Source organism: Malania oleifera, chromosome 3, assembly GCF_029873635.1.
Source record: "Malania oleifera isolate guangnan ecotype guangnan chromosome 3, ASM2987363v1, whole genome shotgun sequence".
Classification (NCBI taxonomy): Eukaryota; Viridiplantae; Streptophyta; class Magnoliopsida; order Santalales; family Ximeniaceae; genus Malania; species Malania oleifera.
The window spans coordinates 92,679,120-92,730,791 of record NC_080419.1 but is presented as its reverse complement, the minus strand read 5'-3'; the positions used below and the strand labels follow the sequence as shown (position 1 = coordinate 92,730,791).

Genomic DNA, 51,672 nt, shown 5'->3' with positions numbered 1-51,672 from the left:
CTTTATTAGAAACTCTAATTTTGAGAACTTTTTACAGTTTGGATATAGGGGTACCCATGCATCCCTCATGAAATTAGTAAATGGTTTACCGAGTTGATTCAATGTACTAGGATCGCAAGGTACGGTACCTGCTGATGTAGATTCATCACTAGTACATGACACACCAACATTGCCCGTGTCCACTACAATCCCCCTTTGCAACTCACCTAACATTTCAATTACCCTTTCCGGGCATGTATCACCACCTACTATTTGCTCCCTCATCTTCATCATTATCATCATCGCTCTAAACTGCGTAATCTTCACTGTGGAACACCCATGTTATGTACATTTTCTCCATTCCAAAGTCTAATAAATGTGAATGGACCAAATCAATGTGTTTGAATGTTATATTTTGACATTTTTTGCAAGGACACCTCATTCTATTGGCTTTGTCTACACGAGGACGCATGAACTCTATGGAATCATGTACCCCTTTCACGTATTCTGACAAAAACCTACCCTGAGCGTTCATCCAACTCTTATCCATGTTCATTAATTACCCTATAATATGTTCAAGTAAATGGTGTTCATTACATTTTCATAATGTTTATAACACATGCATCGTGAATCCTATAATCAACCATCATACTCTAAAGGGTATGGATCCTATCCCATTCAGGAATGTTGCTTTTACATTGCGATTAATCGCTCAAATTCCTTCATCGTATTCATTATAAATTTCAGTGGCATCAATCCAAGTACACAAGATGGGTGAAGTAAACATGTTGCTAGTTTTCCATTACTAACAAATTGTTACAACACCCCACTATGCTCCCAGAGAACACAAGTAGAGTCGCCCTTGAAATATATAATGACAATTGACAAAGCATGAACGATGACAACAATGTAAATACAACTTTCTGAACTGTCCACATTGGACAAGCCAAGAATGGTTGAAATAAAAACATTACTAATCGTAAGTGAAACAAATAATTAACATGTTCAAGTGATTATTAGTCAACATAGTATAACTAATAATCAATTGAATTATAACGATTGATTTGTCTCACATGTATGATTAGGTATGAATGTATAGTAACCGTTCTTAGATGGGTCTAAGCTTCAATGAGTACATGAAATGACAGTAATTAATTTGGCATTTTACTTCATATGGCATTTTGTTTTTGACCTTTCACTGTACACTTAAGATTGTTGTTCTTAACCAAGTGTTTTAGATTTTCACTTATAAGCCTAAGATTGCCTCTTTTCTTATGAATTTCAACATGTGAGAGGCCAAGTTAGAATGACTTTAAGTTTTAACTGATCATGCATACATTTCTTTGTACATAGTTTTATTATGGAAAAACTTTAATGAAATTTTGGCAGCATGCTGTCTGTAAATTGGACATTTCTAAAAAAATTCCTGCAATAAAACTTGATAGAGTCAAGCAAAAAAAAATTACAATAATACGCATCATGCAGATACTAGTGAGTTTGAGCATGTGAGAACCTACATCCACTACCAGCATGCAATTCACAATATATTGCATCAGCCATGCAATTGGCGTTAAACACAGGCATGTATTTTAGTAGTTCAATTTACAATTCATATCATATAATACCATCCATCAAGAAAAGATTTCCAACATTTCGGTAGTCATTTTGATCAATTTTTTATAACTAGTTAATTTCGATTGGAATAAAAATTAAATGTGTCACTAAAACACTGATAGCGGAGGAGGACGTACACTTAAATCTCTGAGCCAAAGAGACCCGCACTATCCCATTCCAAAATGGACTGTCTATGGATTTCCTAATCTCACGCAAAAGCCGAAGATACTCCTTGAGGATATCAAGAATCTGCCCTTGAGAACTCCTTAGGGTTTACTCACTTAGTACCCATTTGGATACTGAAGGAGGTAGGACGCTCACCTTGTGTACCTCCAAGAGATGTTTTTCGAAATATTCTCCGTCACGTGAATAACCATATGGATTCAATAATCATATATATTAAATTCTAGAACACCATGATAAAACAATTCAAATCAACCATAACATCATATAAGTATAATCAAATCATCTCCATGACAACCGTAAGGTAGCATCTAGGTTAATGTATCATACCTCTTAGTTTATAATCACATGCCAAAATCATGTGTTAAGATCACAAGAACTCTATAACCTTAACACCAACCATATCCAATGAAGTTGATTTTTCAGAGATTGAACAACCCCCTTGTTAATTTAGGTGTAATCCCAAGAGGGGGGGGGGGGGGCGGGGGTGAATTGGATATTTTTAAAAACCTTTAATATTACTTACCACTTAATCCATATTTCTATATTTAACAAATTAATTGCAAAAGTTTAAGACTGATTTAAATTATTATATCAATGAATTCTTTTCACCCAATTAATTGTCAAGTGCGTGTAGGGTTATTCAACATACACATACAAGATAGATATTGAAATGCGTTGCGGAAAATAAACGGAGTAAAGGAAGAGAGAAGGCAAACACAATTTTTACGAGGTTCAGCCAACTCGGCCTATATCCTCGCCTTGAGCAACCCACTCAAGGATTCCACTAAATCCCTGCTCCTTTAACTGGGACGGAACTTCCCTTACATCCACTGCTTATAAGAGGCACAACTTCCTCCTCACCCGGTTCATAACCCGAACCGTGATTACAATATAGAATTTCAAATCTACAAAACAACTAAATATTTGCTTCTAACAAAGTTAGTGAGTACAATTGAAATCCTAACACATATCCATATGATAAAACTTGAAGCTCAGTATGTATGTAACGATATAATCGTTATATGAATGATATGCTTCACACAATTTCCCTTTTATCAAATCTCCTAAAATAGTGGTATAAGTAAATGCTTTGGAGAAATTAGGATTCTAGTTTAACTTATTTGATGCACGAATGTCAAATGTAAACTTATCAAAAGATTTGTGTTGAATATTATAACGATCAAAATCAATAAGTTTTCTTCCAAATATTCAACCACAATATGATCTTTGTAATATACAAAAATATATATATACATATATATATATATATATATATATACGATTTCCAAAGATAAAAAACCTAATATCATATTTTCAGAAAATATCCCTCAATAATATATATAGTTATGAACACTAAGGATATTTAATCAAGTGATTTTGTACTACCGAAAATATCGAGTCTTTAACTGAATACACACTTGAATCAAAACCATTTAACCAATGGCAAAAACTTTTCTCAAATAGTGATCTTGTCAAAACATTTTAATATAAGCACACTCAAAATCAATGTCTCAATTAATATTCAATAATGTAGTTTGAGAAAAAAAACTCTTTGAGAATAAGTATTACCAAGCAAATCGATTTAGATGAAGAGCTCTATGAGAATAAATATTAATAGGCAAATCAATTTACCAAACCTCAATACCAAAATGAAAGCACAATAATTGCTAGATTGCCTTTTGAAGATCAAGAGAGTCTTAGCCCAGATTTGACGAATAAACTTTGAAATCCCAAGCAAAAACTTCAGCAATGTGTTCAAAGTTCTCCCAAGTTGTGCTAAACGTACAATATGCTCAATTGTGTGCCAAAGGTTGTTTCTCTTTTCACGTCTTAAGGGCACAAGGGTTTAGATGTTGATTATATAGGTAACCTTGCCCTTAGGATGATTTCTAACCGTTGGATCAACTTGATGAAGAAATAACTCGTTATGTTCTCTCATTAAAAAATCTAATTTTTAATCTTCCCGTAAGTTCAGATGACTGAGGGTTAGAGTTCAGACGACTGAAGTTCCTTAGAGTTTCAAAAAATAGAACCTGGACATAGGGTCAGGTGACAGGAGTTGGGGTTCAGTCTTCTGAAGTTGGGGTTCAGATGACTGAAGTCAGGGTTCAATCTACTAGTGTGCTTCTGCATGTTTCTGTGTTTCTCCAATAATTCTTCAGATGACTAAACTTAATCTTTGGTCTTCTGAAGTAATTCTTCAGACGACTGAGCTTAACTTCGGTCTTCTGAAGTTGACACTTCAAATGACTGAACAGGGAGTTCGGTCTTCTGATTAGTGCATTTTCTAGATTTTTTTTTTTTAGTTTCAAAAATCCATTTTACTCTTTTTCTTTGCTCTTTTATAAAATATTTTTCGGGGTTTCAAAAAACAATCTCTATGTCCATAAATATCCCCTAAAGATGTTCATGATTCCTAAGGTCAGTTTAGGGTATATTTTGAGCCTCAAATTAAATCATAGAAAATATGTAAATACATTCAGTTCTAAATACCCATTCCTATGACGATCTTGAACTTGCAGCTTGCATCTTCATTCTTCAACTCTTTTAGTTCCATAGATTTGGCCAAGATATATGTACGTTAGTCTTCATGACTTCCATGACTTTTTATCCTTCCGTGCATGCTGAATATTGTTCTTGTTCACAATCTCAATGCACAGATCAAATACCAAGTGATTTGTCATTATCAAAATAGGATTGGACTCATAGAGTCAACAATCTCCCTCTTTTTGATGATGACAAATACACGAGCAAAAATATAGAATGAGTTACGCCTAACAAGGCTTCCCCTCAAATAATGCACAAATATTCAACAAATGGTTAGTTTTGCCAACCATTTTTGCCCATTTATGCTATAGCCTGATTCTTCTCCCGCTTTTGACATCAACAAAAAGGTGTATAATAATACATGAGTGGACATAATCTTATAATCTTGTCCCCTTTTAAATCTTAAAGTTTTGAACTTATTCAACCATTAGATTTGAAAATTTGTTCTTTGAAATGTGTCTTCCTGTGTTAATTCTATTTACTTCTCCCCCTTGCTAATGTAGAAAGTTGTGTTGTTGAATGTAAATTGTAATGTGACTATACACTGTATGGCAAATTTCATAGACATGGATAAGTAAACACAGTCACTAAAATTCAATGATCATGTGAGGATTAACATGTGTAAGTTAATATGCTCTTATCATGATATGAGTTCAATGCCAACTGTTTACTAATGTGATAATGTGATACCAAATGGGAACAAATGAGCTAAATGTGAAATTTTTAACCAATTGTGAATATTAAGTGACATTGCTCCCCCTGAATTATGTCATCTAATATAATTCTAGGCAACCTCTCGACTATGCATCAGGCCTAATTCACGCCTAATTTGGATAAACCTATCTTCCACAAGTGGTTTCATGAATATGTTTGCCCATTGTTCATCTGTGCATACAAACTCAAGTGTCACATCTCCTTTTTGCACATGATCACAAAGAAAATGATGTCTTATTTCTATATGTTTAGTTCGTGAATGTAATATTGGATTCTTTGAGATGTTTATAGCACTCGTATTGTTGCATCTTATAGGAATTGTGTCATAGCTTAATCCATAATCTGTCAGTTGTTGCTTCATGTATAGTGTTTGAGCACAAAAACTTCCCGCCGCTACGTATTCTACCTTAGGTATGGAAAGAGCTACTGAATTCTGTTTTTTGGAAAACCAAGAGACAAACGAATGTCCTAAAAAAAGACATGCACCACTTGTGCTCTTCCTATCCATTTTGCTACTAGCAAAATCAGCATTTGAATAGCTGATAATCTCAAATGATGTATACTTAGGATACCAAAACCCAAATTCCATAATTCCTATAAGGTATCTAAGTATTCGTTTGACACCTAACAAATGTGACTCTTTTGATGCAGCCTGAAATCTTGCACACAAACATACGCTAAACATTATTTTAGGTCTTTTGAAAGTCAGATAAAGTAAGCTACCGATCTTTCCATGATAGAGCTTGACATCTATTGGAATACCTTGTTCATCTTTGTCTAATTTTAAAGAAGAGCTCATAAGTGTCCATAGTATTTTTCCATCTTCTATAATAAACTTTTTGAGCAGATCTCTAATGTACTTCGACTGATTTATAAAAAATCCATGTTTCGCTTGTTTGATCTGAAGTCCTAAGAAGAAATTTAGTTCACCCATCATGCTCATCTCAAATTCATTTTGCATAGTGCTTGCAAACACATTGCACAAGTCTTTATTTGTAGCTCCAAATATGATATCATCTACGTATACTTGAACTAGAAGCATGTCATCTTTCTTAGACTTTATGAAAAGTGTTGTGTTTATCCTCCCTCTGATAAATTTATTGTCCAGTAGAAAGCCGGTTAGTCTCTTATAGCAAGCTCTAGGAGCTTACTTTAAACTGTACAAGGCTTTTGTTAGTCTATAAACGTGATCTGGATTCTTATGGTTTTCAAAGCCCGATGGTTGTTCTACATATACCTCTTCACTTATATAGCCATTTAAAAACGTGCTTTTGACATCCATTTGATATATCTTGAAATCCTTAAAAGCAGAATAGACTAAAAGTATAACGCCGTGACCCTCTACCTGGGCCCAGAGTGCTACTAATCCATTCATTTACCTGATAATCTACATACTAATATCATGTACGTAGCGGAAAACATAAATAAAATCTCCATTTATATAATACCAGAGTTTACTATTCTTATCCATAATCCAAATTAACTATTCACCACCTGTAATCACATATATACATGTCTCCAAAATATTATCCACAAATACCAGTATTCACAACTATTCATCTACATGAAGACTTTAATACATAAAACATAAAATATACATCTCGAAATTTACATAGAAATATGCCCTTTTCTTTTTCTATTTCCCAAAAATACTATAAAATCTCGAGCTCTCTAAGCTTGATCTCAAGGAAATCCTGGAAAAAATAAATTCATTTTCGGGTGAGATGCATCTTATTAAAGGAAAAAACAATATATTAAAATAACGTGTGACTAACATGAGTTTATATAACAACATAATATTTAACATTTGAAATTCGTTAACATAATTTCTGAAATCATTCTCTGATCCTAACCAAACACATGCAAAAGATTTAACCCATGAGATTACCCAAGGATAGCGGTGATTACCCGCCCATATAAGTAGCATCCCTCTCCTCTGATATTTACGCAATCCGAATGTCACAACTGAAACATACCAGGGTACTCACCTTACTCAGTAGGCCCTCAAGTATTAGATTGATCTTGTACTCACACAGTTCAAACAAAGGTTTACCAACGAAGGCCCCAAGGATAGGAAAATTTACCCGCCCATACAAGTAGGTTTCCTCTTCCCTAGTACGTTATGCAGCTACTGCCATATCTGAAGTTACTAGTGCACTCGCCTTTCTTAGCAAGCCCTCAGGCGAAGAGTACGCCTCGCCCCAATCATAACATGTTTTATGAGTATAGATACTTCTATTATCATAATACATTATTCTTTCTGTCATTATTCAACCATTCACCTATGTTCATGTTCATAATTTTAACATTTCATTTCTTTTCACTTTAAGTGACTCTTTCCCATTTTACATTGTTCACATTTCACACTTCATTTTCATTTCATTCATTTCCATTTTCATTTCATTTCATTACATACCCAGCATCTTTCAGCTGTTTTACCCAGCATCTTTCAACTATTTTACCCAGCATTTTTCAATTGTTTTACCTAACATCTTTCAATTGTTTTACCCAACATCTTTCAGTTGTTTACATGATTGCATTAACACACACAAGCAACATAGTTCATATCATATTTCATTCTCAATGCATTACTTACTTAACCTACATCTCATACATTTAACATATATTTGTACAGAACTTACATTTATTCATGTCACACAATTTAGCAATAAAATTCATACACTGCCTGTAAAATAAGCCAACCAACATTTAATGTTTATATACTGAAAATATCTTTCATTTCTTACATATTATCTTGAAAATATTTTCCACTTTCATCAGCTCATTTTCGCATATATGTATCTAATAAACAGTCCTAAACTCGAAAAACATAATTTAAATGGTTGGCATTTTAAACCCATACCGAAACATATACACGTATATATAACACAATTTATTTTTCATTAAATTAATAAAAATTCTAATTTAATATATATTTTTCCTCTTACCTGATTACTTGAACTACGCCAATAGGGATCCCAAAAAGAAACTTGCGGCGCTCACCCGGACTCTGAAATAAAAATCCTAGTTCCATTAAATTAACCCTAAATAAAATATTATTTTAATATTTCCTAAGCCCTTAAATACCAAATAAACAATTATACCCTCAAATATAACTAATTTGCCAAATTTCTCAAATCCCACTCTCGCTTTGGAGTGGGGCCTAGAAAACCCCAATCAAAAATTTACTCACGCCAAAATGGCAACGATCACGACTAGGACCCCATGGTAGTGCCTGATTGTTGATTTGACTGAAGATCTAAGGAGAAATTGAGAAATTAGGGAAAATTGCCTTACCCCAGGAATTAAGCCTACGCCACTCCCACGACAAATCCGCTCTAGTAGAAATGTCAGTGGCGGAGTTAGGAATCCAATGGCACCTTCCGTTTCATGATTAGTAGAATATCCGTGGAGAAATGAGGGAAAAGAGAGAGGAGACGGAGGAGTGGACGACTGAGAGAGGGTGCAGAGCTCTCTCTCTTTCTCTACAATTTACAGGAAGCTCAGGCTTCCTTATCTTCTTTTTTTTTTTACTTACTTTAACTTAATTTATATCATATACTTATATATATATATAATCACCATTTTACTTAACTTAATTAATTCAAGTAATAATGTTTAACTAATTAATTACTAATAAATAATTTTTGAAACCTTAGAGCTCCGTCATCAGAGGTACTGAACTCCTCTCCCTGACCATCCCATACTCTGACTATTACCTCTGTTAATTCTGCGTCATCCCCCTGAATGGCTTTAATCTTTTCATATAGTGTAGGCAGCACAACCCGACTGGCAATAAATGCCTGATGATTACTCTCTACCAACTCTGCACCAAGTCTCTCTAGATCCATTAGGATTGGATGCTGAACCTCCATAGCTTCCAGTTCTGGTCCCACTGGTTTCCTACTCAGAGCATTTGCTACCAAATTCGTTTTTCCTGGGTGGTAACTAATTGTGCAGTCACAATCTTTAATGAGTTTCAGCCACATTCTTTGGCTCATATTCAACTCTTTCTGAGTAAAGAAATACTTTAAGCTTTTGTGGTCCGTGAAGATTTCACATTTCCCACCATATAGATAATGCCTCCAGATTTTTAAAGCATAAACCACTGTAGCTAATTCTAAATCATGCATAAGATAGTTCTTCTCATATTCTTTAAGCTATCTAGATGCGTAGGCAATGACTCGTCCATGCTGCATTAACACACATCCAAGACCCTTCAAAGATGCATTACTGTATATCACAAATCCATCCTCCCCTGATGGAATAGTCAGTACCGGTGCTGAAACCAACCATCGCTTTAACTCCTAGAAGCTCTGCTCACAATCATTAGTCCAATCAAACTTCACATTTTCCCTCGTTAGTCGTGTTAGTAGACCTAATAATCTGGAGAAACCATCTACGAAGCGTTAGTAGTAGCCTTCCAAACCCAGAAAACTCCTAATCTCTTGGACATTTTGTGACGACCCAAAGAATAATGGTATTTAAATAATGAAGAGGGAGAGAAATGGAAACAGTAACAAAAGGTGCGTTTGTCGATGATATCGAACTTTGGGAAAAACACCCCAAGAAATTTATCATGGCCTCGTCGACGAATACAGGGGATTCGTCGACGAGGGTACCATAAGACCTCATCGATGAGGGTGAGCTTCGTCGATGAGAAAATACCGAGAGAAGAATTTGGGGCTACTCTGAATTTCATCGACGAAGGGTAAGGTTCATCGATGAAATTACTTAAGGACTCGTCAACGAGATGATGTGGCTCGTCGACAAAGCCAGCAGTATAAATAGCCCTAAACTCATTTTCAATTAAAGAAATTTGTCGTAAACCCTCTCTCTCTTTACCCCTACGGCTCCTCCCTCTTCTTCCTTTGATTTCGGCCTGTTAGTCATCGGATCGACGATCTGAGGCCACCACGACGCTCCTGGTGGAGTTTTTTGCAAGTCTGCCGGAGCGGATCGTTGGTGGAACGAAGGTGGAATTCATCCCAAATCCAGTGTAAGGTCTTTTATTCAGTTTTTGGCCTTCTGGCAGTTGTAGGAAATGATGTAGGCCAAGAAATAGTGATATTTTATTATGAGATTTATGGTTTTCAAGGTGTTGAGGGGAGAACCCTGTGGGTGTTGGACCCATTATAGTAGGGGATTTTTAGCAGGAAATAGGTAAGGGAAATATGCAATGTTAGGTTATTTGAGCATGATTTCAGTATAAAATTATAGATGTTCCACCAGAGCTTTATTCACAGCAGAGACTTATACAGTTTATTCAAGTATGATTAATATGTTTTAAAATTACTTTGTGGCTTGAGAATATAGATATAGTAAAGAAACATGTTTTACAATATTTTTCAGAGATGTGTTTTATAGAATATACAAACAGTGAATATATTTTACAACAATTACAAAAACACCATGATTATACAGTTTTACAGTACCATGACATACAAATTTACAGTTAATTATAGAAACACAATTGATATAGATACAGTTTTCTACAGTGTCATGGTTTATACAGTTATTACAAAATCATGATAAAACAGTTAGTTGTATATAGAGATGTATTATATAATATCAGACCCTGTTGGACCATATAGTTATAAAGCATGGTACCATAGCTACATATAGTTTATAGAGTGCAACCACCTATTCAAATAATACGTGGTATAAAGGTTGATTGCACAGAGCCCATGAGTAGACATGCTCCCCATCAGATATGGGTTGAGGAGGGTTGATCAGACTATGGAGTATAGTGATTTATTCCTGGTTGGCCAACCAGGGTAAATTCCACTTACAGGCCGCACAACTTAGTTATGAGGGGTTAAATCATGACACACAGTATCCACAGGGAAGTTTACAGTCATTACTATGTTTATCCAGGTTTACAGAAGGAGAAAATATATATATATATATATATATTAGCAGTATTTTGAGTAGAAACCTAAAGTACAGCAATATTAAGCAACACGTAAAAGATGAAAATTTATATTATTGGTATCGTACTTTACAGATTCAGTGATACATGACTATATAATAATAGATTTTCACGGCATTGTAACTCATTTGCCACACACTAGTAATAGCATATTTTGTCTTACCGAGCGTTGACTCATCCCATTACTTTAACATTTTTCAGGTGATCCAGGTAGGTGAGCAGACCAGAATCACAGATAAAGGGGCCACAGTACTGCCCTGTCGGTAGAGAGTGAGTATATTTTTGGGAGTATTTTTGTATAGCCCTAGCCAGTTGAGGATATTTCTGAGGAACAGTTATATATGTAAATTTTGGGGAAATAATTTAGCACTCTGGTATTGTATATAATTACGTATGGTTATGTTTACTTAATTTTTGCTTCTCGCTGCTTAGGTTGATGATTGGGTTTAATCCAGTATGGTATCAGAGCATGTTAAATTTCATAGTATATATATATATATATATGTAAACCTAGTTAAATTGCAGGTCGTTACACATTTCCTAGCCTTATCCAACTCACCACTACCTCTATTTTACTCGAGTCAACTAGTATACCGTCCTCGAAAATCACATGCTTGAGGAAAGTAACCTGCCTTAATCAGAATTCACATTTCATGAATTTTATGTACAACTTTCTTTCTCTCAATATCTGCAACACCAGCCTCAAATGATGCTCGTGCTCCTCAAAACTTCCTAAGTAGACCAGTATATCATCAATGAAAATCACAACAAATTGGTCTAGGTAATGATGGAACACCCGATTCATTAAATCCATAAATATTGCTGGTGTATTAGTCAGCCCAAACGGCATCACCAAAAATTCGTAATGCTCATATCTGGTTCGGAATGCTATTTTTGAAATATCCTATGCTTTAACTTTCACCTGATGATAACTCGACCGCGGGTCAATTTTAGAGTAAACTTGGCTCCCCTGGAGCTGATCAAATAAGTCGTCAATCCTAGGAAGAGGATATCTATTCTTGACTATCAATTTGTTTATTTCCCTATAATCTATGCACAATCTTATGGTCCCATCGTTCTTTTTCACGAATAGGATTGAGGCCCCCCACGACGACACACTGGGCCTGATAAATCCTTTGTCCAGCAACTGATCTTTCAATTCCTTCAATTCAACTAGAGTCATATGATATGGTGCTTTAAGTACTGGTGTCGACCTTGGTAGTAGATCCATGGTAAATTCAATCTCTCAGTCTGGTGGTAAGCTAGGCAACATATCCTTTATGTAGGCAACATATCCCTAACAACCACCCTATAGCAGTCTCCTCACCAGAATAGCTGACACTAGCTGTGGCGAGGCACGCACACGTGAACCCACAAATCTATATTCTTGCTCACTCGGGGGTCTGAAAATCACTTTTTTTTTATGGCAATCTATGCTGGCATGATTAGCTACCAACCAATCCATACCCAGTATTACATCAAACCCTTGCATATCTAGCACCACAAGATCAATTGGTAATACTTTCTCCTCAATGCTTACTGGAAAGTTTCGAAGTACCTTCCTATACCTTACTAAGATCCCATCGGCGTGACTACAGACAACTCAACATCTAATAAATGTGCCTCTACCCAGTTACTTTAACATACCCTGCTGATATAAAGAAATAAGTGTCAAACAAAACAACAACTTTATATGATAATACAAAAAGTGTACCGTGACAACGTCTCTAGCAGCCTCGTCCTCTCCTAGCGTCAATGCATAGACCCTCGCTGGCACCATAATCCTCTACTAGCCTCCACTGCGCACCTGATGACCACCCTGGTTCGGTTAGGGAGCTGGTGCATAAATTGGCCATCCCTAACATGATCGGGCCTTATGGTCGGGCCTCCCACTACAGTAGTAGACATTCTCCCCCAGCCGGCACTCACCTAGATGTCTCCGTCCACATCTAGGGCAGGGGGAATAAAACTATCCATCCTGAAATCCACTGTTCTCTATCGTCTGCCTTTGACCCCTACTAGATCTATCTCCTCTCCAAGGGCCTCGGCTAGAACCCGCTGAAAAAATCGAAGGTGCGGCCCTCTTCTTTTGGCTCTGTATCTTAGTCTCTCTCAGCAAACCCTCCTCTGTTATTATGGCCTTGTCAACTAGCTTTGAGAAATCCTGTATCCTCAATACTACCACCTGTCTATAAATGTCCTGCTTCAAATTCCTCTTGAACATCCTGGCCTTCTTAGCTTCATCTAGAACAATATAAGGGCAGAAATGTGATAACTAAATGAATTTCGCCACGTACTGCTGGACTGTCATCGATCCTTGGGACAAGCTCTTAAAATCCTGTACTTTAGCCTCTCTGACCGAGGCAGGATAATATCTGTCAAAGAATATGTCCCTGAATCAGGCTCAGGTCATTGACACTGCAATTGATCTCTGCTTCTCCAGTAATCTAGTGGTCGTCTACCATCTCTTGGCCTCAACTGTCATCTTATACGTGGCATAGAGGACCCTCTACTCATCGGTACAGTGAAGCACCATCAAAATCTTCTCTATCTCCTGCATCCAGTTTTCCACAATTGTAAAATCAGCCACTCCTAAAAATGCTGGTGGGTTCATCTTCATAAATTTTTCTATCATACACCCCTAAGATGTAGATGACCTCCCTGCTCCCTAGAGCTCCTGGCAATCTCAGCCATAATCTACTGAGCCACATTGCGTAACACAGCATCTAAATCCCCGCCTTCAGCACCAGAAGCCCCGCTCCGTTCTTACCTAGCGTGAGTGCTACTACCTCCTGGGTCCATCCTGCAATATTACCAAATTATTTTGATAATCCAGACCTTACAATACTATACAAACTAAAATACCCCTTACCTCTTATCACTAATTTAAGGTTTGGCCCTACCATATGGAAATAGAAATTGACGATAGTTTACTACAGTTTTCCTGAAATCGTCGACCCTGGAAAAACACAAAAACCACCCTGAAATTCTACCTCTAAACCGTAGGACAGAACCCTAAATTGTCATCCTAATTCCCCAACATTAACTCAATGTTATCCTATTCCACTATTCTTATGATTCCATTCCTATATTCTGGTATTGTTTCCGCTGTACTCTAGAATCTATAGAAACTAACAACCTAGGCTCTGATATCAAACTGTAATGACCTAAAAATTACAGCATTTTTTATATTTAATTTACTCTGATACCACTGTAATACCTACTATAACATCTCAGGGCCCAAATGGCACTAAGGTATCCCTATACATAAATCGACACACTTATGCAGCGAAAAACATAAAGTTATACATCCATATTTACAATACTAGAATTCAGTGTTTCCAAACCATACATAAATGTTTATACATCACCCCTGTTTCACCTACTCCAAAAACATGTTCCCCTAAACACACTTACATTTTAAAATAGGGCAGTACAAAAGATCTCTCTATTTGTGAGCCTGATCTGCTCGCCTAGTTAGATCACCTGAAAAATGTTAAACCACTGAGATGAAACAATGCTCAGTAAGAGAAAATATGCTATTACTAATTTGTGGAGACTAAATTTCATAAATGTTATATTGACAATATCTAGAATTGTAAAAGTTGGTAAATCAATATATAGTATAACTTGCATTTATCATAGTTTAAATTATAATTGTAATGTCTGAGTTTTCTATTTTTCATACTTCTAGTATCATACTATATTGTTGATATTCTGTAAATCTATATACATATACATAAATGAAATGTTTACCTTAGAAAACTGTATGTCATGATTTAACCCCTCATGACAGGGTTGTGCGTCCTGTAGGCAGGACTTAATCCTAGTTGGCCTACTAGGCAAGTCAACTGTACTCTACGAATCCTCAGCCTACCCAAGCTGCAACCTCTCCCAGGCTTGAAACTTGTAACTATCTCGTCAAATCGGCCTCCTCAACTCAGAATACTAGGGAGACTGCAATCTCTCCATAAGCACGGTTGACAGAATCCACATACTATTTGAGATATGTGGTTGCACTCTAATATGAAAATAACAATGGTACTGTGCTCTACTAACTAAACATAACTTGATTCATCAAGGTCTGATACTGTATGTACTATTTCTATGGATATCCTACTGTTTTCATCAAGATTCCAAAATAACCATAACACTATAAATCTTATATGAAAATACTATAATATCATACTGTAATATTTGACTGAATAATCTGTAATGTCTGAGTATTATGGTTTTCAAAAACATGACATTCTGTAAATATTGTAAAATACTTGTTTGTATAATATTTGTAAAATATCTATCTAGTATATATCTGTCTATGTATACACTGTAAATCATGATATACTAAAAGTCTATATAAATTCTATACTTAACAAATATCTACTTAGGCCACACAATTAATAAAAATCATGTTCTGAAATCTGTAAAACTGTATAATTTATATCCTATATATTAATAAAAAAAATACTATAATTTACTAATAATATTTCTAAATTTCCTAGCACGGCATATTTCTCTTACCTAACAGGCTGAGAGGCTCGCCTCCAACTTAATCTTCATGCTCACAGCGTATTATCCCCAAAATCCTGAAATAATACATATATGCATATTTTCAATAAATCAACTATATTTCCCCAAACCTACATACTCGTAAATTTTCTGAATTATAATTTACCTAGGCTCCTGAAAATATTCACTAGGTCCTCAGCCCATGCTTGTAGGGTCCCAAAAACACCCTAGCCCTGAAATTATAACATTCTAATTTTATTCCATCAACTCCAGTATATTCTCATATAACTTAAAATCTAAACTCAAATAAGCATGATACAATTGGAAATACCCAAACATTCAACTTACCCAAATTTTGGGATGGTGCCCAAGTTGGCCAAACCAACAACTTACTCCAGCAGACTTGTAGAGAATCTCCCCAGGATCAACGTGGCAACTTCGGATTGTCGAAATGGGGAGAGACAGAGCGAGAAATGTAGAGAGAAGTGAGAGGAACCGAGCAGGAGAGAGAGAGAAATGTGAAAAGAAATTTTCTTTCTCTGAATCCTGATTTTCTACTATTTATAGACCCTTTTGCCACGTGGCCTCATTGATGAGCCACGTCACCTCGTCGACGAGTTCAAGAAGGAAGTTCATCTATGAGAACTAACCCTCGTTGACGAGTTTCAAGCCCCAAAAACAGCCCCTTGGTAAATTCTCGTCAACGAGACACGCATCCACGTCGACGAGCCTAAGAAGACTGTTCCTTGACGAGTCCCTGTTACGTCCCCCTTTAAAATTCTTTCTCCGACTCTTTTATTTATTATTTAATTCCCATAATTATCTGGGTTACTACAATAAGTCTCCCTAGCAAGGTTTGGCTCGGATGCAGGGATTGGTTTAATCCCTATGAAGCATTCCAACTGATAACGAGAAACCTAAACATACCAGAAGTAGAAAAACCCAAAGCCATGGATCTCACTGTAGAATTCAGAGTTTTGCACCACCTGATTACCTATAACGTCTTGTCGAGACACAATGGATGTGATATGGTAACACACGGAGACATCTTCGCCATGTACTGCGTATGGCACAGGCACGGGATTGATCTGCCCTCCATTGTCATGCAACTTTTACAAGACAATCTACAAAAGAAGAACATGTATCTTCCATTTACCCAACTACTTACATGCATACTCTCCCACCACAATGTAGAATTCGCAGGTGCTATGGCAAAATATCCAAAATCTGATGATGAATATTCTGAGTTCATATCATGGAGAATGCATTTTGTACAAGATGAGAGATCCTTGTTAAGGCTGAAGCAAGGACAATAGGAATAGGGCTCAGTAAATGAAGTAAAGGAAGTTATGGAAGAAAAAAACCTAGGTGATTATGCGTCAAAACTGCGTAATTGGACATTTAACCCGAACTTTACGGTTTATATTTTTAATTAAATATCTAAAATTGTCCAATATTTTAATAAAATGCCAAAATCATCATTCTTGAACTTTATTGCACTATTTATGAAGTTTTGGTAATTTTTTGTCGCAGGAAAACTCTCGGGAATCAAAACCGATACCTGTTCGTATTTTGTGTATAACTTTTCCGTCCGAACTCCGATCAAGACGATTCAAATTTTTGAAGAAAGAGAAAAGGATTATCTACAACTTTTGTGTTTTGAGTTTTGTGAGATACGGGCTCCAAAAGAGCAGAATTTGCAACGAACATAGAATTAAAAAAATGAAAAAATCAAGTTGCCGGGTCAACCTGTTGCAAACGGGTCAGGTTGGGTAATTCCGGTCATAGGGCTTTTCCCCATCCCCTTTAAATCTTCTCTTCCTCCTTCTTCTTTTGGGCAGGCAGCCCCGAGGGCTCTCCTCTACTCTCCTCTCCTCTCTTCTTGCTGTTCTTGTTCTTCTTCTTCTTTGGTTTTTGTTTTTTTTCTCTTTCAATTGCCGCTTTGCCTTTCTCTGCTTCCCTTTCTTTCCTCCCTTGTTTTCTTTAATTTCTTGTAGCCTCTCTCGTTCCCAGTTCCACTCATCCCTGCTCCTCTTCTCTCTCCAATCTCTCATCCACTTATTCTCACTCTCTCCCTCTCGGTTAATCTTCGTGTCTTTGCAACATCCGGCCAAACAGTGTGCACCAGCTCCGCCGCAGCAACACAGCAGTTCTCTGCTGTCCAAAAACAGCAACACAGCAGTTCTCCTCCTCCACAGCAAACCGCCAGCAGCCAGCAGCAGTCCCTGTTGCCTGCAGGTCCATCTCCACCCCCGACCAGCTGCTGCAACCCGAGTAACACCAGCAGCAATAGTCACAGTAACACAGCAGAAAGCTGCAGAATTGAAGAGCCCTTCTCGGCCAACACTAGCACCACCGAGAGCCACCACCATAGCAGTCTTCCTTAGCCGGAATTCCTCTGTTTCACAGCCAACTCCAGCAACACAGGACTCCTCTCGGCCATGCTCTGTTTTCTCTTACTCTCTCTCTCTTTCTCATCTTCTTCTTCTTCTTCTTGTTTTTATTTATTTATTTACTCTATGTTAATTGTTATTTTGTCTTTACTCATTGGATTTTATTAAAGACTTGTTTTTTTATTTTTATTTTTTTCTTTTATCATTTAGTTAGATGCTCTTTCAATTATAGTTTTTTTTAGTATTAAAGTTTATTGATTTTATGTGTTTAATTAATGAAGTCTAAGATAAAAATAAAAAAAATATATAGAAAACTAAAATAAAATACAAAGTTTGTGTTTTTATTTCTTGTGTCATGTTATTGTTTAGGTTGATTGATATTTTAATTTTAATTCGCATTCTTGATTCGTGTTAAAGATTCGATTTTTATTACGCACGTATGTGTTGATTGAGTTTCCATAGTGTGTGCTTTAATCCCATGTTCTAGGTTACCATCTTTAATTAGTGCGTGTGTCAATGTTTCCTTAGGTAGATTAGAGTTTCCATTCTAGCGTGTTTCAATTCTTTATTTGTAGTTTCCAGTTTTAATTAGTGCGTGTCCCAATGTTTCTTCAAGTAAACTAGGATTTCTATTCTTGTTTTCTTTTATTTAGTGCATGTTAATTTCAGGGTTTTAATTGCGTATTATTTAATTTGTCAAAAGTGAAATTGAACAATCTTGAAATCTCGAATATGAACTGAGTTCAGTACATTTTTAATTTCTATTGGAAGAACGTAAAATCTGAGATTAAAACGCATTCCTTGAGGAGACGATCTAGCCCTTGGGCTTAATATTACACGACAGAACTCCTATACTTGGGATTGCTTTCGAGCTGCTCATTTTTTTGAGTGAGTCACTAGGAGCAGGATAGTTTGGTAATCCAGACGAGGAGATGGAAAAACCTGATGCTGGTGGTCTGCCTAATGACTATATTAGGCAGCGTCTTGATAGGATAGATGCACACATCAATTCACTAGAACATGGGATTACCACATGCCTAGACAACTTAGAACAAGGGGTTTAATGCTCACTTTGATAGCATGGAGACTAGTCTAAATAGGCTTTTAGAGCATTTTAGGATAAATTAATAGTGAAAACTAAGGTGTAGTCCAAGAGGGGGGTGAATTGGATTTAAAAATTTTCTTTTAATTTCTTTTAAGACTCCTTAACCTCTTTTACTTCTTTTAATGAATTCTTGACTTCTTGTTTATTTATTCAATACACAACAAAAACTTAAGCCTTGATACAATTTACAACCACACAATTATTTAATCAATCAAGTAACCAACCAATCAACCAAACCTATTAACCGCAATATAAGATTCAACTTATATGCAAGTTTCAACTTTTATTTGTTTGCAGCCTTGTAGATATATGTAAGTTTGTTGATATAAATCCATGCAATAATGAATTTGCTTTCTCAAAATGAAGTGTAATATAAAATCCAATACTTTTTCCAAAAGCTTAGACTTTAAATAAACTTTCAGTTAAAGAGTCTTTGAGTGTTTAACCAATCAACGTACTTCCTTACAGTTTCCACAAAGTATGGATAAACCAACGTAATCCTTTTCGGTTTCCGCAAGCCCAAAAACAATTTAAACTTCAATTTATTCAATTTCCAAACTTCGTAGTATTTATGATTAAGAATTTAAAAACATCCATGCAGTTTATATGTTTGCTGGAAATTAAAGAGAGTGAAGGGAAAGAGAGTGAGACCGCGTTTTTATGAGGCTCAACTTATTCCCAGCCTACATCCTCGCCTTTGGCAAACCACCAAAGGATTCACTAAACCAATTCCTTTCCGAGCGGAACAATACTGTTACACACTCCTTCAGTAGGCTAGAGTCCGCCTCTCCATGTGATACCCCTCACTTGGTCACTCCTTCAATTAGGCTAAAGTTGCAACTCTCCAAGTGATACCCCACACTTGGTCAATGATCCAAATACCTCGAATCGTCCAAGAACTACAAAAAAATATGAAATAAATGCTGCGTACAAGAACACTCTCAAACAGAGCAGATTAATACAAATTCAGCACTATGTACTTTAAGAATCTAAATATCAATATGAAATAGAATTGAAGCTCAAGCGTAGAGATCACCAAGGGTTCTTTAGTGATTAAGAAAACTCAGTATGAGAACCGTAGGTTGATGTTTCAGCAGCAATTCATATGAATTCCCCTAGCAAGAATATGAGCAATAGAGAACTTAAGAGAGATTGAGAGTTTGAATGCAAGTATGCTGTGTAATTGTCTTGGTTATTAATTTTTTCAGATTAAGGGATTATTTATAGACTTATTAGGATTAATTTCCTTGTTCCCCAAGTTACTTGGAGTTTCCACCAAGTTTTTATAATGGTCACATTTAAAAAACTAATTTTTAGAATTTTTCCGTTGAAGTTTAAAATTAAAATTTCCGTGGAGTCAGTTGATTGGATAGACGACTGGGTAGTTCATTTCTCAGAGTCAGTCGACTGGACAGGCGGCTGAGGCCTTTCTGTCTGCCAGAAATAAGTTTCATTCAATTGTTAGTCGGCTGGCTCAACTACGTTCAAAATGGTCAGTCGGCTAGACATGTCAGTCGGTTGACTGATCTCAGTTCAAACTATCAGTCGGGTGGGCAGTTATTCATTCTGTGTTTTGTCAATTAGCTTGCCAATTTCAGTGTGTTCTCGTCAGTTAGGTGAACAGTCGATTTTCTGAAAAACTTTCAATTTTTATTTTTAAACTCTTTTGTTATTTGAAAGACTTAAACATGACTTGTCAAAAACATTTTCCAGGGTTTTAAAAATCTAGTCTTTAAGTCCATATTCAACCCTAAAAGAGTTTCAAAAATATTTCAAAAAATATTTAAAATACAAAGCACTTACATAAATATTTCTAGTACTTTAAACATTCTTGGTGGTTGAGTCTTCATGCTTGTATTTTCTTTGAGCTTTCTTGCTTTGCTTTCTTTTGCCTCTCTTGCTTTTCTTCAAGCTTTGATATACTTTTAGAATTTCTCTCATATTCTTCAAGCTTTAAAATATCATCTTGAAATCCATACTTTAAGCTTCATTTGATCATCTTTCTTTGAAGTATAAGCCTGCAATAGATCCTTGACCTTACATTTTCATGCTTGATCCTTGTGAGTCCTGAAATATCATTACTCAACAAAGTTTCACTTGTTTGCTAGCATCAAAATAGGATGTTAAGTTTTGTAAAGCCAACAAATAGTACCTTTATTTCTTATGATGATCAAAGGGGGAGAAGTAGATTGGTGTATGGCGTATTAAGAACAAATCTGTAATGTTGCTTAAATTATTATAAATGGAAGTTCATATTTGTTGCTTAAACTGTTTTTAATAAAAGTTCAGTTTGTTTGTTGTTTTATCTTAATATAGAATGAACTTTCTAGTTAAAGTACTATGTGTTATAAAGCTCCAATAAATATGAAGTTCAATAAATTAATTATGCCTCGTATGCATATAACAAAGGGGAGAAAAATTTTATCTTATTCAAAAATATGCATAAATTAAGGGGAAGCTTAAAATTATATCTTTTGAGAACACTAATGATTTGTTATCATAGAAAAGTGGGAGGTTGTTAGCCTTAGTGGCTAAATAATCCTAATTATCGTATTTTTATGATAACAACCCATTAGTGGTTCTAAGTTAACTAATCTTTGCATATATATATATTGTAACGACATGCTCAATTTTCATGTTTTTTTTGTATCTATATTATGACATTCTACATGCTCTGATACCATACTAGGGATAAACTTAATCATTAGCCTAAGCAGTGAGAATCAGAAATCACATGAACATAACCATATGAAAATATATACAATACAATACCATACAATACCAGAGTACTACATGTTTCCCAAAATACCCTCAACTATGCTGGGATATACAAAAATTCTCCACAAACATACCCACTATCTACTGATAGGGCAGTACAAAAGCCCCTCTATCTGCGAGCCTGGTCTGCTCGCCTACCTGGATCACCTGAAAAATGATTCAACACTGGGATGAGCCAACGTTCAGTAAGACGAAATATGCTATTACTAGTATGTGGCAAATGAGCTACAATATTATGAAAATCTGTTCTCTTATAATCATATATAACTGAATACGCAAGTACAGTACAAGTAATAAAATCCACCACCCTTTCCATGTTACTTAACATAATAGTGTTGTAAGTTACTATTCAAAATACTTCTAATGTATATAAGTAAGTTCCCTGTTTCTGTAAATTTGTATATACGTAATAGTAACTGAAAACCTTCCTTGTGGATAACTGTGTGTCATGATTTAACCCCTCATGACAGGGTTGTGTGGTCCGTAGGTGGGATTTACACTAATTGGCCGACTAGGGTAAACCACTATATTCTATCGGTTTGATCTGCCCACCTCAACCCATATCTGATGAGGAGCCTGTCCACGTCAAGGGCCTAGGTGATCGTCTTACTACCACGTATTATCTAAATAGGTGGTTGCACTCATAACATAAATACCTGTAGCAACGGTACCGTGCTCTGCTGTAGGGTCTAATAGGGTCTGATACTATATAATATATCTCTATATACAACTATCTAATTTACCATGATTCTGAAATAAACGTAATAACCACGATACTGAATAAACTGTAACTGTAATCCATACGTCATAGCACTAAGAATTGTATAATCATAACACTGAAAACTGCATAATCATAGTACTGAAATTCGTATAATCATGGTACTGAGATTCGTACAATTATGGTACTGAAATTTGTAAAATCATGATACTAAAATTTGTAGAACATATCTCCGTACTATATTCATATTCTCAAGCCACACCATACTTTAATATATAATATTCATAATTTAATAAACTGTATAATATTTTAAAATTACCTAGCATAACATATTTCCCTTAACTGACTACTAAAAAGCCCCTATGATATACTGGCCTAACACATGCAGGACCTCTTACACAAAACCTCGAAAACAACATTTTCCAGAACAAAATATCAATATTTTTTCGCCTACATCATTTCCTATAACTGTCATAAGGTCAAAAATGGACTAAAAGGCCTTACCCTGAATTTAGGATGAAATCCAACTTCGTTTCACCAACAATCCACTCCGGCAGACTTGCAGAGAATTTTGCCAGGAGCATCGTGGTGGCTTTGGATCATCGATCTGATGATTGGAGGGGCCAAAATCAAAGAGAGAAGGGAGAGAGTCCATGGGAGAGAGAGAGAGGAGAGAGAGAGAAGCTTGAAAATGTGATAAAAATTTGATTTTTCACTACTTATAGGGCCAAATTCGTCGATGAGACACGTCACCTCGTCACCCTTCGTCAATGAAATTTCAGAGTAGCTCAAATCCGTTGCTCGTTATTTTCTCGTCGACAAGATGGGACCTCGTCAATAAGATCCTTAAGACCTTCGTCGACGAATCCCTGTATTCGTCAACGAAGCCTGAAAATTATTGAAATTACTATTACCTCAAAAATGCAATGTCATCAACAAACACTAAGCATTCATCAACAAAGCCTATTGCCTCCTTCTATTTCTGTTTCCATTTCTCTCCCTCATTATTATTTAAATAATATTATTCTTCGGGTCACTACATATATGACAGGTATAAGGTACATGTTTTAATGCAAAGATTGAGTAGACACTCAATAAGTTTGACATCATCAAAAAAGAGGAGATTGTTAGCCTTAGTGGCTATATAATCCTAATTGTTATATTTTGATTATATCAACCCATTTAGTGGTTCCAAGTTAACTAATCTTTGCATACAAGTTTAGTACAGGTACAAGTGGCAAAAACATGAAGGTACAATTTAAATGCAAAGAACAAGTGGACACTGAATAAGAAAAGATCAAAGTGGACACTCACTCGGAGATCTCAAGCACATCCGAATAGAGAAAATGTAAAACTATATGTAATAGGGAGTGTTTGAGGTAGTATTTGTTGTAACTCTTGCAGTATTATTTCAAGCTAGTCTATTGAGCAAGAGTTGAGCAATTGCATATGCATATTAGTTCATAAGAATATAAAGGAATTCACCAAATCATAAGTTTTATACTTATGAGTTTTCGAAGACAAAACAATGAGCTTTATAAAAATATCCTATACTTAACTGTGTTTTAATATGGGACAAAGGTTAAACAGTCTAAACAATGTACATCTTAATTTACTTGGTCCTAAATACACAAGAAAATAAAGTTTGTGAAGAAATAGGGCAAACCCATTGACGGTTTGACCTAGCTGCATCGACGGTTTTAGGGAGAAACAAAATTAGATTTTAGCCTGGAGAAAACCATCCACTGTTTAAGCAAATCATTGAGGATTTAGGGGGAACTGTCCACAGTTTGAGGGGCAACTATCCATTGTTTGGGGAATCTGTCGACGGTTTGTGTTAGGATTCCAGACGCAACAACTAAAAATAGCTTATTTTTTAAATATTAAAATGTTAAACTTATCCAACAACCATAAAATAGCTAGAACTCAAGTTGGCCTATAAATACAAGGCCAAATACTTGTTATATGAACAAGTTTGATTGATCTTAGTAATTAACATCTAATGAATTTCATTTCCAATTACTTTGCATTTTTAGTTCATCATTCAAGTGCTCATTTGATCTCTAGCTTTTTAATCTTGTATGTGATTCATTACTTGAGAGAGTAGTGTGAGGTTTTGATTGTATTTGATATCAGCTCATTGAAGGAGCATTGTTTGCTGCTACATCTTTGTAAATCATCTTCAAGTTATAAGGGTTCTTTGTGAACCAAGTGATAACGGTTTTGATGCCTTGCAAAGACTCTATGTGAGCAAAAAGGATTTGTTCCCGTGTGAAAGCTCTTTGTAAGCGTTAAGGGATTTGTTCTGTTAGAATTGGTGTATTTTCAAGAGAGGGGGGGTGAATTGAAAATTTAAAACTTTTTCTCCTAGGTTAATCTATCCAACAATAGTATATACACAACCTAGGGTCAGTCTATTCAATTTCCAAATGCGTAGATAAATATAATGTGGAAATTAAGTCATACGCATCATTCACCCATAACATACATGTGCAGTAAATATAAAGTGCGGAAATGTAAATGAACACACGATATGTTATCAGGGTTCGGCCAACTGTGCCTACGTCCCCGCCTCTAGCTCGCAAGCTGGAGGATTCCACTAATAGCTCACTTAAGGGTGGAGCGTCACCATTTACAACCAGGTCAAATTATCACAGGGCTGACCTCGACCTTAACCAGGTCAATTAGCGAGGCTGACCTTAACCTACACGCCTTAACAGGACGACACACCTAACTTTCCTAACTGGGTCTAAGCCAATCCGGGACTATTCTAGGGCTAGTCTCCTTCTTCAGGCCCGTGCCTGGAAATACAACCAAAGTGTATTACAATCAAATGGTACAGTGATTATGCTTTCGTGTAAAGCAGATATGTACCCAAATGTGCGCAATAATATACACCACAATATGAAATAATATGTAAGCTCAATGTGGTCTAGATGGTTCAACTCTCAAAGTATTTTCTATCCATGTAATGCGTATGTGAGGGTGTCAAACAAACAATCTTTGTATCACAAGCTATTCAACAAATAAGTTCACACAAAGATGTCATGTCTCCAGTATTTCAATCAGCAATATATCTCAAGCATGTTGGTATTAAATGATGTATATGCTTGGTTTGCAAAATATGTGTAATCTTTGTATTCAGCAAATAATATATGAGTTAAAGAATATTGCAACAAAGACCAATACAAACAAATATCTCTTCAAATGTATTTATCAATATAAAGCACACTAGATATTTGAAGATGATTTTGAAAGGATTTTGCAAACAAAATACTATACGATCTTCTCAGAATATTGCAATGAAGGTGCAAGCTTAGAAGATCTAACGAGGTCTTCTTAGGATAGACTTATCAACAAAGTCCCCTAAGAATCCTTAGATTTTGCTCTCTTATAAAATCGTGCCAAGCAAAATAGAACAAAGAGAGCAAACCTATTCAAACACACTCAATCCACTTACAAATGATGTAGGCAATGATAGAAGGTAAGTACGAGTGATTTGAGTAAGAAAATGAGTAGTGTAGGGTTTTTATTTTTCAGAGAATTCTTCCCTAATCAAGGTGGCTAATCACCACTAATTTTCTCAAATGAACTCATATATATAGGCATGAGAGAAAATATGACCGCTGGGAACCTATTGGATATTATTAGAAAAGTTTAAGGATGTTTAAAGCATTTTAACCCTGTTTAAAAAATGTTAACTGCGGTAAAAAATCAGGGCAACCCGAGAGGTCCGGTCGACCATAAATGTTTCGGTCGACCAAGTTTTAAATGGTCCGGTCGACTAGGGAAATATTGAACTAAGGGCACGGTTGACCAGGAGAAGGCGATTTCCTAATTTTTCGAGTTTCGGTCGACCAGGGCATTTTGAATTGCCAAGTTCGGTCGACCAGACTGCTGGGAATTCTCCCGAGGACCCTTCGGTCGACCAGGTAGTTGGAGAACAAATGTTCTTGGTCGACCAAATGGTCAAACTTTTGACCCCAGGGGGTTTCGGTCGACCAGGGCCTTTTGAACTACCTTGGCTGGTCGACCGGGTGGTCAAACTTTGACCCAAGTGAGTTTCGGTCGACTAGGGCCTTTTGAACTACTTTTGCTGGTTGACTGGGTGGTCAAAATTTGACCCAGGGTATCTCGGTCGACCAGGCCAAAATGAACTAGCTTGGCTAGTCGACCGAAAGTGCATCGTGTGTGCATTTCGGTCCTGTATTGAAGAAAACAAGCCCTATTCAAGTGCCTAATATATATATGTGAAAGTGTGAGTGTCCTAGGGGCACTTGGGTCCAATTTGAAGACACCGAAAAAGTCCGGTGTCGGTCGACCGAAGGGAAAACCCTAAGGTCTTTCTATGGTTATTTTCTCATTCATGGTTTGTTTGAACTTACGTAGTAAATTATACATGTGATGTGTGTGAGCTTATTACAAACCAAGTACCTACTTACTATTACAGACCAATATAAATATATTACAATACTGAATTATAAATTGGTCTTCTGGCTTTTCTTACTTTGTGCACATCTTGATCTTATCATTTTTAATTCCTGCACAAAACCTCAAACACTCATTAGATACAATGAGTATTTGTCATAATCAAAACCATGCGTGACCCATAAGGTCAACATGTTCCTATGTAAAGGCTCTGTGTGAGCGTAAAAGGATTTGTTCCCTTATGGTGTAAAGGTTTCTCCGTCCTTGAAGGAGATTGTAATAGTGGATTGATAATCTTTGAGTGTGTCTCAAGGAGTGGATGTAGGTAAGGGGCTGAACCACGTTAATATCGTTTGTCAATCTTTTCTTCCCTATACTCTTTAATTTATATCTTGTGCATAATTTACATGATTTATATTTTGATATAATCATTTGTATCTTGCCAAGATTTTATATTTTGTAAAGAAAAGCACAAATTCACTAAAGAGTTTATTCACGCCCCAGCTAGTCTCAACTCTAGGGCCAACATATGATATATCACTTATTCAACATAAAATAAATAAAACAATAAAAGCTTAATTAAGCTTGTTAATAGTATTGACGAATTTTTACTTAACAAGCTCACTATTAGATATGACCTTCTGCATCGTTAGATGTATATAATCTCATTTTGGATCTTTGTGATTGGATGGTGCTTTCTTATGTTGGACATTCTTTATTATGGATACATGTTGTATGGAATTTAGTTTGTAGAAAAAAAAATTTCTTTATAAAATTTTGGCTGTATAGTACAGGTTGGAGATTGTTAGAATTTTTGTGGGCTTAAATGGCAAATTTTATAAAACCTAGACCTAATGAATAACGAACATTTTGGGAGCATTATGTTAAAGGGTTTTATGATAAACAATTACCATATTTGGTACTAGTGTACCAAGTTATGAGAATTAATGATGTTTGGGCCTTGTTTGTACAAAGAACCATGATGGATAGGGTTTCCTTATGCTAATATTTAAGTAATAAGGAGAGGTCCAGCCGTCACCCAAATTTGGTGTGGTTCCCTATCAACTCATACATTTTGGGAAAATGCGGACTGCTTAGGGCCTCAGCAGTGGAGTTCATGGTGCAAGGTATGCATCTTATATGCTTTAATCAACTATTTGATGTTCATGCATGTGTAATTAATTTGGGAAAATTTTTTCATTGTTGTTCCAAAAATATTTATCATTTAGACCAACAAAAATTTGAATTGATTCTTTCCCTTGATCTCACGTGTTTGTTTTACAAAATGCGCCTCAATAGTTAGAGCTCAAACCATCCTCATAAGTTTGGGATTATGTGCCTAGTTAAAATCCTTATGGAGCAATTACAAGTCAGTTTTCTTATGATTAGTGATGAAGAGAGCCACACATGCTCTATTTTGGACTATGAGATGCGAATCCATTTGTTTGCCCATAAAATTTTAAACTGTTAGTCCTAATCAAAACTGGAGCACTAACATAGTCCATAAATTAGGGGAGAAGTGTTGTAGATTTACACATACAAATATGTGCTCACATAATATTATTTGGCAAAAAAAAAAAAAAAACAGGGCAAGCTGCAACGTAAAGTTAACTATGAGCAAAGCTCCCTTGTTTTATAAGGGTTACAAATATAAGCTGCAATCCTAGACATCTTTGAGTCACTAAAAGCAACTTTGCTAGAGGTTGTTTCCTTAAAAACGAGTAACAACGTCCAATCTTGGGATAGTTCCAATCATGCAGGGCCCATCTCCTATCTATGTGGTTGGAGTGGGTGAAGCTTCCATTTCACGGATCCTGCCAATAGATTCAGGCATATGCTTGATCCACAACTGTTAAAATATCAATCCCGAATATCTTTGTAAATAAAATACAAATTAGGAAAGTGGGTAATTATGAAGATTCGATATTATTCAATAGGAAATTGTTTCCTTGTTTAGAATAGGTAATCGTATTATATATTGGATTGTAAAGAAGAACAATATAATGAAGAAAAATATTTTTTCAATTGTTTCTTCTTTCATGGTATCAGAGCTAGGGTTTTTTTTAAGCTAGCTAAACGAGGGCTAACAATAGAGGCTCTACCTCCTCTGTAAACATCACCGGTGACTCAGAGGTTACGTCCGGTGGGGGTACGAATGGACTGGATAACACAGTCTTTCCACTCTCATTGGAAAAACTAAATGAAAAATTTTTTCGTGAATGGGCTTAGTCCATGAAACTGGTGATTGAGGGAAAAGGGAAGCTTGGATATCTTATGGGTAAGCGGAAGAAGCCATACCTGTCCAACGTTGTAGCCTTGCAAAGATGGAGGTCCGAAAACTCCATGGTCACGGCTTGGCTCGTCAACTCGATGCAACCATCAATCGAAAAAATTTACTTGTTCTTGTCGACGACGAAGGAAGTCTGGGAAGGCGTACGTGAGATGTACTCCGATGTCGAAAGCTACTCACAAATCTTCGACATCAAGACCTGACTGTGGCAGATGAGGCAAAGCGAGAGAGGTGTTGCCAAATATTTCATGGAGATGAGTCATCTCTGGCAGGAGCTCGATCCGAGCATCGATGAGGAGTGGGAGTGCTTCAGCGACAGCACTGGATACCGAAGGAGGCTCGAAAATGAGAGGGTCTTCGAGTTTCTTGCCGTCTTGAATCGAGAGCTCGATGACGTCAGGGGACAAATCCTTGGCCAGCGACCTCTCCCTTCAACCCGAGAAGTCTTCGCAGAGGTGAAGAGGGAAGAGAATAGGAGGCGGGTGATGCTGCGGCCTCAAAATGAATCCGCCGGCTGGACCCAGCTGTACCTGTATCCGCCCAAAAATTAGATAGGCTACACACTGGATCGGATGCCTCAGCTCTTATATTAAAAGGCCCAGGGGGACCTAATCAACGACCGCAAAGAGAAAAACTATGGTGCAAACATTGCCAAAAAACAAGTCATTCAAAAAAATACCTGCTGGGAGATTCATGGAAAACCGACAGATTGGAAACCACAAGAAGAGAACAACAACACCCCATTCAGCAGTGCATTCGGTCCTGAACAGTTGGATCAGTTATATAAGATGATTTCATCAATGCAAACATCGGGTTAGTCTTCCTCTAGTTCCCTGGCTCACCGAGGTAATCGTTTGTCAGCTTTAAAAACCACATCTTGTTACAAATGTCCTTGGATAATTGATTCGGGTGCATCCAATCATATAACTACGTCTTATCAATATTTTTCATCCTACTCACCATATGCTGGGAATTTGAGGGTAAAAATTGCAGATGGCTCTCTCTCACCAGTTGTTGGAAAAGGAAGTATTCGCATATCTGATTCCTTAACTTTAGAATCGATCTTACATGTCCCCAAGTTATCATGCAATCTATTATCTATCAGTCAGTTAACAAAAGATTCGAATTGTTCCACTAAATTTGTTTCCTTTCATTGTGTTTTTCAAGACCTATCATCGGGGAAGATGATTGGCACTGCTAAAGCATATGAGGGACTCTACTACCTTGAGGAGGCAAGTTTGAGTGAACTATGTAATACTGCATTTTGTGATTTTGCATCTACTTCTAGAAATAGTGAACTTTTGTTATGGCATTCACGGATGGGTCATCCCAAATTCCACTATTTAAAACGTTTATTTCCTTCTCTTTGTTCTAATAAAATGGCTTTTGAGTTTCAATGTGAAGTATGTGAGTTTGCTAAACATTGTCATACTTCTTTTCCATCACCCATATACAAACCATCTCGCCCATTTGCTATGTTTTACAGTGATGTATGGGGTCCCTCACATTCCCTAAATCGCACAAATACAAAATGGTTTGTGACCTTTATCGATGACCATACTTCTCTTTGTTGGGTCTTCTTACTGAAAGACAAAACTAAAGTCCGCTCCATTTTCATCAATATTCATACTATGATTCATACACAGTTCCAAACTCATATTCAGATCCTACGTACTGATAATGGTACGAAATATTTTAATACCATCTTGGGAACTTATCTTCAAGATAATGTGATTGTTCATCAAAGTTCTTGTGTGGATACCCCTCAACAAAATGGGGTTGCTGAATGGAAAAATAGACATATACTTGAAATAGCCTGGGCATTAATGTTTACTACCCACATGAAACATTATTTTTGGGGCGATGCCATCTTAATAGCCACACATCTCATTAATCGAATGCCAAGTTGAGCACTCTCATTTGTCACCCCTCTTCAGAAATTTCAAGAATACTTTCCTACCTCTCGACTCCCTTCCAGTCTCCCACTAAAAATTTTTGGTTGTATTGCCTTTGTTCATGTCCATGCACACCATCGCGATAAATTGGATCCTCGTGCCATTAAATGTGTCTTCCTTGGTTATTCACCTACCCAAAAAGGGTACAAATGCTATGATCCGGTCTCAAAATGACTGTTCATTAGTCTTGATGTCACTTTCTTTGAAACCACTCCTTACTTCCCAAAGCCCTTTGTTCACGGGGAGAAATGGAGTGAAGATTGGTTCTTTGATCCTTTTACTACTGAATATGCGGTTACTCCAGTTACTCCATTCCCTGACCCACCTATTGAGTCTTCCATTATGTCCTCCATTACATTACTTCCCGACTTGCCAAACACAACTGAACATTTACCCTCAGGGGGAGATGCATAAGAGCAAAACAACGCAGACATACTGGTTTACTCAAGAAAGCCGAAAACAAAGGAGAGGGAGAATCTCACACCTGAGGCACCAAGAGCGTTGGAACCGGTGATGGCTCCGAATAATCATGAGCCCTCGCCTTATCCTGATCTGATAATTGAGTCTTCCTCTGATAATTTTGCACTTGATGATATCAATTTACATATTGCAATCAGAAAACAAACCAAGTCATGTACTCCATACCCTTGGTTGAAATACATGTCTTATAAAAGCTTGTCTATAGGATATCGTGTGTTTGTCTCTAATCTTGACAGGATGAAAATGCCAAAAAACATTTAGGAAGCTCTAGAAATACCAGAATGGAGAGAGGTAGTCATGGAAGAAATGCGAGCCCTAAAAAAAAATGGAACTTGGCAGTTGATAGATCTACCGAAATTGAAGAAGCCAGTGGGTTGTAAATGGGTCTTCACAGTGAAATGAAAGTCTGATGGAACAGTTGAAAGATATAAAGCCAAACTTGTTGCAAAAGGCTTTACACAGACCTACAACATTGACTACACTAAGACATTTGCACTAGTGGCAAATTTAAATACAGTTCGGGTTCTCTTGTCCCTGGCAGCCAATTTAGATTGACCACTACAACAACTTGATAATAAAAATGCTTTCTTAAATGGAGAATTAGAAGAGGAAGTTTACATGACTATACCACCATGATTCAGTAGAACAAGTGAAGAAAACAGAATGTGTAAATTAAAGAAATCGTTATATGGCCTCAAACAATCTCCTAGAGCGTGGTTCAACAGATTCGCAAAGGTACTAAAGAATCAAAGGTATCGACAAGGGCAATCAGACCATACACTATTCTTCCAACAGTCTGAAGGAGCTAAGAGAACAATCCTAATAGTGTATGTTGATGATATAATTCTTAGTGGTGATGATACTGTAGAAATGGAGAGATTGAAGAAGAATCTGGCTACTGAATTTGAAGTTAAAGACTTGGGACAGATGCGGTATTTTTTGGGCATGGAAGTGGCAAGAACGAAAAAGGGAATTAGTGTTTCTCATCAAAAGTATGTTATTGACCTCCTAGTTGAAACTGGCATGCTAGGGTGCAAACCCAGCGAAACCCCGATAGAAACAGTAAAGAGGGTTGAAGATTGTGGAAAACCAGTAGAAAATGAGAGGTATCAGAGATTGGTTGGCAAGCTGATCTACCTATCACATACTAGACCAGATATTGCATTTGCAGTTAGTGTAGTAATTCAACACATGCATTCACCAAAGGAAGTTCACTTAGATGCTGTATACAAGATCCTTAGATATCTCAAGGGATCCCCAGGAAGAGGACTCTTCTTTAAGAAATATGAAAGCAAGGAAGTAGAGATCTTTACAGATGCAAATTGGGTAGGATCAGTGGAAGATAGAAGGTCCACCACAGGATATTGTACATTCGTTTGGGGAAATGTTGTAACTTGGAGAAACAAAAAACAGAATGTGGTGGCTCATAGTAGTGCTGAAGCTGAATTTAGGGCAGTCGCTCAAGGGATTTGTGAAGGATTGTGGTTACGAAAACTATTGGAGGAATTATGGGTACCGGTGAACCTTCCTATCAAACTCTATAGTGACAATAAGGCAGCTATTAGCATCTCTCTTAATCCAGTCCAACATGACAGGACTAAACATGTTGGTAGACATGCACTTCATCAAAGAAAAAATTAAAGAAGGAATTATATGTATGACTTATATGCCGACCAAGGAACAAACCGCAAATATCCTCACTAAAGGTTGGGATGACAGAGCTTTGATGATCTTATTAGCAAGTTGGAGATGATTAATATTTATGATCCAACTTGAGGGGGAGTGTTAAAATATCAATCCCGAATATCTTTGTAAATAAAATACAAATTAGGAAAGTGGGTAATTATAAAGATTTGATATTATTCAATAGGAAATTGTTTCCTTGTTTAGAATAGGTAATCGTATTATATATTGGATTGTACAGAAGAACAATATAAAGAAGAAAAATATTTTTTCAATCGTTTCTTCTTTCAACAACCATAAAATCTTTTTATACCTACCCTCCCCCCGCCCAAAATAAAGATTATACAGAGTCAATACTGAGGGATTATTTCTCAGGTGTCCCTCCTTAGTGGGGGACGAGCATTAAATGGGTTACTTTTTTTTTAAATTGCTTTTTTGGCTTCTCAAGGTGCATGCCTTGTCCCCCATTAAATTTCAAATCTTCTAGGTGAGTCCCTCTCTAGTTGTAGCATTGACCACATACAGTAAGCAGCCGGCTGCCCCTTCATCTCCTTCTCCATTTTTTTTTCCTGCAGTAGACAAGAGTCTTCACACAGGTAGTCATAACAGCCTCTCCATTATGGATTTTTTTCCTACTCACCCAGAACCTCACAGCTCCTCATACCTATGCCTGCAGCCAGTGCAGGTTGTCTTCTCCACTACAGGCTGCTGCTCTTCTCTACTCTGGTAGTGTATTATTTACAGCATATTGGTATTTTTCTAGTTGTGCTCTACTTTGGCTGGTTGGTTTTCTTGGAACTTTGTTCAGAATATTTGGTGAGGCTTTTTCATTTTGCTACATTTGTTTATACACTCTTGTGTATTTTTAAGGCTTATGCCTTTTTATCCACTTTGTACAACATATTTGGTGATAGTGGATTTGAACTGTCGTGCCCTGTGGACATACCTCAACATTTGAGGGAACCACATTAAATTTTTTATGTCTCATTTTATTTATTATTTGCATTACGTTATTGATTTACTTGTGGAAATTTTTCATATATATATATATATATATATATATATATATATATATAAAATTTTTCCCAACAAGTGGTATTAGAGCCCATGGTTTCTCCCTGGGATGCTGGGCATGTGGCACTACCGATTTGGTGAGCCCAATTCATGCGGAGTTTGGAGCCTGATCCCAATTTGTGAGGAGTTTGTAGCCCGATGTGTGAGTGGGAGATTGTTGGGGTTTGTCCCACATCGGTTGTGGAAGGGGCTTGGTGGTCAGTTATTAAGTGTGAGGATCTCATCCCATTAGCTAGCTTTTGGGGTTGAGGAGGCCCAAGACCAGCCAACACTGGTATCAGAGCCATGTTATTTGTATGCATTAAATTTATTTAAATCATGGATGGTAATATTGGTCATATGATTATCTTCAATGGAAGCAATTAGGTAACTTGGAAAACAAAAATGCAAGACCTTTTATTTTGCAAAGATTTGGATGGACCTATTGAGGGTGATAGTCGAAAGCCTGAAGACACGATTAATGATGAGTGGAATAGGCTTAATAGAAAAACCGTTGGTGTCATTCGGCAAATGGATTGATGATAGTGTTTTTCATTATATTTCTACCGAAACTTTGGCACATGAATTGTGGAAAAAATTAGAGGGTTTTTATGATAGAAAGTCGACTACAAATAAAGCTTTTCTTTTTTGAAAATTGGTAAATTTGAAATATAAAGATGGCGGTCTTATTACCGAGCATTTGAATGAGATGAAATATTATCAACCAGCTTGCTACTATGAAAATAACTTTGGATGATGAATTGCAGGCTTTAATGCTTCTTAGCTCTTTGCTAGAAAGTTGGGAGACTTTGGATGTGATAGTTAGTAATTTGGCTCCCGATGGAATTGTTACTATGAACCAAGTAAATAGCAACTTGTTGAATGAAGAAATTATAATAAAATCAGTTGGCTCTTCTCATTCAGAGGAACTTATGACAGAAAACTGGAGGAGAGGCAGAAGTAAAAGCAGATATTCTCACCGCAATGATAAATCAAGAGGCCGGTCCAACTCAATTTCGAAAAAAGATATTAAGTGCCACTATTGTCATAAAAGGAGCATATGAAGCGGGAGTGTAAAAAATTAAAATTCAAGGAGCAAAACAAAGAGAAAAATTTTGAGAAAAAGCATGAAGACACAACTTTAGTTGCATCTCATGGTGATCTTACGGTTATTTGTATGAAAGTTGCATTAATTTGACAAGTCAAGAGACTGATTGGGTTATTGATTCCAGTGTGTCATTCCATGTCACTTCTCGGGAAGATTTCTTCACTTCTTATTCCAAAGGAAATTATGGAGTTGTTCGAATGGGAAATGAAGGTTTATCAAAAATTGTTGGCATGTGAAATGTTTGTTTGGAAACAAATCTGGGATGCAAGTTTGTGCTCAAAGATGTGAGACATGTACCCGACATTCGGCTAAATTTGATGTCTACTAGAAAGCTTGATGATGAAGGGTTTGACAACCATTTTGGTGATGGAAAATGGAAGCTCACAAAGGGTAATTTGGTGGTGGCTAAAGGCCAGAAGACTGGTACACTCTATATGATGCAAGGTAAAGTTGGTAATGGTATTGTGAATGCAATTGAGAGTCACTCTTTTACCGATTTGTGGCATAAGCGGCTTGGGCACATGAGTGAAAAAGGAATGCAGTTTTTGTTCAAAAAGAAGCTTCTGCTTGGGATGAAAGGTACCCCTATTAAAGCTTGTGTTCATTGTTTGGCTGGTAAGCAACATAAAGCTCCTTTTCGTATGAAGTTTGTTACTAAAAATTCTAAAGTTCTAGATTTGATACATTCCGATATATGTGGTCCTTTGAAAGTTAAATCTCATGGTGGTGCACTTTATTTTGTTACTTTTATTGATGATAGTTTAAGAAAAGTTTGGGCTTATACTTTGAAAACTAAAGATCAAGTTTTAGATATGTTTAAGCAATTTCAAGTTAAAATTGAAAGGGAGACTGAAAAGAAGGTGAAATGTGTGAGTTCGGATAATGGTGGGGAGTACATTGGCCCATTTGATGCATATTATTATAGCCAAGGCATTAGACATCAAAAGACCGTCGAGAAAACCCCTCAACAAAATGGAGTTGCCGAAAGGATGAACCGCACCATACTAGAGAGAATGAGATATATGTTCTCTTATGCAAAGTTTTCAAAATCATTTTGGGGTGAAGCAATGAGGACGACGGTGGACTTGATTAATTTGTCTCCTTCTACTTCTTTACTCAGTGAAGTTCCTGAAAAGATTTGGAAAGGTAAGAATGTCACTTATGATCACTTGAAAGTGTTTGGTTGTCGTGCATTTGTTCACATTCCAAAAGATGAAAGATCCAAACTTGATGACAAGACAATGCAATGTATTTTTCTTGGCTATGGGCATGATGAATTTGGATATAGATTGTGGGATCCAGTTGACAATAAAATTGTTAGAAGTTGGGATCTTGTATTTTTTGAAGATCAAACAATTGAAGATTTTGGCACGGTTAAGCAACCACGATCTAATGGAATGATTTTGTTGACTTAGAGTCACCTTTGGCACATGATGAAAATATAGAAGATGTTCTTCCACCTCTTGAAGATGTTGGAAATGATGAAATTCCTTGAGAAGTTGAAGATGAAAATGAGGGGGAGCAACAAGTTCAAGAGCAAGTTCCGTTAAGAAGATCTTCAAGAGAGCCAAGACCTTCAACTAAATATCCATCAAGTGATTATGTTACTTTAATAGATCAAGGGGAACCCGAAAGCTATCAAGAATCCATGAATCATGAAAATAAAGTTGAATGGATGGAGGCTATGCAAGAGGAAATGAATTCTATAGTTGACAATCACACTTATGATTTGGTTAAACTTCCTCCTGGAAAGAAAGCTTTGAATAACAAATGGGTGTTTAGGTTAAAAAAATGATGGGAAGAATCTTCGGTACAAGGTTAGGCTTCTGGTAAAAGGCTTTGGTTAGAAAAAGGGAATTGACTTTGATGAAATATTCTCACTAGCTGTGAAGATGTCATCTGTTTGGTTTCTTCTTGGTATGGCAACATACTTGAATTTAGAATTTGAGAAATTAGATGTGAAATCCGCTTTCTTACATGGTGACTTGGAAAATGAAATTTACATGGAACAACCGGAAGGCTTCAACAAAAAGGGAAAGAGAATTTAGTGTGCAAATTAAAGAAAAGTTTGTATGGGTTGAAGCAAGCACCATGGAGATGGTACAAGAAATTTGATTATTTCATGATTGATCATGGTTACTCAGAAACCTCTTCAGATGATTGTGTGTTTGTGAAAAAAATTCCGGATGGTACTTATATTATTCTTTTACTCTATGTTGATGATATGCTCATCATAGGACAGGATTTCTCCAAGATTGACAAGTTGAAGTTAGAGTTAAGCAAACCTTTTGCTATGAAATACTTGGGACCGACAAAGCAAATTCTTGGCATAAGAATTGTTCATGATCATGAAAAAGGGCAAATTTGTTTGTCTTAAGAAAATAACATTGAAAAAGTGCTTAAGAGGTTCAATATGGATAAAGCAAAACCCGTTGGTTGCCCACTTGCTAGTCACTTCAAGCTTAGTACAAAACAAAGTCCTACAAGTGAGAAAGACAAGGAAGAGATGAAGAAAATTTCTTATGCTTCAGCTGTTGGTTCATTAATGTATGCAATGGTTTGCACAAGACCAGATTTAGCTCACGCTGTTGGAGTTGTTAGTCAGTTTCTCTCTAATCCGAGAAAGGAGCATTGGTTAGTTGTAAAATGGATTCTCCGACCTTAGAGGCACTTCAAAGGTGTGTTTGTGTTTTGGAAATGGTAAATCTATGCTCCATGAATTCACGAGTGCCGACATGGCTGGTGATGTTGATTCTAGAAAATCCACTTCAGGTTATTTGATGACTTTTACAGGGGGAGTTGTGGTATGGCAATCTAAATTACAGAAATGTGTTGCTCTATCTACTACAGAAGCCGAGTTTATTGTCGTTACGGAAGCTTGCAAAGAATTGTTTTGGTTGAAGAGATTCTTGAAAGAGTTGGGGATGGAACAGGAAAAGTATGTTTTTTTTTGTGATAGTCAAAGTGCGATTCATTTGAGTAAGAATTCTATCTTCCATTCAAAGTCAAAACATATTGATGTTAGATATCATTGGATTTGGGATGTGTTGGATAAGAAATTGTTGCAACTTGAAAAAATTCACACCGATGATAATGGTTCAAATATAATGACAAAAGTATTGTCTAGAGACAAGCATGTGAAGTGTCGAGTTTTGGTCGGATTGGTAGAGTCGTCCTCATAAGTCAGGAGGGGGGGATTTGTCAGGTCTCCCTCCTTAGTGGGGGACATGCATTAAATGGGTTACTTTTTTTTAAATTGGTTTTTTGGCTTCTCAAGGTGCATGCCTTGTCTACCATTAAATTTCAAATCTTCCAGGTGAGTCCCTCTCTAGCCATAGCATTGAGCGCATACAACAAGCAGCCGGCTGCCCTTTCATCTCCTTCTCCATTTTTTTTTTCTATAGTAGACAAAGGTCTTCACGCAGGTAGTTATAACAGCCTCTCCATTCTGGATTTTTTTTCCTACTCACACAGAACCTCACAGCTCGTCGCGCCCACGCTTGCAGCCAGTGTGGGCTGTCTTCTTCGATGCAGGCTGCTGCTCTTCTCTACTCTTGCAGTGTATTATTTATAGCATATTGGTATTTTTCTGGTTGTGCTCTACTTTGGCTGGTTGGTTTTCTTTGAGCTTTGTTCAGAATATTTGGTAAGACTTTTTCATCTTACTACATTTGTTTATACACTCTTGTGTATTTGTAAGGCTTATGCCTTTTGTATCCACTTTGTACAACATATTTGGTGATTGTGGATTTGGACCGCTTGTCCCATGGACGTACCTCAACATTTGAGGGAACCACGTTAAATTTCTTGTGTCTTATTTTATTTATTATTTGCATTACGTCATTAATTTACTTGTGGGAATTTTTCATATATATATATATATTTTTTCCCTACATTATTAAAGTGAAAAAGTTTTTTATTCTGTTTGTTTTTGTAATTTTGCCTTTCTGGTTTTTTTTTTTTAAATAATTTTTCTTCCCCAAGGAAGGGTGTGTTAGATATATCGATTAGAAAATATGAACTTTGATTTTTGGTCACTAATAATATGTTCAACGCCACAGCCTTTCTAGTATTTTCTTTCTCCTTTGCTTTTATGTTCTGCAGTGTCCTATTTCACTCTCCAGCAATGGGCGTTCTCGAGGAACATGTATCAACATTGCAAATTATGCTTCGGCATGGTCTCAAAAGTGCCTTAAATGCTTGGGAAGGAGCGCTTAGCCTAAACGTCTGCTTTATTTGGCTTACTCTAAATCTCAAACTAGATGTTTAGTTTATTTGACTTAATTCACTCTAAATCAATATTGTGTGGACATGCAGAATCAAAAAATCATTTTAACAATTAATATTTTACAATAAGCTCGCATTTGCACAAAAAGGAAAAAAAAAACAAAGAAAGTTGCCACCCATACGGTATATGGAGGCTTTTTGCTTGTACATTTGGAGTTCCAACTTCAAACACAATGCTAATGAATAAGACAAGGGACCTAGTAAATAAGTGACAGGCGGGGTGAGTTTGCCAATTCCATTTGGAAGGGTAGCCTTGGGTGTACAGAGTGATCAATGAAAACCACAAGCCCACCATTAAATGCATGGTGGAAAGCAGAAGCTTTGGTTTATACATAGAGATGGCAATCTAGTACAAGGCTACTGAACAGACGAATAGAGCTAAGGCAACTGACTGGTATGTGACAGAGGCAGGCATTCGACCGTTGTCCAGTCGGAAGAAGAGTCCTTGGTATATAGGCAGGTTGATGAAAGCCACGAGCCCAGACAGAAGAATTTGCAATGCCAATGCTTCCAAACCATTGGTTTGCTCATTCATAATTACCATTTTTACTCCCCCAGCAAAAGCAAACAAGTTGATCAATGCTAGTGTTGCTAAAATTATAAACATCGGCGAGGAAGTACCAAACTCCATGACCTCCTGCTCATATCTTTGAGATACATGATCGTCAACCGACTTTGGGGTAACCGAAAAGGCTGGCTTGTTGAATCCCAACAGCTTTAATATGTTATCCATGAAGCCAAAGAAGTAGGATGTTGTTCTTTTGAACATCCACACCCTTTGATCATTCCACCAACCTCGAAGTGTGCCCCCACACCACATAAACTCTCCTAAGCTATATCCATGTGCTGCCAAGATGACATATGCAAAAGGCAGGACCCATGGACTTGATATCTGAAAAATGGGCAACACGATTCATTTCTTTAGGAGTTCTCCTTAGTAACAATAGTATAGGGGCAATTTTGTTCGTTTTGTTTATCAATTTTCAAGTTTCATTGCAATATTTGGAATAACAGGTGGCAACAATATTTTTGTGTGTGTTTGCTAGCTTTCATAGTTTTGAACAGTTGTGGCAATAACTACTGAAATGAGGAAATCAAGTTTGTAGTTGCTATGGCAGTATGTTGCCTCCGTACTTTAATACCCAGAGTTCAATACTTGTCGATTAAATGTTTCTCTATGCAGTTTTTAATGAAACAATTGAAATAAAATTGCCATGTGAAATTTAAATAAAATTAAATTAAAGTATCACTATAATTTCAAAAGAATAGGAAAAATAATAAAAAAATCATCTGAACATTGTTGCCATTTTTCAACCTTCACATGCAATTCTTTGTTCTTGGTGTGCTAAAGGAATGTTAACAAATATAATTGACTAATTCATTTCTATATTTTATTATGATATCTTATAATTTATATTCTTTTGCCTTTTTTATTTTCTTGATCATATTTATTAATTGTCATTTAATCTAAGGGGAAAAAAAAAATGAAGCCTTCAATTGATTTGATACAATTTAGGGACTACTAGCAAAATTGGTTGCAGGTTTCAGTTTTTTTGGTTGCAGGTTTCAATTTTTTTTTTTTTTTTTTTTCTTGATTTCAGTTTTCATTTTTGAATTTCATTTTCATAATATTTGACATAGATACCAAATGGCCCCTTAGATTTTAAGGATAAGTTAGAATGCAGAAATTACTTTACATTACCTTTGGGTTTATAGAGTTCAAGCATGGTATGAGCCTCTAATTTTGGATTGAATGATTTGAACAAAACACAATACCAAATCATATTGAGTTTTGTCAAAGACTACATCCAAGCCTTGAACTCCTTGCTCCCAAACACAAGAAAATATTTTTTGAGAGACTAATGAAAGCTAGGACACTGTTGAAAGAAAAGTTTGTCACAAAGAAGAAGAAGAAGAAGAAGCTGTGTTGCTTCTTTGAATTTAAATTTTATCAGAGAAATTAATTGTGAAAATTGAGGATAATAATATTATGTTATGAGTTTGAGATTTATACCTTTGGAAATAGTGGGGTGGCTTTTAGGAGACAAAGTGGCAAGACCAGAACATAGTATAATGCAGCCAAGCTGTTTGGAGCCCATAGCAAGTATACACAGTACGAAACTTGAAGTTTTAGGGAGATTTTGGGGCCATTCATAAAGCAGCAGTACCTTGAGAGAAATATCTGAAAATCACCTTCAGACCATCTTTTATGTTGTACTAGTACCTGCAACAGTGTAGCGTTTCCAACTCCTAAGAAGCCTGCTCTTTCTGGATTGAAATATATGGATTTCCAACCTCTACATTGTATTATTAATCCTGTAAGAACATCCTCCACTGGGCAACCATACTTCAAACCCATCTGCAAACCGACATATACCACGCTTATATGTGAGTGCCTGCTTGTGTATGTGTGTGCGTGTGCGCGCGCAGAGAGAGAGAGAGAGAGAGAGAGAGAGAGAGAAACCTCCTTTCCCCACTGAGTGTTCTCTTCATAGGTACAACTTGCAAGAACTTTGCATGTTTCTTCCAGTACACATGAACTTCCTTCTGCCTGTTTATCATTTTCTCTCTTCCATTCCACTTCATATTCCTGACCATGCTTCATCCCGCAAAGAGCCTCTCTCCTGTGGAAGCACCCAGTACCGATATAGCAAGGTCCTCCATTAGAATCGAAACCTGGAAGCTCAACCTTTACCACCAGGAGTCCCAAAATGCAAGAACAGCAATCATTGAGTGGTCCTCCAGTCACAAAAAAACAGCTAAATTCTCAAAATATTAAGAGTTCTTGTTGATTATCACCTCATTAATTACCCTAAAGGAATTGCTGTATATGTCGTTGTTTGTGATGTTGTTGAATTTTTGTGGATACTGCACATAAGCAATCTCATGGCCCTTCTCTTCATCCATGAAAAAACACAAGGCATCTCTCACTGTCTCTGAGTTGTTTGAATACATGTCACAGTCTAAATTGAGAATAATTGGATTGTTGCTTAGCCTTGATGACACTCTTATCTGTTCATTATTTAGCATACAAGATGATCAGCAATCATAGAAATGCATGAAAAGGGAGAGGAAGGAAATGCATAGGGGAAAGAAGGAGAAAGAAAGGAACGAAACCTTCAGTTTTTGGAAATAATAAAAGAAAAATGAAAGGAATGAAAATCTGCCTATTTGTATTGCCTCCCTCCCATTTTCTTTCCACTCATTATTTTATCCTTTCCCTCTATCCAAAGGGTTAATCTATCTGAATTTAGATGAAGTGTTGTTGCACATATATGGATGCAATCTAGCTTACCAGAGCATTCATAGCTCCTGCTTTAAAATTGTGGTGGTATTTGGGTCTCTTCTCACGTGCCAAGTATATCAAAGTTGGCAAAGGTTGTCCTTCTACATCGACGGTCTTGCGGTTTCTCCCATCAATTATTATCTGTAAGAAAAATGTTGAAATGCTGAAAAATTAAGCACAAAAGTTCCTGTCTTGAAAGAAAATATTCCTTCCAAACACAAAACTATTGTCAAGAACTAAGAAGTACTTGAAGAATGGTTGGATGATCATGTCGGTTGGAAACCAAGGCCCAATCACGAAATCCCTTGTGCTCTTTGCGTATTTCCTCTGAAATATGACCGAGCTTTTCTGTTGTGTTGATCCGGTTTTTCATATCTTCATATGATCTCTATACCAAGAAGAGAAGACTTGATTTTATTTATATCATTACAACCTCTAAAAATAAGATCCTTTTTAAAAGTTTTGTCTAATTTTTCTTGAGGTCTGAAGGCATGATGGTTATAGGCCTAATTCATTTAGCATATACTGCAGCTGAACCTATGCCAATAAGTAGTAAGTAGGCCCACTAAAATGTGATCATTCTATAATTGTCTCCCTAGGACTTTTGTCTTCGTACCAAATGCATGAAAATGATCAGACTGCAAACAAACAATTAATTAACAGCTAACTATACCTTGATAGAGGACCATTCTGGGGTGGCCTGAAGGGTATGATCAACTGAAACAAAGGAAAAATAAGCCTCTGGGCACCTTGGTTCCACCTTGAATTTCTTGCAGAATGGCAGCCATTCTTTTGCAAAACGGGAAGCCTCTAAGAGAGCATAGAATGTTAACTCTGATCCGCCATCATCTGAGAGGTATATGCTGAGCTTCTCGGGCGGGTAATTGTAGGCCATTGTTGATAAAACTGTGTTAATCACCATCGTTGGTGGTTCTATTCTGGGGTCTGCTGTGCACACAAATATGTCTATGCCGGGCAAATCTTCCGCATATCTGTAGATTTTTAATTAATTTTGCAGTCACAATAATACCTGGAAATTTGAGTTGGTCCTTGGCATAGCTCCAGCTTGACCAGACTTGAAAATTTTGAGCTCAAAACTCAATCGATTTTATAATTTTTTAGCTCAATCTGTACTCAGTTCTTAAAAGTGCAAGTTTGACTCAATTAAGCTCATATGGTTGTAAATTAATATTAAGTATATGTTCAAAGATATATGGGATACCACTTACACAATGTAAAGTTATTAAAACAGTAGAAGCTCAATTAAGCTTGTTAATAGTATTGTGGATTTTTGACTCTTCAAGCTTACCAAGCTTACTCAAGTAGCTAGCTTAAACTCAGACTCAAACTCGGATACCCGAGTTGAGCTATTGAGCAACGTGAGCTGCAAGTAAATTCTATAGAAATAAGATAGGAAATACTATAGATTAGAAAATGTTTCAAGTCACATTACAATATTATTTTGCTTAAAACGTTATTTGCCCCCACCAGATCGGTGTGTATTGTTGGGCTTTTTGTAGAGCCTAATTGCGTTAAATTTAGATGATGACCCGACCTTTCTTTAATGAGAGATTTCTATTCTAAGGCTTAGTTCATGAAGCGAAGGATTCGAATGTAAGGCCCAAGCCGCAACGCTTATGGACTGTTAGAGATGGAGCCAAAAACACAGCTGGAGACGCGTTGTTGCTAAGTCAGAAAACGTGTGGATTTATTCTCTATTTATCTCTTGATTATAAACTTCCAATTTGTGATTAAATTGTAATTGATTTGTATTTAATCATGATGTAACTTCCAAGCCTATATAAGGAGCGTTGTGGAAGATGTATAACACAGCACAGCACAGCACAGTACAGAGAGAGCACAGAGAGTGCAAAGAGAGTTGAGAGGAAGAAGGGAGGAAGAGAGAGAGAGAGAGAATTGTAACATCACCAGTGGGTCCCACCTCTGCCACGTCGGCAGGGGTGCCACGTCAGCGCCACGTCAGCAAGTTTGACCATATTTGACTGAAACTTTGACTGAGCTTTTCAGGATCGTTTTAGGTCCGTTTTTCGAGCGACTCGAACCATTTCTAAGGTTTTCGATCGTTCCGGATCCAACCGTGCTATCCACTTGAACTAATTCCATATCTAGATTAGCGAATCGAGATGTCGAATGGAAAGAGCTGAAAAATCAAAATGTTCAACGGGAACAATTTCGGTTTCTGGAAGATGTAGATAGAGGATTATTTGTTTGGGAATGAATTGCACTTACCGTTGAAGGGTAAGCCAACATCCATGAACGAGAACGAGTGGGAGTTGCTTGATCGAAAAGCCCTCGGAGCCATCAGAATGACGTTGTCAAAATCTATGGCATTCAATATCAAGCATATAACATCCACCAAATTTCTGATAAATGCGCTCTCAAATATGTACGAGCAGCCTTCAGCCGCAAACAAGGTACATCTCATGAAAAGACTATTTACGATGAATATGTTTGCAGGTGATAGTTTCAGCAGGCATTTGAATAACTTCAATGAGTTTTCTGATCAACTCGTCTCAGTCGGGATAACGTTTGATAATGAAATTCGAGCTCTATTGATTCTCAGTCAGTTGTCTGAAAATTGGAATGGTGTCGTCATTGCCATCAATAGCTCCGCAGGAAAATCGAAGCTTTTATACGATGAGGTCATCAGCATGATTTTGACGGAGGAAATAAGAATGCAGCCGAATCATAGCTCCAATTTGAGTTCAGCCTTGAACATGGAGAGTCGAGGTAGAGGAAACAGGCATGGACAATCAAACAACCGCGGCAGATCTAGGCCGAGAAATCCCAGAGGTACTCAGGACACAGGTTCCCAGAGCACTAAAGTTACTGAATGCTGGAACTGTGGAAAGACTGGTCATTATAAGAACCAGTGTAGGAGTCAGAAGAAAGAATTCGAGATGAGGGCAAACTCAGAAGCAAATGTTGCTTCTGAGAATGATAAGATGTTGATTTGCTCTTTGGAAAGCAAGCAGGAGTCTTGGGTCATAGACTCCGGAGCCTCATTTCATGCCACATGCTGCAGAGATTGCCTAGAGGAGTACACACCAGGTAATTTTGGTAAGGTGTACCTTGGCAACGATCAACCTTGCGACGTAATCGGCAAGGGAGTTGTGAAGATCAATATAAACGGGTCAGTATGGAAGCTGAAGGATGTCAGGTATATTCCATACCTAAGAAAGAATTTGATCTCAGTGGGTCAGCTGGCAAATGAGAGATACACGACGAAATTCATTGGCAATGAATGGAAAGTTTCAAAGGGTGTACTAACGATTGTGCGAGGTAAGAAAAGCGGAACAATTTTTCTAACCTCCAATGCCTCCATGTCTATTTCAGTTGTTGTAGGAAATGACGACAGCAACATCTGGCACTTAAAGGAAAAATTGAGTGGTCTACAGTCAGTGCAGGTTGACATGTGTGAGGATTGTATAGTCAGGAAACAGAAGAGGGTTAGTTTCCAGATAAACACCCATGAATGTGTTGGGAAACATCAGCAGAATACCGAGAATCCTCAGGTGGAGGAACCAGTGGAGCAGATTGTCGCACCACCGTCTCCTATGCCAACACCGGAGTTTAGGAGATCTACTCGGTCTCATATACCAGATAGAAGGTATATTGATTACTTACTTCCTACAGAAGGAGGAGAGCCCGAATGCAATGATGAAGTATGTCAGGTGGCAGATGCGAGCAAGTGGGAGCTTGCGACGAAGGATGAGATGAAGTCCCTCACCTCCAACAGAATGTGGAAGTTGCCCAAAGGCCTTCACAACAAGTGGGTGTATAGAATCGAAGAGGAGCATGATGGCTCAAGAAGGTACAAGCCTCAGTTGGTAGTCAAAGGCTTTGAGCAGAAGGAAGGGATTGACTACACTGGCATTTTTACACCAGTTGTGAAAATGACAGCCATCAGATTAGTCCGCAGAAATCGAGCAGACAGGAAGGTGGCGACTACAGAGAACTTCAGTTGATCTTCATGCTTGAAGACACATATTATGAGCACATCATTTATTCATGATACTCTGGTTGAGTAGGTGTCTCTGTCTCCAAGTGGGAGATTATTAGAGATGGAGCCAGAAACACAGCTGGAGACGCGTTGTTGTTGAGTCAGAAAACACGTGGATTTATTCTCTATTTATCTCTTGATTATAAACTTCCAATTTGTGATTAAATTGTAATTGATTTGTATTTAATCATGATGTAACTTCCAAGCCTATATAAGGAGGGCTGTGGAAGATGTATAACACAGTGCAGAAAGAGCACAGAGAGTGCAGAGAGAGCTGAGAGGAAGAAGGGAAGAAGAGAGAGAGAGAGAGAGAGAATTGTAACATTTTTCGGCGAGTTATTGAATAGTTGGTGTGTACTTCGTGGACGTAGGTCGTTCTTGACCGAACCACGTAAAATTCTTGGTGTCACTTTGATCTGGATGCTCACAGGGTCCTAACATGGACTAAGTGGCCCAAGCTGTACTCGTGGGGGTGCCCCCAGGAAAAATTTTTGGGTCTGTTTTGTAGCCCATTCAAAACCCAATGCGCAGCATATCAAATGATTGTTTTGGGTGATTTGGGTAAGCGGTCACACTTCGCGAGAGAGCGAGAGAGAGAGAGAGAGCATTGTACCGCCGCACTCTCTGTATTTTTCTTCCTGATAATAGTGAAATCCCCACAAATCCGTGGACATAGGCAAAATTGCCGAACTACGTAAATACTGTCTTGTGCGTGTGATTGATTTCTCTTTGGCGTGTATGCTTTCTCTATTTTGTTTTTCACAAGTTTCGAGAATTTGTTCTTAATTCCCAACACGTATTGAGTCAGCAAATACGTTTCCACCATACAATGAAACCCAGAATATAATACCAAAATTGATCACAAATACCCTTACAATAATCTGAACAAATTTTGTGAAATTCTATTTTTGCAGATAATAGAATCTAGATTTGAAAAAGATATAATTTGTGGAAGCTTTATGTAAAAAAGAATTTTTTGTATAGTTTGTAGAGTTAAACCAAGTACAAGAGTACATACGGTTCCTCTCTCTAAACCAACTTTAGGAAATTGTTCTACCTTATCTTTTATTAATGACCTTTCATTTTCCACATTTTTCAATGTGGGACAAAGTAACAGTAAATACTCCCTATGAAAGCTTTAGAAAATCCATAAATGAAAGATTTTGAAAACCCATAAAATCATATATTTTAAAAAAAAATTCAACATATTCACTAGTTGGCTGAACTCACACACACTCATAGAGATGATATGAACCTGTGAGAGAGCCTGTCTTTAAAGGTAGAGCGAAAGATTGGGTTCCATCGAACGAACTGAGTGATGAGCCAATAGAAACTGAACCAGAGCTCTGCTAAGAAGGCTCCAACCCAAACCCAGCGTTCTAGCACTTGCTCTTCTGCAGCAGGTAAATGACTCACTCTGTACACCCAAATCATGCATATTCCCACAAAGACTGAAGCTGCATACAGTCTATATGGTATTCGACCCTTTGCTTCTTTTGTTTCAAACAATGGCACATACTCATCGCCCCTTCCCATCTCCCTCTCTCTCGCTGTGTGTGTGTGTGTGAGGTGGAGATTGCAGAAGACAACTTGGGCTGGCTATGTAGAAATAGAGGATAGAGCCAAAAGGGGAATGCAAGTTTGCTGGCATTTTTTTCTCTACAAGCTAAAGATACTTGCTAGTATTTTTTTGTCCACAAGCTAAAGCTACTTTCTTTGTGGTCACATGGGATGATATAAATATTCTAAGGACAAATTGTACACTATTTTTTATGGGATTGGCTATTCTGTGTACTTGTGTTCCACCACCACTCAAAATTGACGTTGATTGTTGCTCAATTTGTTGTGCAACAACTTGTTACATGTACACCCATAAATCAAAGGAAAGGACGCCCCAGTTCCTTTTATTCCGTTCGGAAAATATTAAAGAAAGAAAAAGGAAAGGAATTCATTTTTTTTTTAAATATTTGGTTATCAAGGAAATAAGAAGGAAAAAAAATACATCTGTAAATAAAAATTTGATTTTGCACGTCAATAATATTTAATTTATTTTAATTTTTTATCATATTAAAACAAATTTTCGTTTTCAGTTGTGTTTGATATAAATAGAAAATACAATGAAAAGTGAATTTCTTTTTATTTTCCTTTTCTTTTCTATTCCCAAATAAAATGTTTTTTGAATTTTTAGGGCTTGTTTGCACCCAAGGATTTTGTTTAGGAAAAGGAAAATAAAGAAAAATACGAAAAAAATTCATTTTTCATTGTGTTTTCTCTCTATATTAAATTCTATTAAAATTGAAAAATGTTTTAATGTAATTAAAAATTAAAAAATATTAATTAATTGCAAAATTAAATTTTTATTTGTTGATTTGGTATATTTTCTATTTTCTTTCATAACCAAATATGAAAAATTGGAATCGTATTTTTCTTTCCCTTCCTTTTCTCAATATTTTCCAAATTCTAAATAGGATCTTCCCTATTTCTACTATATTCATACATACAAACATATATATATATATATATATATATATATATATATACACACACACACAGATTCTATAGTGTGCCATATTATTATATATTAATGAAAATCAATTAACACATCAACTACGGGTCATTCCAACTTCAATGAGGTATTGTTTTCTTTACCCATTAAGTATTAAGGTTTTGCCTTAAAATAGGTGTAATGAAACTTAAACCATCTTGATACATCACAAATCTCTTTTGTACATATATAATGTGGGATCGTGATATGCTTCACCTTTTGACATTTTTATTAAAAGGGTCCTCGCCTTTGTCTATAATGAGTGAAATTTTGTCACACTACAGTAAAAACAAGGTGGCTCTAAAATCGAATGTGAATTTTGGCTCCAAATCCGATGAAGTATGTAAGATTTAATTACCTGACTCCACCTAGTAGAGCTTTGTTGTTTACGGTGTGACTCTTATACTTTGGATTTCATAAACAAAGAAGGAAGAAAAGCATAAAGGGGCAGCACAATAGGGACTCGTCAACGAGTGCCTTGTGCTCGTCGAAGAGGAGATCCCAAGAGCATAAAAATCTCAAAGTTATGGAGATACCGAGAGCAGAAAATGAGCTCGTCGACGAATGCCCTGTTCTCATCGACGAGTGGTCTACTCTGGATCATTGACAAATCTCCTGTACTCATCAACGAGTGTGCCTGGGCTGCAAGCAGTTTTTTGAATTTTGAATTTGAACGTTGGGGTGGTTGGGTAATCGGAGGGAAACCTCTGAGAGACTATTATATATGTCATTATAGGCATGTATTGAGAGTGAGTGATCATTTTGAGAAATGTATTGTGTACTTTGAGATTTTCATAGTGAAATTCATGTGTCATTGCTTCCGTGGATGTAGACTTGGCCAAACCACGTAAATCTTGTTGTTGTTCTTGTTATTTATCATTTTCTGGTTGTGTTTCATTTACTTGTTATATTTATTACGATGTGCTTAGTATTTATCCCATCCATATCACAAAAAATTGGTATCAGAGAGCTTTTTGTTATGGCATCGTGATCGTCTTCTGCAAGATTTGACATCGTCAAATTTGATGGAACCGAAAATTTTGGTTTATGGCAGAGGAAAGTGAAAGACATTCTTGTACAACTAGGAATGGGAAAGACTTTACTTGGTGTTCAATCGGATGGAATGGATGAGACAATGTGGGGAGAATTGCAAGTAAATGCCGCTTCTACAATACGCTTGTGTTTGGCCGACGAAGTACTCTATCAGGTGATGGAGGAGGATCCTCCAGTGGCTATATGGCGAAAGTTAGAGAGTCGGTTCATGTCCAAATCTCTCAATAATAAACTTCTTCTTAAGCAATGTTTGTATTGGCTTAAGATGGTTGAAGGATCAAACTTAGATCAACATATTAATGCTTTCAATCAAATTATTAGTGATTTGATGAGAGTTGATATTAAGTTTGATGAGGATGACAAAGATTTGATGTTGTTAAACTCTTTGCCCTTGAATCATACCAATGAAAATATTGTGACCACTTTTACGTGGGGAAAAGAAACTTTTGATCTTGAAGAGGTAACAAGTGCTCTGCTAAATTTTCATTAAAGATTGAAAATATGTAATGAAAGAGAAGGACTTGTGATAAAGGGTAATAATGAGCAAGGCAAAGGAAAATCCAAATATGGATCAAGTCAGAAATCCCGAAATCAATCTAAGAAGAAGAAAGAAATCTAGTGTTATAAATGCGGTAAAAAGAGGCATGTGAAATTAAAGTGTCCGGATTGAAAGAAGGGAAATTCTGAAAAAACATGAGGATACTTCAAAATCTGCGAATGTTGTTCAAGAATGAGATTCAGCGTGTAATGATGGTGATGTTTTATCAGTTTCTGCAGGATTGGAAAGCTAACTGACTCTTGGATACTTGACTTGGCATGTTCTTATCACATGACTCCGAATAAGGAGTGGTTCAGCACTTACAGGTTAGTGAATTTTGGATCAGTTCTTATGGGTAATGATGTTTCTTGCATGATTGTTGGAATAGGAAATGTAAAGATAAAAATGTTTGATGGTGCGATAAGAACGTTTTGTAATGTAAGACATATACTAGAGTTGAGGAAGAG

At 36.8% G+C, this 51,672-nt stretch overlaps 1 protein-coding gene across 3 annotated transcripts; it reads right to left on the bottom strand.

Annotated features, from left to right (window-relative positions):
* Positions 1 to 21,831: 21,831 nt before the first annotated feature.
* On the bottom strand, positions 21,832 to 48,782 carry LOC131150682 (cellulose synthase-like protein E6). Of its 3 annotated transcripts, XM_058101551.1 has the most exons (8): positions 48,325 to 48,782; positions 43,719 to 44,037; positions 43,293 to 43,433; positions 43,055 to 43,186; positions 42,559 to 42,771; positions 42,224 to 42,448; positions 41,774 to 42,118; positions 39,784 to 40,651 (listed from the first exon to the last, which is right to left on the bottom strand). In XM_058101551.1, the coding sequence occupies exons 1-8, from the start codon at positions 48,603 to 48,605 to the stop codon at positions 40,106 to 40,108; spliced, it is 2,202 nt and encodes a 733-aa protein (XP_057957534.1). In that variant the 5' UTR covers positions 48,606 to 48,782; the 3' UTR covers positions 39,784 to 40,105. The 3 variants fall into 3 exon arrangements, with proteins under 3 accessions (XP_057957535.1, XP_057957534.1, XP_057957533.1); XM_058101552.1 differs by lacking the exon at positions 39,784 to 40,651 and adding an exon at positions 21,832 to 21,904 and having other exon boundaries at positions 41,774 to 42,448; positions 48,325 to 48,693; XM_058101550.1 differs by having other exon boundaries at positions 41,774 to 42,448.
* Between the last annotated feature and the right edge of the window lie 2,890 nt (positions 48,783 to 51,672).

Coding starts and splice junctions, on each gene's coding strand:
- LOC131150682 (XM_058101550.1), bottom strand. CDS start 48,605: ATGGGAAGGGGCGATGAGTATGTGCCATTGTTTGAAACAAAAGAAGCA. Junction 43,187..43,292: donor ATCATCCAACCATTCTTCAA/GTACTTCTTAGT, acceptor TTTTTCTTACAG/ATAATAATTGATGGGAGAAA. Junction 40,652..41,773: donor CCACCCCACTATTTCCAAAG/GTATAAATCTCA, acceptor CCCATTTTTCAG/ATATCAAGTCCATGGGTCCT.